The 61,164-nt window shown below is 40.5% G+C and overlaps 2 protein-coding genes and 2 long non-coding RNA genes across 7 annotated transcripts; 2 read left to right on the top strand and 2 right to left on the bottom strand.

The window, feature by feature from the left end:
- Positions 1-5,594: 5,594 nt before the first annotated feature.
- On the top strand, positions 5,595-7,098 carry LOC124049218. The gene is made up of 2 exons (XR_006841374.1): positions 5,595-5,629; positions 5,818-7,098. It is a non-coding gene; the product is annotated as an uncharacterized LOC124049218 (long non-coding RNA).
- On the bottom strand, positions 6,021-14,393 carry LOC124049205. The gene is made up of 12 exons (XM_046370537.1): positions 14,054-14,393; positions 13,533-13,730; positions 11,529-11,767; positions 11,338-11,438; positions 11,075-11,220; positions 10,463-10,657; positions 9,511-9,597; positions 9,134-9,387; positions 8,932-9,057; positions 8,326-8,466; positions 7,746-7,854; positions 6,021-6,428 (listed from the first exon to the last, which is right to left on the bottom strand). Exons 1-12 carry the CDS (start codon positions 14,187-14,189, stop codon positions 6,211-6,213), a joined length of 1,950 nt encoding a protein of 649 aa, XP_046226493.1. The 5' UTR covers positions 14,190-14,393; the 3' UTR covers positions 6,021-6,210.
- Positions 14,394-21,400: 7,007 nt separating this feature from the next.
- Positions 21,401-22,908, top strand: LOC124049215. Its single transcript, XR_006841371.1, has 2 exons — positions 21,401-21,922; positions 22,487-22,908. It is a non-coding gene; the product is annotated as an uncharacterized LOC124049215 (long non-coding RNA).
- Positions 22,909-47,100: 24,192 nt separating this feature from the next.
- dtx3l1 (deltex E3 ubiquitin ligase 3L1) lies at positions 47,101-55,714 on the bottom strand. Of its 4 annotated transcripts, none has more exons than XM_046370544.1 (5): positions 55,560-55,714; positions 54,405-54,487; positions 54,154-54,305; positions 52,453-52,664; positions 47,101-47,292 (listed from the first exon to the last, which is right to left on the bottom strand). In XM_046370544.1, exons 2-5 carry the CDS (start codon positions 54,484-54,486, stop codon positions 47,223-47,225), a joined length of 516 nt encoding a protein of 171 aa, XP_046226500.1. In that variant the 5' UTR covers position 54,487; positions 55,560-55,714; the 3' UTR covers positions 47,101-47,222. The 4 variants fall into 4 exon arrangements, with proteins under 4 accessions (XP_046226500.1, XP_046226502.1, XP_046226501.1 ...); XM_046370546.1 differs by having other exon boundaries at positions 54,415-54,487; XM_046370545.1 differs by having other exon boundaries at positions 54,405-54,530; positions 55,560-55,708.
- Between the last annotated feature and the right edge of the window lie 5,450 nt (positions 55,715-61,164).

The raw sequence follows: 61,164 nt of genomic DNA, 5'->3' as shown, positions 1-61,164 counted from the left end.
AAATGTGGTATTTAAAACCAAACTTGAACTTATGTTAGCTAACTAAGCTGACATTAACTAACGTTAGTGCTCACTGCAGCAGACCTTTTAACTGACTTCATACTGGTCTGCACCAGTATAAAGTCACTAAAAATCAACTTTGATCCAGCCTGTTTTTATGTGAAAGTACCAGCAGAGTGAAACAAAGTTAAAGATATAACATGTAATTTCCCTCGGGATCAATAAAGTATCTATCTATCTATCTATGTAAAATGTCATTGTTAGAAAAATTAGACCTTTTATATATTTCCAATGTCCAGAAAATCTGTAGTCACACAACAGTGTGTTTCATTTGAATGCCAGTTGCTATAACCAGGTCAGAAATTTAACACCCAAGATGCATGGTTACTTGTGGTTTCTTCAAGTTTCTTCAGGTTTCTTCGAGTCTTCAAAATTAGATCTGAAAACAGAACCTTTAGTTATCAAACTCCTCTACTGTGGAACCATTTTCTGGTTTTGGTCCAGGAGGCGGACACCTTCTCTATGTTTAAGACTTAAACCTTTCCTTTTTGATGAAGCTTATAGTTAGGGCTGGCCTATGCTAGCTCCTAGTTTTGCTGCATAGACTTAGACTGCCAGGGGATCTCCCATGATGCACTGAGCTCTCTCTTCCTCTCCCTCTGCACACATTTACCAGATTGCTACGATACCAGTTTATCGTAGCAATCTAAACATATGAAATCTGAAAGAAAAACCGACAACACCACCCTGGGAATTCAACCCAGGGAGTTTTAAAGAAATAGAAGTGTAATTGTGAGGCACGCAGGTAAGTATTACAAGGAAGGGCAGGAGACATTCATCATAGCAAATACAGAAAGCTTATTTAACTGCTGTTCATGAGGGAAAAAGTCAAGTTATAATGACATAGGACCCAGAATAAAAACTACTCCCGTGGTTGAGGCTTACCAACAGTGAGCGGAATATGGGGTGAGGGAATCCAAAATAACGAGAGCACCCCACTCATACATGACACCCACGGCAAAAAGGTGTAAAAGTACATAGGAAAACAAATCCTGGGGTCACAGCACACGAAGCCACCCATTAATTGCTATAGCTAACCCCTTAAAAATATACAGTCACAATTATGAAAACAAACAAAAAAAGAGATATTGACAGCCCAGAATGGATGTACGATAAAAGATTATAAGACTAAGAATCATAAGAATCATTTCATCCCAAGCAACAAACAACCTCCCCAAAAAAAACAACAAAAGGAAGAGATCTCTGGCCAGAATTATTAAATCAACAAATTAACATAGCTGTTAAATAAAACTAAAGACTAGATAATACATGACCAACCTAACCCAATCTTAACGTCCAGGGTTCCAAAACAGGTCCCGATCAGCAGGCGTTCTCCTGGTGAAGAGCAAGACAAGAGCCCGTGTCACCCGGAACATTCATGGTGCGCTGATGATACATCCAGGATCCATTATAAAAACAGGCAAGTGAGCTATTTAGCACCTGAGCTAATAAAGCTACAGTTGGAACTGAACATAAACAATACGGTGTCTGTACTTTGCCCTTTAGTGCCTATGGCGGACCAAGATAATCGCCGCTGTTCCCTGAACCACGATGGGCGACTTATATTAACTCCCCAATAGACAAACCTAGCGAGCCAACCGGGACCTGGAGTTGACACTTTGGTGTATCATGTCTTCCAACACATTCTCCTGGCTCCCACTAGGCTTGGCTGGAGTACGCTCACAACTTCTCTAACCAGCCACAGGTAATACTCCATTTGAAGCCCCCTTGGCTATCTCCCTCATTTTCCTCTCAGGCTGGAGATAGACTCATCTTTTGAACTGTTGATTCTTCGTTTATGCTAGTGGGTCCTCAACCTAGCAAATGTCTTAACAATGAGAGGACATCACACCAAAAAGCTCTCACTGAAACAGCTTGTATTTATAACTGCATTACAATTCAAGTGGAAGGAAGGAAGGAAAGTGACATATCTTGTCATTGGAGGGAACTCACTCCAATGAAATTTGTTCTCTGCATTTAACCCACCCAAGTGACGTGCACACACACACACAGCAAACCCTGGGCAGTGGGCGACCGCGTGCAGCGCCCGGGGAGCAGTGGGGGTTAGGTACCTTGCTCAAGGGTACCTCAGCCATGGACACCGGGACGGGGAATCGAACCAGCAATCCACCGGTTACGAGTCCGACACCCTAACCGCTGATCCACGACTGCCCCAGTGCACAGCTCTTCTTTTGAAGCAAAGGTGACTCAAAATAAAAGCATAAATACACCAGTTCATTTACTCCAGCTCCACCAGGCCGCTCAGTCAAATTTTGTGGTAAAACACTTAAGGCCATTTCCTTGTGATTATTCCTTGCCAGTGCACGTTTTGTAACCTTAGACTCTTGTGCCCCAGGTCTATTCCAGGTTTTTCCCAATACACCACACCCAGTTCTCCCAACATCTCCTGGATCCCATTGCTAAATATAAGGAAGCAATTCAGCAATTGTCATTTACTTCAGTATCATGTCCAGATACTTCAATTCAATTCAATTTTTTTACTATACTAGTGAACATTACAACACTAAGCAAAAGTCTTATGCCAGTTGTAGTCCCTCTCAAATTGAAAAAAGTGCTGCAAGCTCATTAAAGACAACGAGCCCTGCTAAAAAAGAAACGCAGAAAGTAAAAGAGATTTGCACCATGGTATAATACTATGGAGGCTGAAATGTGCCACGGATAATTAATTGAATAGACCTTTAAATAATTAATTAAATGTGTCATTAATTTATTAAAAGTGTAATTAAATTATTAAAATTGTCATTAAATGTATATATATGATTGAATCCCAATTTATTTAATGTAGATGTATACATATATTTATTTATTTCGCTATTTAAGTAATTATTGTTCTATTTAATTATTTCATAGTAAGTGCGCTGCAGCACTTCATGAAATAATTGTATCTGTCAACCTCACCCATCAAAGTCAGTGGGCGGGACCAAAGCCGGCTCTGGGTGGGACTACAGCCAAATCAATTGCTTTGGTCTACACTTTGCAGTCTGATGACGAGAGGCGATATTCAAAAAACATGGCGGGTACAGATAATGAAAATCAAATATGTAGAGACCTTATAAACAGTGTAAACAATTTAGCAGATAATGTGGAAGCAGATACGATTGAGCCAGACAACGTGATCAATCAAATTGAAGAGTTCATAGAGACTATTGGAATCGTTTCCGCACTTTCCGACCACGATTTTAACAGGAGAGTAACAGCAAATTTAGAGGAAGTACTCCATCGCTTAGCTAGTAGGGCTACCACACCGCAGCATGAAAACCACCCGGAGGGATCGGTGAATTTCGTTTTCGACATACCAGCTGCAGCTCTTGAGCAGCAAGTTCTTTGTGGAATACCAGCAAGTGAGATTGCAACGAGGTTAGGAGTTTCAACAAGGACCATCAGAAGGCGACTGAAACAGTGTGGCTTGAGGTATGTAGCGTGAATGCATCTGTCTGACTGCAGAGATTATTGATGGTTATCGGTGTCGTGTCATAGCTCATTCATTTAACCTATTACCTTTAGCGTAACACAAATTGCCTTTGATGTTTTTTGTGCAGAAAACGAGACCTTTATTCAATTGTGGACGATGATGAGTTGGACCGTATGGTTCTTGAAATACACAGAGGACATCCAAACACCGGATACAAGCTCATGCGTGGCCATCTAAATGCAAGAGGTGTGCGTGTTCCAAGTGAGTGCAGGTGTTTCGGTTGCCAGTCGTCACTAGTACTATACTGTTTGATAATTGTCATTCATTTTGGCCATGTCATCCAAAGCTTTAGCCTATACTTTAATCCCTGCCCACTGTGCCCAGGCTCAAGGATACTTGACTCTCTACGCAGAGTCAATGCAGAAGGAGTGTACATGAGACGTTTAAGGCTGCGTGTGTCAAGGCGAAGGCAGTACTCTGTACCTGGCCCCAATTGTTTATGGCATATAGACGGGAATCATAAACTCATCAGGTCAGTCATATTTGTAGGAACAACATTAAGTGAATTGAGACACTTCGAAACATCACTCAACATAGTCATTATGTGATATCAACCTGTCCAGTTAGTAAGTGTAATTGTGAACCCATTTTGCTGTTAGGAAGTTTTTTTTTTCTCTCCGTTCTACCTGCTGGCTGTTGAATTTGCACAACAGCAGGAAAAATGGATTCATAATCAGTGTCATTTCCTAGACAGGCTTATGATTGACTTTGCATTGCACTGTGCTGTTTGTTAGTTCCCTTTATTTTTTTAGCAGTATGTATAAATGAACCTTTAAAAGAATCTCGGGTGAAAATGTCTGCTCAATTAAAATTGGTCACCTGTTTTATTACAATGACACAGGTAGATTTCACAAGAAGACAATTTAAAGTAATCCAATTGTTGGAATGTCATCCTCTCAACCTAATGGTCATTCCAAGCCTCCAGTAGTTTTGACCTCTTGCTGTTTGCAGTTATCCGATAATTTTATTTTAACTTTAACCAAAATCCACTTGGAGGGGTGCAATGACTTAACAAGAAGGCCTACTTGACTATACAAAGCAACATAAACACTTGTAAAGATTTAATCTTTTTGTGTTTAAAACTGCTTCACAGGTGGAGATTCGTTATCCATGGTGGGGTGGATGGATTCAGTCGTCTCGTGGTCTACCTGACTGCGGCTGGCAATAATAGAACCATTACAGTCTTGGAGAGCTTTAAGACCGCTGTTGAGCAGTATGGACTGCCGTCAAGGGTACGGTCTGATAAAGGGGGAGAGAATGCAGATGTGGCTGAATTTATGATCAGGAGTAGAGGAACAGACAGGAATTCACACATTACTGGACGAAGTGTCCACAATCAGAGGTAAATGCATAGTTGCAATAAATACATACATACTGTACATACTACTGGTTCACACCAGTTGAACACTTTTCTCTAGTTCTTCACGGAAATTTTAGAATATTCAGTTCAATTTCATCATCGTCCTCATTTGATTCAGTTTATTGATTTTTGTGTGTAAGACTCCACAGCACTGCCATTGATGAGTGGGAATATCTTTCAAGCAGTAGAATCTAAGCTTTCCAACAATATGACACTTGCCTGTACACAAGACTTTAGGGGAGAGCATCACATGCTGCTTCAGGATATAATACATGTTAACATTCATGTTTTGTTCTGTAAACTGCCCAAGACCATACTGTAGCAGATGATTCCAATAATCCAGGTCCTTGGTCTGTCTGCAATGAGTTCCAAAACTTGACCAGTGATGTAGTAAGGAGGGTCTTTAAAATGTCTTAAATTAAAGCATTGATTTTATTTAACACAGGATTGAAAGGATGTGGAGGGATGTTTATGAACATACACTAGACCTCTTCTACCAGATCTTTACGTCACTGGAATATCAGGGACTTCTCAATCCGGATAACGAGGTCCATCTTTATGCACTGCACCGGGCCTTCCTTCCTGTCATTCAGCAGAGCCTGAACGATTTCAGAGATGCCTGGAACTTCCATGGTCTCAGAACTGAAAGGAATCAGTCACCTCAACAACTCTGGATGCAATACAGAGACCAAGGCCCTATGGAGGATCCTACCCAGGTTTTAGAAATTAACTTCTAATTGTTTCCCATTGGTTAATCTGATTCACAGTATGCATAGCTTTTAAAAAAAACAGAATGAGCAACCTTTAATTGTTTCCAACTTCATGAGTTATTTTAATTACCTTGTGTAATGCCATGTAAAAATAGTTTTAAGTTCAATACTGATCATGCTTGTCCAATATTCAGGTTTATGATGACTATGGCATTGACTGGAATGGACCACACAGTCTGGATGGAGGCCTGGTGTCAGTCCCTGAGGTTCAATTGGCACGTGAGCTCTCGGAAGAAGAACTTAACATGTTGCCACCTGTAGGAGTGTCTGTATCTGATGCAATACAGTGTTATTTAGAAACCGTTGAAATTGTGTGCAGCATGACAACAACAAACTGATGCAAAACTTGAGATTTATTAAACTCTTTGAGAACAACAGCCATTGAAAATGAATGTTATTCACATAATCAGCAGTCCCTGGGCCAGAACAGATGTTTGTGAACAGTAAATTCTTTGGGACGCCCTCTATGAACTTAACTGAGCTGACATGGATGCTACATGCAGGGAATTCTTTTAAAAAGTAAAAAATTAAAGTAGCCCAAATCCTGTGTCTGCAGTATTTATGGAAGAGAGAAGTGCTTTTTCAAATTCACTGTATGTTGTGAAATGATGTGGCAGCTTCAATGTTTCGAAGCAGGTGGCAGAGGTGGGAAGGGTCCTTTCTGAAATCTCCAGCCTCAATTCAGCAGGAAGCCTCTCCCAGCCAACCCAGAATTTCACCAATTGAGCCAGAGTACCTGGTGAAGCTAAAACAAATACATGGAATTAAATCAGAATGGCTTGCAAAAGTGTACACTCCTTCAAATGTTGATTATTTTGCCACATCAACAAAGTTTATCCAATAAACATACATCATTTATGAAAGCAAATTTATTTGTGCATGTCAACGTTTTCAGTTGCAGTTGCTCTCAGTGCATAATTGTCTTTAGTTGAATGGCAAAATCAGCTAATGATCTAAATGGACAGTCACCCAAAACATACAGCTAGTAACATACAGAACTAGTAAAAGTGGCTTAAAGACAAAGACAATGTTTCAGTAACCACAACCTAACAGTAATTGAGATATAATAAACAGAATACTAAATCACAACGCCCTCATCTAAATCCTATTTATTTTTAATGGGCAAAGCTGAAACAGTATGTGTGTATGTAGGATAGCCTTCACACACAGTTCTCTCAGGAGTAATGGGTCAAGAAACAGTCCACCTTATTCCTGGAAATAACAGTTGTCAACCTGTAGTAAAATATGAAATTGCATAGGATTTTTCTCTGTGTTTGCAATAACCAGTTTGACATATAGCCAGAAGTCTATGGTGACAAGACATCTATGGTAATAAAACATTTGATGTGTTTACTTATAAACCACTTAAAATGAATGTAAAATGAACCAGAGCACAAAACTGATAATTCCATCAAGTGGACATGACTTGATGCTAATGGAGCCACTTACTTCCAGTGATTGTGCTATATAATGGATATATAATTAATGGATATCAACATAGTGGTTTGCATAAGTATCCACACCCCTTGAAATAGTCATTTAGCCAAATCACAACCACAAATATAACAGCACAATCAAAGTTATATTTGTGGTTGTGATTTGGCTAAATGACAATTTCAAGGGGTGTGGATACTTTTGCAAACCACTATGTTCATATCCATTAATTATATATCCATGAGACGAACAGGCAATAAAACGTAGAGTTTGAAAGTAAGGAGTCCGCACACTTACAACACAGGACTTGTACATCTAACTATATCTGACTCCCTATCAGAGGAGAAAGGTTTAAAAAAAATGGCCACGCCCCTGCAGGCCAGGTGTTATTTCAAACCAGTCAGTCTGTGTTTGTGGAGAATCTGAAGAGCAACACAGCCGAAACATCATCCTATTCTAACCATGGAATAAACATTCAAAAAGAAGTATTTTAAGAGTGCGTACTCCTTACTTTCAAACTTCAGTCAGCCTTTGTCCTCCACCTTTGTATGGGATGTGCACAATCTCCAGCCTCAACTGAATAAAATGTAGAGTACAGTACATTTTTCAAATAAAAAGTGTTTCATACCGGCTTCCACGAATGTTCTCAGGAACCCAGTAATTCGGCACACATTCTCCACATCAAAGTCCTCGTCATCACTGTCCTCCACAGGCCAAGTGATTTTCTGTAGGACCATCTTAAAGAACAAATATGAACATTTTATGTTGGCATTATGCAGTTTTCATGGTACCCGCAGATATTCCTGCCTGAGGGTTAGTCGTGGGTGAGTGGGTAGAGCCTCAGACTTGCCAGTATTGACACACTTACAAAGTCGCTAAATATCTAAGTTGGGAATGTCGGTCTTAGACCACATACAAAGTCCTGGGCACCTCTTAAGCTTTAATGGTTGTATAATCCCCATAAGAAAGACTCCCCATGAATATAACTTGACTTAAGACGAAGGCTAAAAAACTGTTTACCGATAGAAACCTGCATAGAGCAGGCTAATTTTTAATAGTTAAGTGTTATAATGATGATACAACAATGTGTGATTAAAATGTGATTAATTATTGATTATTAACTATGGCTTTCACATTATTACTCATGTTCAAATGTTTTAATGGTTTTGCAGCACTATAATTCACCAAGTAAACAAAATCTGACTTACCTGGGGAGTGAACTGAATTTCGACCATTCTGGGAAACATCAGTTGGACTACATCTGGCCTTGAGGAGAGGAGTGGCCAGAGCATCACGTCTTTTATGCCCCTTCGCAGTTGTTTTACCTGCCGTGTAGTCCTACCAATGACCTAAGAGACGGACATAATTCACAATCCAAATTTTAAGGACGCAACACTCGGTATGGACATTGTTTATAATCACACACTGGAACACCATCTAATAGTTAATAATGAACACTTGAAAACAACTTCTAAAAAGTATACCATAACGCTTAATACCAGATGTAGAAACTTGCATACCCCTTGACAAACATGCCATGCTATATGACCACAGACAATATATACAGCCGAAATGTGAAAGCCCAACACAAAGTTGTACACAACTGTTAAATCAAACAAACATTACATTTGACTTTCAAATATCTACAAATAAAATAAATGCATGCAAAAGTTTTTAGCCTCCCTTTACACTCAAGCAGGATTTTCAGCAATAAAATACAACTATTTACTGCATATGTCTGCCAGTGTTAACATAACCCATAAGACTTACAACAGCAACTACATAATTCAACAGTTTATCAAGGAGGAACTCACTGCATGGAGGAGAAGTTTGTTTTGCAGCCATTTCCTGTTTGTTCTTGTGACTGGTGGGAGGTCCCAGGACATGCAGAGATCTGAAATTGTGTCCTTCTCTTCAGGTGTAAGATCTTCTTGATCAAGCTAGGATGAAAGCTAAACATTATTACCCACCCCAACACAAAAACAAAAAAGCAGCAAGTTATTTCTTTATGCTTACCAGTTTTATGATATCCCTGATGTGTAGATCAGGGCAGTCTTCGATAGCAACAGTTGCCATTTCGGGGTCTCCATTGAAGAGCACATGAATCACAGCAGGACTTAACCCGGTGACAACGGGGCCATTGTGCAGAAAGCTGTGGCCCAACATCCTACCTGCAACCCGGAAGAGGTTGCTTTCAATAAGTGCCTCTGATGCTGCTGGAACAAGATGGTCAATTTCACCCTCAAATAAGACCGTCCGGCCCATTCCTCCTGTCAAGTACCAACAAAGCAGAAGTCACAGTAATCATTTATTAATCATTTATCAATCATAATCATAACACATAAAACCACATTATCATAACACCATATTATCCAAAACAGTAGGAGACTTACCAAGCCCTAGACTGAATCCAAACTGGAGTTTCGATATAATTGTTGTCATGAAGTACCTCATCACACCCTCTCCAACTGCAGAATCACCTGAGGAAGCACAGGAAAAAAAAAAGCAGTGACTGAAGCCCCATTGGCACTCATACACATATTTTCTTAAACTGTTTAGGCATTTTGTTTACACACAAGTGGAGTTTTAGCTACCTAAAAGAATACATTTTGTGGCGAGCTCTAAAAATGCAACTGAAACGCATACATGTAAAACAACGAGAAATCTGCATGTGTTAAAAAGTTTTCCTGGTAAACAACCCTTCCTTTTCATTCCATTGCACTTATCTGACACTTTTTACCCTAAGCGACTTGATTACAGGGTATTGTTTACAACCTGGACACTGTGTGGGTCATATGCCGTGCTCAAGGACATTTCAGCCATAACCAACTGGTTAGGGTGGGGTTCAAACCTGCAAACCTCTGATCCAACACCCTAACCACGAGGTCATGGCTGCTCCAATCATGGCTATCCCTTAACAACTAGGCCATGGATGCCCCAACCAAACCCATAGTAAGTTAAGTTGTAACAATTGAGTTTTCTTCTATTCACACTGTGTAAATAGAATCTAAAAATATAAACAGAGGTGGGCAAGGTGGTGCAGCAGTAACGCGTCAAGCCCCCCACATGGGCTGGCATGCCCAGGGCTATCCAGCTTTGAATCCGGCCTGGGTTATTTCCCCAACCCTACCCCGTCCCATCAGAAAAAAGGCCATTAAAGCCCAAAAAAATACTTCAGGACCTTTTTGTCCAGTGTAATAATTGCATATAGGAAACAGGAGTATAAATGTTATTAATGTATCTATGTTAGAGGCTTTACTTTTTACCTAATTTGCCATTTATTTTAGAAGGTGATGTCCCATTGAGACATCATTTGCACAGGAGCCTTGATAAACTGATACCTACCAGCAAGAGTACAATTGAGTGGACATGCCCACTCCTGCTGCTGTTTGTAGAATGACAGAAGCTGTTGTTCACGCTCCTCTTCTGAGTCTCGAATGTCCATCTTCATCTTGAGTGTTTCCCCATTGGCGTGCTCCCTTAGAAGATTCTGTTTAAAAACTTTAGCAGCTTCAGCTGGCTCTTTAATAAGTTTCCAATCTAAAAAAAAAATAATAATAATAAAAAAAAACAATCGTGAGGAAAATAGTTAAATATAAAAAGGCATGTTAAGTTGGAAAACGTTTCGTGTCACCAACATGAGACCCAATATGTTCAGAATCTTTATGGTTTAAAAGAGAGAAAGCAAGCAAAGCAGCATTCACATCAAATGTTACATATTTACTTTAGCTAAAATATACATCAAGGGCCAAATAAAGTAAGATGTGATTAAGCCTCTGTCCCAAATTGTAATAAAGATTTTTTTTTTCAGTAACTCTAAGTCTGAAATGCTTATATGCATATATTGTATTTTACACAGTCCCTATGTGTGAAAAATAAAACATTATTGATAGACAACATTCATTTACTTTTTTAAAAAGTACAATCTCCTAGCAGACCATAGTTGGTGTCACTAACCATTGTCTGTTTCATTGTAGTCACAATCCTCAATCACTACTGGTTGTACTGCTCCCACAGCCGATGGTCCAGGCACTTCATCATCATTGACTGGGTTCCCTCTGTCTTCATTTTTTGGACCTCCATCTGAATCCTGCGTTTGTGCCCTTAAAAAGTTAACTCAAATTAAATGTGCAGTCATACTACCTATTTGAGTTACCTTTGAGTAACACACAATAGTCATGTTCTTTAAATAAACATGGTACGCTTAAGAAAATACATACTCATTGCAAGTCATTCTGTGATGCTTCATCTCAGAAAACATAACCTCCTCCTGACAAGTGATGCAAGTTATGGCAGGACCAGAGGCATGGTGTGAGTTCTCCTAAACAACAAATGACTTAATATTAATAAAATGCACCACTGAGCTTAGACTGGAGTATTTGTAAAACACAATGTCTGTAGATGCATTTACAGAATGTATGGGTAGATCCTGCTGCAGTGGACGAATGTACAATGTGGCCTGTCCTATCATGGTGGATGGGTCCTTCAAAAAGGCGATAGTGTATCCAGTGGCGGGACATGGAAGTAATGCAAGACTTCGGCTGCGAGTTGATCCCGCAATTTTAAGAAGTTCAAAGCCTCCACCTTCTTGCAGCTTTGGATAAACTTTCAGCAGTTTATTCGTTATAACCATTGGATCACTGGGACTCCCTGTATAAAGAAAAAAAGACTAAATGTAAATGAATATCCAAAAAACAAGTTAAGACTGAAAACTACTATTAAGACTGACAATCAATTTAGGAGTAAAATGAACCTAGGGTAAAGAGAGCCGTTGGTAGTGGTAAACAAATACCAACCAATACCAAGTGAAAATGTGTTTTGTGCACTGCAAGGGATTTCCACATGTCTGAAATAGAAATCAAGAAACAAAACAAAAACAAAACAAGTCACATTACAATCCTTTTGATAGAATTGCAAGTATAATGACACTGCCGGGAGCGGCCAAAGGTGTGTCAAATGTATCTCCCACACCCTTCACAATCAGTGCAAGCACACATACCCAATCCTCATTAATTTACACACCTGTATATTTGACTGACAGTGGCCTTTGGGTCTGGCACAGTCAGAGCACACTATAAATTGGTTGATCATCAGCATCGCACAGCTGAATGTTACACTGCTGTTACATTCCTCCCCTAGCCTCCATATACGACTCCCGCTGTCTCAGCAGAGCCAGGAGCATCGTAAAAGACTACACACCCTGGCTTCCACCACTTCAACCTGTTGCCCTCTGGCAGGCGCTACAGGGCCATCAAAGCAAAAACAAATAGACTGAGGAACAGCTTCTTTCCTAAAGCTGTCACTAGACTCAACTCAAATCTAGCACAAAGGAACTGACAGGCTTTGCATGTTACTGGCAATGCCACCCACACCACAATGTTGCTAAATACAGGAACTCTTGGAACTCTTGAAACTCTTGTCACTTGCACTATCGCTGCTCTGCTATATGTTATTATATACTGCCATATATACTTGCCTCTACTCTCTCATGCATATTGCAAAATACTTGAAAATGTCACATCAGTCACTTTATACACTGTGTTCACTTACCCATAGGATACTGCCATGTACCTCTCTGCCTTTATGCAGCCTTCCCTCTCTTTGATGTAAAATTGTATAATACTTGAGAATGCCACAACAGTCACTTTATACACTGCATTCACTTTACCCATAAGTATTCACTTTATCCATAAGGATTCACTTTACCCATAAGTTACTGCCATCTGCAGTAAATCGTGTACAAATTGTGTAAAAATTGTTAATATATATACATTTTTTTTAAGTTTTATTAAGTTTTATTACTTTTAGTATATACTAGGTCTCTATGTTTATTTACTTTATTACTGTGTGCACTTTATGGGAAAGCAGAAATCTCATTGTACCCGTATAATGACAATAAAAGCTTTCTATTCTATTCTATTCTATTCACTTACATTTCTAAAACCTAATGGCCATAACTTAGAATAATGTGCATGAACTGTGTTGACAGAGTAATGAATTGGGTTTCAGAAGCAGGGAATGCCATTATCTCTCTGCACCCTTTCAAAACAACCTAAACTGATGTATCCATTTTGGCATTGTCCTTCACTGTTGCCAATACTGACCCAGGTCATAGCATGAATTATGTTCGTATCATACCTGCAGCATACTATGAAGACAACACGTATCCTCTGTGTCATTAGAGCACCAGGAGAGAACAGTGATATTGCTGACCTGTACGCTGAGCTCGAAAAAGATAGTACTGTATGAACATACAGGTTGCTCTCATGTCATTAATGAAATATAGCATAACTACACACATCCAGCCACAACACGTTACCTTTGAGAGGTCATAATTCAACGACACTTACCTATCCTAAACGAAGTTTATAATGTTTTGCTATACATACAGAACAAACCCCTCATAATTACTGACCTGAAAATGTTACTCTCTGTTCTCCCAGTCCTGCAGCGAGAAGGTCAGCTTTCATCCCTACGCTTGGGACCGAGTCGGCTCGGTGGTCAGCTACACAGCAGAACACGTGTGTGTAACTGAAGATTCTTCTAGCTTGGGCACCGGGTCGTCTCGTCATGCTTGTTCTGACATAAGGCGCAAAGAGTCTTGATATTTCGGCTAAAACGAAGAAAAAAAAATACCATCTTAGCCACCACATCTCAAAAGTGAATAAAAACATTATGGTAGCTGTTTTAAATTTCACATTAACATACTAGCCTTACTCCTCTATCGCGAGGCCGCTGGCTAACTTAGCTATTTTTTGTTGATTAGCAAACTAACTCAGATCCAATCAGCGCACAGGCCTACCAAATTATCATTAACATTACACATTAACATGTCTCTTGAATAACTGATAATTACTAGCACACCTGCCCATTATAAGATTAATGATTAGCCAGCGACATACATACCGGTAAGTGATACGTAAGTGATTAGCTTACCCTGAACAGGTGTTCGAGCAGGGTTAGGACGTTCCTGTGACTGTGGGGAGGATGTTTCTTGTTCTGGAGCATTTCTTATGGCTTCTTCAATTAAATTGGCTGCTTCCCTGAGGAGCTCTGGGCAACTTTTTCGCATGGTATGCTTCTTCTCTGGGCATTCGTAATGTTACACGTTTAAATGTAATGTCGGTCACGATGTCCAGCACACTGTCTGTTTGGCAGGCAGCAGCACATGCACAGAGGGTTTAATAGCTGAACGGCTATGACACATGTCACTGTTATCCAACAGCGCCATCTAGCGTATACAATTGTAATTGTGTGTATTGTGAGTCCAATGATCATCATCTCTACTATCGATCAGCTAAGCCTTATTTCGCAGGGAAACCAATCAGGTGTAAGGACCCGCCTACTGGCTTTGATGGGTGAGGTTGACAGTTAAAATTATTTCATGAAGTGCTGCAACACACGGGCTATGAAATAATTAAATAGAAAACAATAATTAATTAAATAGCGAAATAAATAAATATATGTATACATCTACATTAAATAAATTGGGATTCAATCATATATATACATTTAATGACAATTTTAATAATTTAATTACACTTTTAATAAATTAATGACACATTTAATTAATTATTTAAAGGTCTATTCAATTAATTATCCGTGGCACATTTCAGCCTCCATATAATACAGAGGTTCGCAAATCAATGCAAAATGTGCACAAACTTGAAAGGAAATGGTGTTCCTCCAAACTTACGGAATCTCGCTCAATCTGGCAAGATAGTCTTAGATTGTATAGGAACTGCCAGAGCAGCCTATTACTCGAAATTAATTGAGGATTAAAGATTAAAGATTAAAGTGACATATTTTGTCATTGGAGGGAACTCACTCCAACGAAATTTGTTCTCTGCATTTAACCCACCCAAGTGACGTGCACACACACACAGCAAACCCGGGGCAGTGGGCGACCGCGTGCAGCGCCCGGGGAGCAGTGGGGGTTAGGTACCTTGCTCAAGGGTACCTCAGCCATGGACACCGGGACGGGGAATCGAACCAGCGATCCACCGGTTACGGGTCCGACACCCTAACCACTGATCCACGACTGCCAATAACAATAATAATATAATAATATAATAGGATAACAAGCATAATCCCAGGATTCTCCTCAGCACTGTAGCCAGGCTAGTGCTATTGAGCCTTGTATCCCTGTAACCTTCAGCAGCAATGACTTTATAACTTTTTTTAATGACAAGATATTAAAGACCCCATCCCTACTAAGCTACTGGAAGTTTTACCCTTACTTATCACCTGTCTATTAGGCATGATCAATCTGTCCCTAATAACAGGTTATGTACCCCAGTCCTTTAAAACAGCTGTAGTCAAACCTCTCCTTAAAAAACACACATGACCCAGATGTTTTAAGCAACTATAGACTGATATCTAACTTTCCATTTCTCTTTCCAGATCCTTGAGAGAACAGTCACCAATCAGCTATTAGACTTCTAGCTGATTGAATAGACTCTTCATAATAATAACTTATTTGAGGATTTTCAATCTGGTGTTAGAGCTCATCATAGCACGGAGATAGCATTGGTCAAAGTCACAAATGACCTATTGGCATCAGACAAGGGACTTATCTCTGTCTTTGTACTGTTAGACCTTAGTGCTGCATTTGACACCAATGACCATTCCATCTTATTGCACAGATTGGAACACCTAATTGGCATTAAAGGAACTGCATTAAGCTTGTTTCCATCTTATTTATCACATCGATTTCAATTTGTTCATGCTAATGATACATCGTCCACACTCACAAAAGTTAGTCACAGAGTTCCCCAAGGTTCTGTCCTCAGACCAATAGTATTTACCCCCTTTTTTTCGATGCTCCCCATCGGTGATATTATTAGAAAACACTCCATACATTTTCATTGTAATGCAGATGATACACAATTATACTTGTCAATGATACCAGATGAAACAAATCAGCTAGTCAAACTTCAGGCATGTTTTAAAGATATAAAAACCTGGATGACTTACAATTTTTTTACTTCTAAATTCAGACAAAACCAAAGTTATTGTTCTGGGCCCTGAACACATTAGAAACAAATTATCCAGTGATCTAGCAATGCTAGATGGTTTAGCCATTCCCTGAAGCTCCACTGTAAGGAATACAGAAGTTATCTTTGACCAGGACATGTCCTTTAACTCATATATAACGAATATTTCAAAGACTGCATTCTTTCACCTCCGTAATATTGCAACAATTATGCACATTCTGAGTCAGAAAAATCAGCCCATGCATTCATTACTTCCAGGCTGGATTATCGTAACTCCCTTCTATCAGGTTGCCCCAATAAATCTATAAAGACTCTCCAGCTAATCCAGAACGCTGCTGCACAATTACTCACAAGAACCAGCATGAGAGATCATATATCTCCTGTGCTGGCCTTTCTACACTGGCTATCTGTAAAATTCAGGATAGAGTTTAAAATTCTTCTCCTCACATATAAAGCCCTGAATGGTCAGGCACCATAACATATCTTAAACAGTTGATAGTTCCCTATTATCCCACCAGAGCTTTACGTTCCCATAATGCAGGGCTACTTGTGGTTCCTAGAGTCCTCAAAACCAGAGCCTTTAGTTATCAAGCTCCTCTACTATGGAACCATCTTCCGGTTTCGGTCCGGGAGGCGGACACCCTCTCTATATTTAAGAGTAGACTAAAAACCTTCCTTTTTGATAACGCCTATAAAAAGGGCTGGCCTTGGCTGGCCCCTAGTTATGCTGCTATAGGCTTAGTATTACTGCTGCTATGCATCTGTGCTCGTGTGCTCCTTCTCTCACGCCCCACCCCCTCTCCCTCTCCCTCTTCGTCTGTCTCTCTCTGTCTCTCAACCCAACCGGTCAAGGCAGATGGCCGCCCATCTTTAGCCAGGGTCTGCTCCAAGGTTTCTGCCTTCTAAAAAGCAATTTTTCCTTGCCACTGTCGCCAAGTGCTTGCTCAAGAAGAAATGTTGGGTTCTATATATGATAATTTAATTAACAAGTTTGGTCTAGGCCTGGTCTAATTGGAAAATTTCATGAGATAATTTTTGTTGTGAATTGGTGCTATATAAATAAACTGAACTGAACTGAATTGAATTGGAGAGGGTGAGCAGCTTTATATATCTGGGGGTCCACATCAGCTAGGACCTCACCTGGACACTCAACACCGCACAGCTTGTGAAGAAAGCTCAGCAGCGGCTGTACTTCCTGAGGTGGCTGAGGAAGTTTGGCATGTCACCGAAGATCTTCAGCAACTTCGACAGCTGCGCTGTTGAATCCATCCTGGCCAGCTGCATCACCTTGTGGTGATCCTGTACCTCCCTCGGGCTGGAGGTATTCAGTAACTACAATAATTGCACATGTACCATGCTGTTTACTTCCTGTTTTTGCACAATCACTCATTCTGCTGAATTTTGCACAACAGCTGATGTAGTACACATGTACATTCATGTATATGGCTTACTTTTACCTTACTTATTCATAGTTTATATTTTATGTTTACTTTATATTTTATGTTTACTTTTACTGTTTACTATTCTTCAAATTGCACATTTTGTTAAATTATTCTATTCTTTTAGTATTCACTAACTTTTAACGGCATTCAGTGTGGACAGCAAGTAAGATTTTCATTGTACAGGGAAACCTGTTTCCTTACTGCGCATATGACAATAAACGCTTTGAATTTTTTAATCTTTGAATCCATGAAAATACCCATTCTTGCCTGTATATTTTTCTAGTCATTGTATATATTTCCGGTCATCTCATTCTGGTCATCACATTCTGTATATATCTCACCTTAATTGTATATATTTTTCAAGGCACAACTTTTTTTAATTTTTTTACTTTTTTTATTTATTGTTATGTGGCGCTGTTACACCAGGTCAAATTCCTGTGTACATTGTACATTTGGCGAATAAAGAGATTCTGATTCTGATTCACATGTTTTTAAGAACAACTGCCTTTGGCAGACATGGGTGAATATTCAAAGTGATTACATGGTGCATGGACCACAGTAATCATTTCCACAATATATCATGATTCAAAAAAGATTGTTTTTGTGTGCCAGTGTAATAAATTTTGTATTCATTCATCCAGCCACCTGGCACTGACCCTCACTTGAGAGTTATTCATATTTGAACATTCAGAACAATTTACCTGCATTTACATTCAGGTACGACAAGTATCTCCCTCCATACTTTTGGCTCGAATACAGTTTTTGGGTGAGTGATCATTGCTACAATGTGTCCTCTTCTGCAAGAAAAAATGAAATAAGCATCACAGATAATGTTAACGTGATAACATCCAACAGTCATTCATGATGAGAATGCTAAAACCTAAAAACTGATATGTACAGCTTATACTTACAGTTCACGTGTTAACATCAGTAGCATCTGGCAAACTGACATCAGCCGGTTAGCTAACATTAGTGTCAACAGAGAGCCAACACTTCTCATTTTTTCAAGTGAAAATTAACCAGGTGCTCCTTCACAAAATAAGCAAATACTCAAATCAAATAAGTGCGATTATGTTATATTGCTCTGTTTTAATACCTTAATTCAGGACATGTGACTACAAGAGACTGCTTCCTGTGATTCTGACACATTCCTCTTCCTCCTCCTACAATATGGAAGCCCAAATACGATGACACATTAACAATAGCACAATCAAAAACTCATAATTATGACTTTGTATCTCATAATTATGACTTACTATGTAACACAATTTCTTTTTTTTCAAACGTTAGGGTTTTGGAGTTCATAAAAGCACAAAAATAGCACTGGTCAAAGTTACAAATGACCTTCTAATTGGATCAGACAAGGGAATTGTCTCTGTATTCTTGTCTGGTCTCATCTCATCTTCCTCCACTTATCCGAATCTGGGTCTTGGGGGCAGCAGCCTCAGCAGGGAAGCCCAGACTGTCCTCTCCCCAGCCACTTCCACCAGCCACTTCTGCCAGCTTGTCCAGGGGATACCAAGGTGTTTCCAGGCCAGATGAGAGATATAATCCTTCCATTGTCCCTGGGTGTACCCCAATACTATTCACCTTTTCACCCTGTTCGTGCCTCTGGGGATTAACATTATTAGGATTAGAAACAATGTTCACTAGAGCACCTAAAATTGTAAATTTTCATTTTAATAGATTTGCATAAAAAAATTTAACATCTAATGGGTAAGTTAACCATTTTTCATCTGTTAGTCAATGTTCATGTTGTTATATTCGTCATGATCCCCTCTAAATGTGGTTTGAATGTAAATGATGGCAGACAAAATATCTAGTCCTTGAATTTCCCTCGGGATCAATAAAGTATCTATTTATTCTATTTAGTCTTTGCTCTATGCAAAACACCGGAACCTGTCTCCCATGAATTGGCTATCATCCTTGGGAGCCTGGTATTATGTCCTCACCTGCTCACTTGCGGATCAGCAATAGAGCCATAAACCCTGTGGTGGCTGTTTTGATGGTCTGTCTATTATCTTCATTTTATAAATAGTGAATATCCAGGTTTCTTTTCAGCAAAGGTTTCTTTTCTTTACCACATTATCTCAATCCTCAATTAATCAACTTCTAATACTCCAAATGCCCCATTCCTCATATTTATTCCATACATGCCTCACAGTTTATTATTTTTTTTTTATTCTCTTCATTACATGCGGTCAACAGAGACTCCACATTATATCTCAAAACACATTCACATTTAGAGGAGACCAAGCTTTTGCTAGCATGGTCACTAAAATAGAATCTGGTCATATTTTGATAGAACAGCTGATTCAGTAATTGGTTTAAGTTTCATTTGAAGGCTCATGTTTGTAACTTTATTAATGTTATTTATTTGTTATTTTTTAAAATCCCTCTTTATATGTCATAATGTTTGAAAGGTATCTTTATAAGTCAAGTCAAGTCAACTTTATTTGTATAGCCCATTTTTACAAGCAGTTTGTCTCAAAGGGCTTAACATAACATCAGCAACATCCTCTGCCCTTCGACCCTCACATCGACTAAGGAAAAACTCCCAGAAAAACCTTTAACAGGAAAAAATGGAAGAAACCTCAGGGTGAGCAACAGAGGAGGGATCCCTCACCCAGGACGGGCAGACGTGCAATGGATGTTGTACAGGCAGGAAATCAATTAACAACATGAGGAATGACATTACTGAAAAGATAAGCAAAACAAAATCTCAACTGTTTAGTTTCACTTTTTGCTACCACCTCAATATGATTTTAACATTTCACAAGTTATAAGAAAATTATAATAATGAAAATTATAATGAACTGCTGTAACATTCATGTATTCTTTTTTTATGTGATGTTGAGAATCACTATCATATCAGTTCGATTTCGGCCCGTAGGGAGAACCACCCCGCCCATAGTCGGTACATAGAGGAATGACAGGCAGATGTCAACAATACACATTGGGTTGGTCATAGAGCCGGCTACAGTTCAACTTGAAGATCTGGATGGAGAGATACCTGCAGAAAGATACAGAGAGAGAGAGAGAGAGAGAGAGGGAGGGAGGGAGAGACACAAGACTACGAGGAGCACTGGACACACAGTTAGTGACATAAAATAATGAACTGCATGTTAATCTGACGAGGGGAGAGGATAGAAGAGGAGAAGGAGGAGGGGAAACTGCTTGGTGGATCATGTTTGTGTCCCCCGGCAGCATAGGCCTATAGCAGCATAGCTATGATAGAGATTTAAAGATTAACAGTTAGTCAGACCTATTCTACCTGTGGCTATATATCATGAGGTGGGTGAAACTATGCCTACCAGCCCTACACACTTTATTTGGTGCTAACTATATGCTTTACTAAACAGAAAGGTTTTAAGTTTAGTCTTAAAAGTGGAGGTGGTGTCTGCCTGTCGAACCCAGATTGGCAACTGGTTCCACAGCAGGGGTGCCTGATAGCTAAAGGCTCGTCCTCCCGTTCTACTTTTATAAATTCTGGGAACTGTAAGTAAACCTGCACTCTGTGATCTGAGTGATCTATTGGGAGTATATGGGACTATTAGATCCTGCAGGTATGATGGGGCTAGTCCATTTAGGGCCTTATATGTAAGTAGGAGAATTTTAAAGTCAAATATATTATCAACATTATATGTTTCTTACTATGCAATCACTTATCAGAATCTGTTTTACGCTAATTAATAAGTACATTGTAAACATCTGTTTTTGATCAGTGTTAAAGTTGACCCTCAATTTAAAATAATACGGACTATTAATAATTTCAGCTTGTTGAACATGGTAGGCACCATGGATGATTATGGGATGATTAAGACATTTGTATGAATATAACCTAGATGTAACCCAGGTTAAAATTCTGCATTAAAAACAGTAAACTATTAGTTCATTGTTGCTGAAAACTGGGATGGTTGCTAAAGAAAAGTGAAAATTCAAATTAAAAGGTAATTCATGAATGGTGAGATTTGTATTAAAAAATAATTCATGAAGTGTGTTAATGTTTAAGACAATTATTTAAAATTGATGTTTGTCTTAAAAGCAACTGAACTGCGAAGAGAAAATGATAAATAAATAGGAAGTTTATTTTGAAGGAGAAAGATTGGAGATGTGCCGTCAGCCAATCTGGAAACAGCTTCGTTTTTGCTTTTCGCGGAGCGGAGTTGACGTCCTCTTGAGCTGCGGAGAGAGAGAGAGCGATCCTCGTGTTGAGCACGATACCTACCCCGTGAAGCTAATGAAATAAACGCTGGAAGAGACCAATTAAAATTAAACTAAAAACTCACTGATAACCCGTGTGGAGCCTGGACCTGTGAGAGTGCCGTCGAAGAGACTTGACGTCCCTCACAAAGGAAAAAGCATCGGTGAGCATCGGTTACCATGCTAAGCGCTAGTCGCTAACGCTAATCCACATGTAACTCCGCTAGCGTTGGGGCTGGTGGCGAAGTGCTGGCTGAGATGCTATTTTTGAAGCTGCAGACTTAATTGAGTGCTGTGTAATATGTCAGTTTGCATAATTGCTACACGCATAATTGTAAAATGTGTTGATTTAACACCTTTATTCATGCATTTTAAGCACATTAATTTTTGAGTTACATGTGAATGTTGTATTTTCTCTTGAATATTTTGCACTTGAAGAAATGGTCCATTTGCGATTTAAACATATCACATGGCAGAAGGTACGCAAAATGTACTAGTGTCTATTATAATTTTGTATTCAAATTGCTACGAGAATGAGATATTTTGGTACTAAATTGAAGAGATTTTTCAAAGATTATCTTTGATATTCTGAGGATTTTTAAGTTGTTTTTGATATTGTAATGTCATATTACAATTCATTGAATGGATTTAACATGATTTACATTCTTTAATTCATGATTGGAAGCTAAAAACAAACTAAAAGACTATTCTGACCTCACTCACTGTAGGTCAGGTTTTTTTGTTGGACCCCTTTGAGCCTTTGATCTACCTGGATGTTGGAGCTTCGGATCGAGATGTTGATGGCGAGCTACAGCCCAGAGAGGAACTAAAGATACGGCGCCTACAGAGGATTGAGAGCCCGAAATTCAGCACTACATTACACACACACGCCTTCAGCGGTGCGGTAGGACAGACTCTCTCCACTTTCTCGGTGGACTGATCAGAACTAAAACTGAAACTGATTCAAAGTGACTGAAAGCAAGGGAAATTGGAAATTGTGAACTCTAATATAACTCTAAATCACAGCTGTGAGTCTTCTTTATACTTTATTTTGGTTTTTACTTACCCGGGTAAGAATTGTAATATTGTGTGTACTCAATCTGTTTTATCCTTCCCACATTGTAATAAATAGGGAAGCGCTATACGTTTCTTAATGAGAATACTGAGTTGTGTCGTTCCTGTGTTATCGTTTGGTCAACCTTAGGCTCCATAGTCGAACTTAGAACTTCTGAAGTCATTGGCTATTGTACTCTACTACCTCTCTTCATACCTAATTATTTAATTACTGTTCTCTTTTCTTCTTGAGAAGGGTTACATAGAGCTCCTGTGCCCAATATCTGCGACCCCCCTAAGATATAACACTTCCCAAACCCAATTTTGGTATGAGGAAAAGAGGGGTGCCAGAAAAGACTTCATGTTGGTCACTGGTATTGTTAGCCTCAGACTAATCAGTTCATCCTGTTTGTTTAACCTGAAAAACATTCTCACAATGAGGAAGATCACATTTAGAATTCAATACGGAAGAACCAGTGCTCTTCAGGATTTGACCTTTATGCTTTGTCTAGTGCACTGATGCATGATACAGGTAGTGGTGACAGTGATGGGGAAATTTTTAAAAAGGAAAAATGCAAACTTCAAAGTGGGCCCGGGACAAAACTCTGACCCAGATGAGGGCCTTGGCATGAGTGGTGACCAAGAGAATGCAAAGACAGTGAGCTCAGAGCAATTCAGGGAAAGCTATCTTTCGTTCGGGTTTACTTTCATTGGGGATACCATGGCACAGACTCCGATGTGCTTGGTGTGTGGCAAATATCCAACAGTGCCATCATGCCAAGCAAGCTTAAATGCCATGTCCAAAAGAAACATGCCTATGAGAAAACATGAAGAAACAGGCAACTTTTATTAGAAAAACCACAAAGGTGAATGAGAGAGCCCTCAAAGCTAGCCACCTAGTTGCTGAATTCGTAGCTAAATCAAAAAAGTCCCACACTGTGGCAGAGTCATTAATAATCCCTGCCTGCAAAGCCATTGTAAAGGTGATACTCTGCCCTGATGATGTTAAAAAAATAGTTAAAGTCCCTCAGATATTTTCCACAACATATCTGTGTGAGCTGAGCTTTTCAAGCCTGACTGCTATAAAAACTAAAAACAGAGAGAGAGAGACTGAGAGCTGTTGAAGAAGAGCTTCCTGTGTGTCTTTCTTCAGTTCCTGCCAGGATATTGGCTTTGTGTTCATCTAAACAGGCTCAGGTTTCACATTGAGTGAGGATAAATAAATACTATGACTATATTGTCATTGTTTTGCATCTGTATTAGGCTGCAGAATGTCATTTTTTTGGTCGGCAGTGTGCCGAAATTTAGGGTAGAGTCTGCTCAGTGACACTGAGATAGGCACAAACATTTTAAACAAAAATAAATGTAAGTGAAAGATCTGGGCTCTGACTCAACAGGCTGAAAGACAGACCTTGTGGCATTGATTGTCTAGCAGTGTGTCTGCCTAGCTGCCCGCTTCTCTGAGTCTCAGGGGTGATTTGTCAACTAAAGGACCATTAATCACTGAATGGGAGGATGGAGGAGTTGCTGTTTAGAGGCAGAACATGACCATCCATCCATCTAAGACCCAAACACCACACAGCAGACTCTGGGCAGCAAGTTCAAAGCCAAGGTGGAGATCCATCCCTCAGGCTGATACAAAGCAGAACAACGATCAAAGCCCTTTGCAGCTATGAACCATAAACCTTGCCACCCAACCCTATTGGACCAGTGGACAAATCTCAGGTCGTCTGATAAGAAAAGATAAACCTTTATTAGTTCCGCCTTGGGGAAAAAGCAAAGGACAGCAAATGAAGATACTAACAGGAGTATACGTACTCAAAATTAAAAGAATACGCTATACACAAAACACACAATACAATACAATACAATACACAATACAATACAGTACTGCACAATTATTCACATTATTGGCCATAAGAAGTTATTATTATTGCACTTACGAGGTGGGGGATTATTGCACAATGAATTATTGAAGTTCAGTTTGTGGTGGAGTGCATGGGGTCTGCCAGGAGCAGTTCTGATTGTATAGTCTCACAGCAGCAGGAAGGAAGAACCTGCGGTAACTCTCCTTCACGCACTTGGTGTGAAGCAGCCTGCAACTGAAGGAGCTGCCCAATGCTGTCAGAGTCTCATACAGGGGGTGGGAGTTGTTCTCCATCAGAGAGGATAGCTTGATTATCATCCTTCTCTCTCCCACCATCTATACTGGGTCGAGGTTGCACTCCAAAGGACCCGAGTCTCCTCAGCAAGACCAGTCTACTATGGCCCTTCCTATGCAGAGCCATGGAGTTGTCTCCCCAGTACAGTATGCGGTTCAAGTCAAGTCAAGTCAAGTCAACTTTATTTGTATAGCTCATTTTTACAAGCAGTTTGTCTCAAAGGGCTTAACATAACATCAGCAACATCCTCTGCCCTTCGATCCTCACATCGACTAAGGAAAAACTCCCAGAAAAACCCTTAACAGGAAAAAATGGAAGAAACCTCAGGGTGAGCAACAGAGGAGGGATCCCTCACCCAGGACGGGCAGACGTGCAATGGATGTTGTACAGGCAGGAAAGCAATTAACAACATGAGAAATGACATTACTAAAAAGATAAGTAAAACAAAATCTCAACTGTTTAGTTTCACTTTTTCACCTCAATATGATTTTAACATTTCACAAGTTATAAGAAAATTATAGTAATGAAAATTATAATGAACTGCTGTAACATTCATGTATTCTTTTTTTTATGTGCTGTTGAAAATCACTATCCTATCGATTTCGGCCCGTAGGGAGAACCACCCCGCCGATAGTCAGTACACAGAGGAATGACAGGCAGATGTCAACAATACACATTGGGTTGGTCATAGAGCCGGCTACAGTTCAACTTGAAGATCTGGATGGAGAGATACCTGCAGAAAGATACAGAGAGAGAGAGAGAGAAAGGGAGGGAGAGACACAAGACTACGAGGAGCACTGGACACACAGTTAGTGACATAAAATAATGAACTGCATGTTAATCCGATGAGGGGAGAGGATAGAAGAGGAGAAGGAGGAGAGGAAACTGCTTGGTGGATCATGTTTGTGTCCCCCGGCAGCATAGGCCTATAGCAGCTTAGCTATGATAGAGATTTAAAGATTAACAGTTAGTCAGACCTATTCTACCTGTGGCTATATATCATGAGGTGAGTGTAACTATGCCTACCAGCCCTACACACTTTATTTGGTGCTAACTATATGCTTTACTAAACAGAAAGGTTTTAAGTTTAGTCTTAAAAGTGGAGGTGGTGTCTGCTTGTCGAACCCAGATTGGCAACTGGTTCCACAGCAGGGGTACCTGATAGCTAAAGGCTCGTCCTCCCATTCTACTTTTATGAATTCTGGGAACTGCAAGTAAACCTGCACTCTGTGATCTGAGTGATCTATTGGGAATATATGGGACTATTCGATCCTGTAGGTATGATGGGGCTAGTCCATTTAGGGCCTTATATGTAAGTAGGAGAATTTTTAAGTCTATTCTGAATTTTACCGGAAGCCAGTGAAGAGAAGCTAAGATGGGGGAGATATGATCCCTTTTACTGATTCCTGTTAAAACTCTAGCTGCTGCATTCTGGATCAGCTGCAGGTTATTAATAGAGTAATTTGGACATCCTGACAATAGTGAGTTGCAGTAGTCCAGCCTAGAAGTAACAAAAGCATGAACAAGTTTTTCAGCATCACTCTGAGAGAGGACACTCCTAATCTTAGCAATATTACGGAGGTGAAAGAAGGCGGTCTTAGAGGTCTGTTTAATGTGATGAATAAATGACACGTCGTGATCGAAGATAACGCCGAGGTTCCTCGCAGTCGTACTGGAGGCCAAAGTAATGCTGTCCAGAGAAAGAATATTATCAGCTATTCTATTTCTAAGGTGTTTGGGGCCTAGAACAATGATCTCAGTTTTGTCTGAGTTTAATAATAAAAAATTGGAGGTCATCCAGTCCTTTATGTCCTTAAGACATGCCTGGAGTCTGGCTAACGGTGTTCTTTAAAAACAAGGACCCCAAAGCAGAGACTACTCACTGGTGAGAGGGAACAAAGGTTCTTTTAATAAACTCCACAAACTAAATACAGAAAACTAAGCAGGCTGTGGAAGCAAGGCGCTGGCTGACTGAAAGATAACCTCTATAGGAGAATCCAGGTAACCTCTGATGAGCCGCATGCATGGGTAGAGCGAGCAATAATCTGGCAGCAAGCAGGAGTGGAGGCCAGGCTTAAGTAGAGGTGAGAATGAGCTGATACAACTCAGGTGTGTCTAAGCTGCCAACAGGAGGAGTCAGCCACACCCCCTGCCACCACAGACTCTGCCAAAGGAACAGAAAATGGAAAGGTAAACAGAGAGCACAAAGAGAAAAGCACAACAGAAAACACACAACGCCAAACCATAACAAACGGCTCTGTTTCTTCAGGCTTCAAGGATAAGTACAGCTGAGTGTCATCAGCATAACAACGAAAGTTTATGCCATGTTTCTGAATAATATTTCCTGGAGGGAGCATGTATAAGGTGAACAGGATCGGCCCAAGCACTGAACCTTGTGGAACACCAAGGCTAACCCTTATATATGAAGAGGAAACATTAACTTGAGCAAAGTGAAATCTATCTGTTAAATATGATTTGAACCAGCGTAGCGCAGTCCCTGTGATCCTAGTCTCATGTTCTAATCTGTGTAATAAAATGCTGTGATCTACAGTGTCGAAAGCAGCACTGAGATCTAGCAAAACAAGTATGGAGACAAGCCCGCGGTCTGATGCCATGAGGAGGTCATTTGTGACTTTAACCAGTGCTGTTTCTGTGCTGTGATGGGCTCTGAAACCAGACTGAAACATTTCAAAGAGACTGTTCCTGTGTAGGTGATCAATCAACTGATTTGCAACCACTCTTTCAAATATTTTAGATAAGAACGGGAGGTTGGATATCGGCCTATAGTTTGCTAAGATGTCTGGGTCAAGTGAAGGTTTTTTAAGTAAAAGTCTAATGACAGCGGTTTTAAATGCCTGTGGTACATAACCTGTTGTTAAGGATAAGTTGATCTGATCTAAGAAGGAAACGCCAATCAAGGAAAAGATGTCCTTGAGGAGCTTAGTTGGGATGGGGTCTAAGAGACATGTAGTTGGGTTAGATTTGTTAATGCTGGAGGTCAGCTCGGGGCGGTCTATGGGCAGGAACCTGTCCAGAGATGGAGTAGGATTAAAAGAGATTTCTAGAGATGGCACTATATCGACTATTCTGGGAAGATCTTTATTGATTTTTTCTCTAATGTTATTGATTTTATTGGTGAAGAAACTCATGAAGTCTTCAGCAGAAGTGAGGAGGACCCTCCAGAGGATAAACCCACACAAAGCTGCAGGTCCCGATAATATCCCGGGGCGGGTGCTGAAGGGCTGTGCACATCAGCTCACAGAGGTACTGACGGACATCTTCAACACCTCTCTCCAACAAGCGACAGTCCCCACCTGTCTGAAGACTGCTACAATCATCCCCATTCCCAAGACCTCCACAGTGACGAGCCTGAATGACTATCGGCCAGTAGCCCTCACTCCGATAGTCATGAAGTGCTTTGAGAGACTGGTCATGGCCCGCATCAGAGACTGCATCGACGTCACTGTGGATCCACACCAATATAGGAAGAACCGATCCACAGAGGATGCCGTATCTTCTGTGGTCCACACAACTCTCACCCACCTAGAGAATAAAGACTCCTATGTCCGCCTTCTCTTTGCGGATTTCACATCTGCCTTTAACACGATCATTCCGCAGACACTGATCCACAAGCTTAGTGCTCTCGGTTTGAGCTCCACCCTCTGCAATTGGGTCCTGGACTTCCTGACAGACAGGCCCCAAACAGTGAAGATACATGACATCTCCTCCTCCCCCATCACCCTCAGCACCGGCTCTCCCCAGGGCTGTGTGCTGAGCCCCCTCCTGTTCACCCTGCTCACACACGACTGCTCAGCGCAACAGCCGAGCTGCCTCATCGTGAAGTTTGCGGATGATACAGCTGTGGTTGGACGCATCGCCAACAGCGACGAGGCCGACTACAGGCAGGAGGTGGAACGCCTGGAGGGTTGGTGCAGAGAGAACAACCTCTGCATCAACGTGAAAAAGACCAAGGAGATGATCGTGGACTTCAGAAGGGGCAGACATCTCCCCCTCCCTCCCCTGTACATCGGAGGGACAGCGGTGGAAGTGGTCTCCAGTTTCAGGTACCTGGGCGTCCACATAACGGACGACCTCACCTGGAGCAACAACACTTCCTGCCTCATCAGGAAGGCACACCAGCGCCTCTACTTCCTCAGGAGGCTGAGGCGTGCCGGACTGGGGAGCTCAGTCCTGACATCATTCTAGATGTGGGATGCAGCCTGTCCACCACCACAGACATTTACACCTCCAGGTGCAGGAAAAGGGCCTCCTGCATCATGAAGGACTCCACCCACCCCTCACACAAACTGTTTGCCCCTCTCCCCTCAGGCAGGAGGCTGTGGAGCATCAAGAGCAGGACCACCAGACTGAGGAACAGCTTCTTCCCAGAAGCTGTGAGACTGTTGAACTCTGGAGGTCCTCTGTAGCCCCTGCTGCCAAACTCACACTTCACATACCAACAAACACACAAACAACCACACATGGAACATTTTGCACAATGCAGCATTTGCACAGAACTTTGTCATTTGCACTACCCTGTCAGCCATTTGCACTACTGTCTATACTGTTTACACTGGTGTTTATATCATCTACTGTTTTCTCTTTATATTCCACTGCTCTTATATTATGTAGCATTGTGTATATTTATATTTATTTTTTGTTAGGCAATTGGGCTTATACTGGGACCGGGGAAACTAATTTCGTTCCACTCATGTTCTACGTGTGTGAAATGACAATAAAGCTCCTTGAATCCTTGAATCCTTGAATCCTTCACTACTAAGAGCTGCAGGAATACAAGGCTCAACAGAGCTGTGACTCTTGGTCAGCCTGGCTACAGTGTTAAAGAGAAAACATGGGTTGTTCTTGTTTTTCTCTATTAATGTTGAATAATAGGCAGTTCTGGCTTCACAAAGGGCCTTTTTGTATGCCAATAGACTGTCTTTCCAGGCTCTCTGGGATTCAGCTGATTTGGAGGAGTACCACTTCCTCTCCATCCGTCTTGATGTTTGTTTAAGTGTTCGTATATTTGAATTATACCAAGGAGCTAGCCTCCTATGATTTGTAACCTTCTTTCTCAGTGGGGCAACCATATCTAAAACTGTGTGCAACGTGGCTGCAGTGTCATTAACAGAATCAATTGCTGCAGGAGTAACATTTAAATCAGTACGGTCTGTTGTACTGGTACATGGTGCTGAGGGGAGCTGTGATGGGATTGCATCCCTAAATCTGTCTACACTATCTTCAGAGAGGCATCTGGTGTAGTAGACCTTTTTGTTGTGTGCTGTAAAGTCTTCTAGAGTTAGTTCAAAAACTACAAGTGAATGGTCTGAAAGGAGAGGGTTTTGAGGGGCAACTAACAGGTTCTTAGTTTCTAGGCCGTAGGTGAGAACCAGATCGAGTGTGTGATTGTGGCAGTGTGTTGGTTCATTCACTATCTGAAGGAAACCTATTGAATCTAAGAGTGAACTAAAGGCTGTCTTAAGATTGTCAGAGTCAACATCCATATGAATGTTAAAGTCACCCACTGTAATGACTTAATCTGTACTGAGCACTAAACTGGATAAGAAGTCAGAAAACTCAGACATGAACTCTGAGTAAGCAGCAGCAGGTGGGCGATACACAACAACTAATAAAACTGGCTTTTCTGACTTCCAGTTTTGGTGAGACAGGCTGAGAGTGAGACTCTCAAATGAACTATAGATAGATTTAGGTTTAGGGTTAATCTGAAGGCTGGAGTGGTAGATCGTTGCCACTCCTCCTCCTCAGCCTGTGCCTCGAGGAACATGATAGTTAATATAACCAGATGGAGTTGATTCATTTAAACTAACATATTCTTCATCCCGTAACCAAGTCTCAGTGAGGCAGAATATATCAGACTGATGATCAATAATTAGATCACTGACTAGGAGGGATTTAGAGCGGAGGGTATTTGGTAGAAATAAGAGCCGCACCACCCCAAGTGGGATGAATGCCGTCTCTGCTAATGAGGCCAGGTTTTCCCCAGAAAGTCTCCCAGTTATCTATAAAGGCCACGTTGTTTTCTGGACACCACCGTGACAGCCAGCGACGGAGCGATGACATGCGACTAAACATATCATCACTGGTCAGATTCGGGAGGGGACCAGAGAATGCTACGGAGTCCGACATGGTTTTTGCCAAATTACACACCGACTCAATATTGACTTTGGTGACCTCCGGCTGGCGTAGCCAAGTGTCATTAGCGCCGACGTGAATTATAATCTTACCATATTTACTCTTATCTCTCGCCAGCAGCTTTAAATTGCCCTCTATGTCGCCCGCTCTGGCCCCCGGGATGCATTTGACTATCGGAAAAGGAAAGAATCTAGATGATCGTGCGATTAATAAACTTTTCCTAAAGTGCTTGTGTACTTATTTATAAGAACCAACCACAGTAAAAGCTAACACAAAATATGTCGACTGAAGTATACCAATACTACCGAACACCAAACACTAGCAAGTGAATGAGTAGTGCAAGAACAGGAAGTGACGCAATACGCAATACGTTACCCAACGCAGGAGGTCCAGTTGTTCAGGTGAACACCCAGATATTTATAGGAGTCCACTATCTCAATGTCCATTCCCTGGATGTTCACAGGTGTTAGAGGTGGACAGTGTGCTGGAAGTACAGGCGTGGGGGTTGCAAGAGAGATGGCTGGGGCGGGGATGATGGTGGGGTCAAATGTTCAGTGTCAAATGTTCCAGCAGTCTTCTAACTCTTACTGATCTGTTTTTTGGGATTTTTGCCTGTTTCTTCTCCTTTGGATTTATTTGCTGAGTGGACTGACTATCGTGTACCAAACCCCTTTTGCTAGTAAACCGTGTTTGTTTGAGACCCAAACTGTTTCCAAGAGTTGTGCTTTTGAGTCCTGCTTTTGTGAAGTATCAGTCATAACAGTATGCCTATATAAAAGAAAGGGAAAAAAAAGAAAATGAACAGTATGGTATTTTACTTGCTAATACAATTTTTATACTTAACAATTAATCTTGACAAGTACTGACTTTATAAACACTTTTGAAGATAGACAATGTATGTAAGCAGCTTTAATATAAAATCTTTGACATTCACTCACTCTTCAGATTCAGATTTTTTTCAAACAATCAAAAGCTTCCTTGTCCTTCACTAAAATCCACAGACTGAAGACCTTCAGTGAGGATGAATGGTTGTGTCCACAGGGAGTCAGCATTCTAAAACTCCTTCACTGCTGTCTGAATAGCGAGGAAGACAGTAGAGAGAGCAGACATTAGGGCATTCTCATGTGTGTAAGCTATCACACTTCCCCATCTGCAGTGAGGAGGAGTGAAGGAAAGAGGAGTGAAGATCCTTTCATGTATAACATCTAGTAGCATGCCCCTCACCACACACGCACACACACACACACACACACACACAGAGTGTTGTTTCCATCACTTTTGGGGACATTGCACAGACTTATATTAATTTCCTGGAGACTTAAACACCACCTAACCATAACCATAAACATTACTTGCCTAATACTAACCCTTACGTTAACCCACGCCTCAAAATTCCTAACTGTAAAGCAAGACCTTTCACCCTAATATTTGGTGATTTACACTATGGAACTTGCATTTTGTCCCCCAAAATTAAGACGGGTCCTCACAATGTAACTATGTGAACAGATTTTTGTTCCCACAACTATATTCCATATGCAGGAATATGCATCCACACAGACGCACACACATACACAGAATTACTCCTAGCAGGACTGGGACTAACCTCACTGTCGAATACAATGTACACATAGGCCATTGTTGAGTTTTTGCAAAGGGGTCAAGTGAGAGCACAGGGAGTCTGGCTGGCTGTGGCCTGGGCTCTGATAGCATTGTCATGAATGAACTTATTGAGTTATACGGAGTCAGAGGATAAAGGAAAGGGAGCATTATGGTGGCTCTTTATAAGCAGTAAAGGTCCACAGCCTTTTTCAAGATTTTCAGATATCAAAAATGCAGAGCCATCTTGGTTTAGTTCTCTTTACCCTTTTGTCTTTGTCTTAATATATTTTGACACAGGGAAGTAGACAACTGTCTTGAGAGATAAGGGGAGAGAGAGGAAAAATGACAACAATGTAATGATTAGTTGATCAGCATCTAAACCTCCAAAGCCACCAGCATACCAAGCATTTGAGCATAAAAATCACTTAATCACTTCCAGTTATGGTGGCACACTGAGCAGACATGTCTTCCTCGTGCTCGGTTGATACTCTAAAAATATGTACTTTAATAATCCCAATTAAAGTATACAATTTGTGGCAACTTAAAACAATAGCCGAAATACAAGAAAATATGCCAAATTGACCAAATATAAGCATAAAACAGTAGAAGGACTCATTAATGAAGAAAGAGGTACATTAGTGATGGGAATTCCGGCTCTTTTTAGAGCGCCGATTCTTTTTGCTTGGCTCCCTAAAAAGATTCGGGTCTTTCGGCTCCCAAGTGGCTCCCCACAGTAAAAATTGCACTGCATTGTATTCTACTCACTAATACTGTGTGTGAAATGAAAAATCAACAAAGATATTGTTTAAGAAAGAACTCTGTTAAAAATAGGCAAAGATCATGGCTTGGGATTTTTTTAAAAAAAGCTCAGTGTTGGTAGGGAACAGGAAACAGGCAGGCACAGGTTTTTTGTGGCACTGTACACTATACACACTACACAAGGGTCACAATATACACTACATTATATCTATCTATCGATCTATCTGTCTATTATACTTTGTATGTTCACTTAGTATGGCAGTAAAACATGGATATCTGGATTACATCCATTTTAGACATCCACTATCCCCAAGTCTTGTAATTACTAGGAACACAATCTGCTTTGTCTTTCAAAAAAGACGGACTCTAATTGAGGGCAAATTAAAGAAATTAATGAGACACTGCTGTGGACCATTCATCACTACTGACAAAAGGAGAGTGATAACAGAAGAGGAAGGAAAATACCAAAACATAAAATATCTACACAAATCCCCACACATTAGTTATTTGGTTGAAGACTTGCTTAATGTTTAGATTAAGGTAAGAGTTAGAATTAGGCAAATTTATGTTTATGTGGTGGTTAAGCCCCCAGGAAATTAAGCAAAGTCTGTGTAATGTCCACAAAAGTAATGGAAATCGGCTGTGTGTGTGTGTGTGTGTGTCTGTATTGCTATGATAACCAATTTTGACCTGCCAGTGCTGGACAGATGAGTGTGTGAGTGTCCAGGAGAAAGTGGTTTAAGGAGGCTCCTGGATGGCAGAGACCTCCCAAATGAGATTATACTTTATTGTGGGTGCAAGAACCTGGCCATAATTCAGTTTGAAGAGAACATCAAGTCAGCATTAAACTGGAAAGTTCACACTAGGCAATATGGACCAATAAGGCAGCAGCAAGGCTTAAGGTAAAGCATAAAGGTAGAAGAGAAAATAAAAACAAGACCAATAAACTATAGACTTCTTTCCACCACCTCCTATATAAAAAAGTTGTGTGGTGGGACCATTAATTCCCTCCATTATGCGATGTAAAGGCACAACAGTGGGAACACCACTCTTTAGAAAATCATGTAGACAACACAGGTTTGTGTTACAGTATAATATTTTTCAATTTTTTTTATCTCACAAGAACATTGCCTGTGATATGTCAAAGTATATTGTGACCTTACCTAAATTGCTCAGCTGTCATGAAATTCATTAGTTGAGTATAACTGTTCAATGTGAGAAACACTGTCACTGGTCATGGACTGAAAATAGAACTTTAAAAGTAGACTAATGTATGCTGAATGAACCTGGTTGGTCCACTGAGTCTAACCTTTAAAGCAGAATTGTGCATTTTTTTTTGCAAAAACGCGGGACCCATTTGTGAGTCAATGTTGGCCAAATTTTCCTGCTCAAGCACCAAATGTTTGCTCCCTTATAGATTATCTCTCCACAGGATTAGGCTGTGGAGAAGGAATCAAAGACTCAAAGAGTCATTGTGACGTGACAAATTATTGTTTGACCTTTATTTATATCCTCTGTTCAATAAGTCATATTTTAGTGTGAAGTCTTGTTTTGATTGACTCCCGTTTGCCCTGTTTCAAACTCAAAACCTCCTGTGCCTGTTTCAAATTAAAAGCCCTTTAGCATGGAAAGAAACCCTTCGTTTTTAAAACAGCTTTTACTGCAAAACATTTGCAGGAACATTTGATCCTTTGCACCACACAACAGGAGACTGACTCTAAAAAAGTGTTTCAAGTCACCTTCTAAGCTGTGCATTTAATAGTCGTCGATTTGGGACGATGTAAATTAAATGATCTGCTTTTGAAGTTGGGCCTATTCATTCCTGCACAGCAATGCAAATGCTAGTTTTCCTATTGAGAATAGTTACCACTAGCTACCACCTGTGTGTAAAATAGGTGGGACTGAAACTAAATTGTTGCATGGCAATTTATTTCATCCAGTTGATGCTGTTGCAATTGCTATATTTTGAAGATGGTCTTGAGTATTGAAAATGGCAACCCTTCAGTGCTGGTTCACTGATTGATTCAGGCTTTTTCATTTAAACATTGTCTGTCTTTGTTTGATGTTGACTTGCTTAGGCTAATCAAGGTCTAAGTAGCCTGCAATCCACTGCAACCTCCGGGGACATCACATCATGCAAACTAACACAAACAGTGTTTTTCCCATACTGAATCATTGGAAAAATATAAAACAATGAAAAACATTCCTGACCATTGCAACCATGTCTCTCCAGTCCTGGCTGAATTACTGTACATTGACTCCCTATTCCTCTCATTATTTAAATAATAATAAAAAAAAATCATTATTATTATTATTATTATTATTGTTAATCAACTATTTTTAAATAGTCTGGTTCTGCTGCATATTTCAGGCCTTTAACTGCATTATTCTGCACTCAGACCCTTGAGATCTGAAAACAAAAAGCTGTTAACGTTTCATTGTTTAGCCTTAAGACACAGGGGATCACACTTTTGTAAGTCCTTTTGTATAGGTTGGTATTTTACAATATTGTTCTCTTTTTGTCAAGATTGGTCGGCATCACTGACGCAGAATAGAGCTGAACCCCGATGTACAGTCAAACAAGGACAGGCAGGCGAGATGGAGGTCCAAAAACAATTGTCTTTTATTCAACTAAGTGTGACAGTTAGATGAGGGAAGTATATTTATTATTATAATATATTAAGTATCAGTAGAATCCAGGAACGGCTGCAGAGCCTGAAAGTATGCATTAGCAGAGATACCACACACACACCTAGATGATTTGAACACAGATATATTATATACAAAGTTTTAACATGAAATCCCAGACCCTGCCTACCTAAGCCGGCTTCCTAGTATAGACAATGAATGGGCCCAAAAAGAAAAGAAACAGTAAAGTTCAGTAAAGAGTCAAGTTCAATGTCCAACGTGCACTGCTCCTTTACAGAAGGAAGCAAAGGTCTTTCGTGGATGTGTGTGCGTGTGCTTCTTGTGATGTCTATGTTTGTACTACCCGGGTAGATTTCTAAATGTTCATCTTATCTGTCTGTGGGTGAAGAGGGAAATCAATGACGCTGTGTCCTGCAGATGGATCCTGCGGCTGGCCACACCGCGTTGCTGGTTCCTCCACAGTCAAGTCTCCACTTTAACTGGCTCGCCACTGAACACCAAGTTCAGGTCCCGATTGACTCGGTCTAAATAAAAAACCAATCGGAGCTAAGGCCCGCCAACCGAGGCGTCTCATTCTACTTTTTCTACACAGGTTGAGAACCTTTTTAGACAGCGCACGCGCCACCCCTGGTGGGCCAGGGAACTGCACCACTTCACAACAGCAAGCTCAGAAACCCATGTGGGTTACATAAGCAAAACTCAAAACAAGCACACTTACTGTGGCATCAGAACTGAAAGCACACTGTGGCAAAACTCCTGGCAAAAACATGGAAAGGCATGGCATGGCAAGGTAAAACTAAAGTTCATGGCATCATGGAATAAACACAAAGAGCACCTGGCATGAAACAATAAACATTCACAAGAAGATGCTAACGCTCTGACAAACAGTGGCTGGGAATACAAGGACTAAATAGACATGACATCGAGACACAGGTGACACACATTAGGAGGGAGAAAGCAATCAGGAAAACCAAATGCAAAGTTACATGAAAACAGGGCACACAGGGGAAGTGACGCTTTTCAAAATAAAACAGGACATGACAAAAAACCTTGAACATAATACATGGAAACAAGACACACATGGAACATGACACATGGATTCAAAAAAAAAGGACAGAAAACCAGGACATGACTGAAACCTGAACTTAAAACATGAAAAACACATGAGAGACAAACATGGAACATGGCACGTGGACTATCAAAAAACAAAGCATAACCAAAAAACCAGACATGACACTTTTCAACTGCAATGATTTTCTGTTGTTTAAGTGACACTTTCTATGGTAAATCTATAATATAAACATACTCACAATGCTTTATCCACTGTATAATTACAGTTATAGGCACTTATAAATATCCATAATGTTTTGTAGGAATAACCATAACAGCAATTTATAATGACTTAAAAGGTCAAGCAGAATACTTCATAATTGGTGGTTACTCACTGACATTTATTTTCTAGAATCATAATGTTTAATGATTGTTATTATTATAATACATGTTAATTGTACTTATCAATGAAACCAGATGAAACAAATCAGCTAGTCAAGCTTCAGGCATGTCTTAAAGACATAAAAACCTGGATGACTAGCAACTTCCTACTTCTCAATTCAGACAAAACCGAAGTTATTGTTCTGGGCCCCGAACACCTTAGAAATAAATTATGCAGTGATATTGCATTGATAGATGGCTTAGCCGTGGCCTCAAGCTCCACTGTAAGAAATCTAGGAGTTATCTTTGACCAGGACATGTCCTTTAACTCGCACATTGCAAATATTTCAAAGACTGCATTCTTTCACCTCCGAAATATCGCAAAGATTAGGCACATCCTGAGTCAGAAAGATGCAGAAAAATTAGTCCATGCATTCATTACATCTAGACTGGATTACTGTAACTCCCTTCTATCAGGCTGCCCCAGTAAATCCATAAAGACTCTCCAGCTAATCCAGAACGCTGCAGCACGACTACTGACAAGAACCAGCATGAGAGACCATATTTCTCCTGTTCTGGCTTCTCTACATTGGCTACCTGTAAAATTCAGGATAGATTTTAAAATTCTCCTCCTCACTTATAAAGCCCTGAACGGTCAGGCACCATCCTATCTTAAAAAGTTAATAGTACCCTATTATCCCACCAGAACTTTGCGTTCCCAAAATGCAGGGCTACTTGTGGTTCCTAGAGTCCTCAAAAGTAGACTGGGAACCAGAGCCTTTAGTTATCAAGCTCCTCTGCTATGGAACCATCTTCCGGTTTCGGTCCGGGAGGCGGACACCCTCTCTATATTTATGAGTAGACTAAAAACTTTCCTCTTTGATAAAGCTTATAGTTAGGGCTGGCCTAGGCCGGCCCCTAGTTATGCTGCTATAGGCTTAGACTGCCGGGGGCCCTCCCATGACGCACTGAGCTCTTTCTTCCTCTCCCTCTCCTTCTGCACACATTCATGTCCCATTAATGCATATTACTAACTCAACTTCTTCCCTGGAATCCCTGTGCTTTCTTGTCCCGCAGATTCCTAGCGATCATGACTGGACCTCCTGCTGCGGTCCTGCTGTCGTCCTGCTCAAAACCTACTGCAATTACTACTGTTTAGTCTTAATCAGATTTAAATCTGTTAAGACTCAGTACAGCTACTACCATTATTGTCACTACCATTGTTATCAAAATCACCATAATACCTTCTGTATACTTCATTGTCATTATCATTATCTACATTTCGATACTTCTGGTATTATTACTGCTGCTATGCATCTCTGCTTGTGTGCTCCTTCTCTCACACCCCACCCCCTCTGCCTCTCTCCCTTGCTCTCTCTGTCGCTCTCCTGCTCTCTCTCTCTCTCTCTCTCTCTCTCTCTCTCAACCCAACCGGTCAAGGCAGATGGCCGCCCATCTTGAGCCGGGGTCTGCTCCGAGGTTTCTGCCTTCTAAAAGGCAGTTTTTCCTCGCCACTGTCGCCAAGTGCTTGCTCAAGGGGGAATGTTGGGCTCTCTCTATTTTACAATTTAATTAAAGAGTTTGGTCTAGACCTGCTCTAATTGGAAAGTGTCATGAGATAACTTTTGTTGTGAATTGGCGCTATATAAATAAACTGAATTGAATTGAATTGAATTAATATTTTTATAATAAATTATAAATTCTGTGGGATAGTCAGTTAAACACAGTACATTAGAAGCTGGTTACTAAAAGTGGTGATTATCTGCTTTAAGTAAAGTGAAAAAAGGTACTATTAATTCTATGCAAGAACACATCCTGGATGTAACAGCTTCCACTCTTCTGGAAAGATTTTCCTAGTAGTGTTTACCCCAAACCCTAACCTTAACCCTAAGTCTGTACCTTGAAACAATTCTTTTTTGCCCAGTTCAGTCCAGTTCAATTACAAAAATAAATATTGATGATTATACAACATCTTGCATTGTTCCTGCATAGATTTAAATCCCCCTCCACTGAAAACTGTGTTTTTGTTTTTGTTCAACAGTTGAATGTTTGAGTGTTGTACGCTATAAAGACAAAAACATTGGGCCACCCGACCGTTATACCAACAGGGACCTTAATGACGGGTGCAGTGGTGCAGTGGTTAGCAAGAGGGTTCCAAGTTTGAATCCCGGTCTGGGCCCTTCTATGTGGAGTTTGCATATTCTCCCTGTGCCTGCGTGGGTTTTCTCTGGATACTCCCCTTCCAATCCCAAAACATGCACATTGGGTTAATTGGCTACTCTACATTGGCCCTAGGTGTGAGTGTGAGAGTGTGTGGTTGTCTGCCTTTGTGTGTCAGCCCTGTGATTGACTGATACCCCGTCTCTCGCCCGTAGTCAGCTGGGATAGGCTCCGTGACCCTGATGGATAAGTGGTTTAGAAAATGGATGGATGGACTTTAATGACATTGCATTCTAAACACTTTGTAACAGCCTCCATTCTTCTCGGAAGGCTTTCCACTAGATTCTGGGAATTTCTGTTGGAATTTTTCTTCGCTGGAAGTAAGGGATCTAGTCCAAACCCTGAAAAACAGCCCCATGAGATGTGTCTTGATACATTTGTCTGTAAAGAGTATGTGCAGAGTCTAACACTGCAAGATTGTTTTCACATTAATTGCTGAAAGTGTAAATTTGATAATTGTGATATCATAAACAGTTCTGAAGTAAATACCGGTCCAATCATAACCAAGTATGATGTAGAAACTTAAAGCCACCAGTGCACATATAGTGAGAATGGAATTTACAGTAGGAGACATCTTGTATCCAGTGTTTCAACTTCTAAAATGTATTTGGTGTGTAATTATGCTTTTTTCATCAAAAATAATGTCAGACACACATTAACACTTATGTATGCTTTAATACACCTGTAAACATTTTTTTTTTTTTTAAAAAAATGTCTTTTTCACTTAACTTGAAGCAAACCATGGCCATGTATAGCAACAAGTCCTTAAAAATTATAATATACCGTTATCCTTGCAGTGGGATACCAGTAGTTTACCAGTACCTTTTAAGTCATTACAAGATGCTTCATATTGTACTATGATTACTGTTATGTTATACAAAAAGCATTTTTAGACATAGTGTTTTTTAAATATTTAGTTTTATTTATTTTTATTTTGCCACGAGATGAATGGGCAGCTGCACAAAGCAGGACCTCTTGGGACTTAGGAGGGTAGTCCGCTCAGCTGAGGAGCAACTCTACCCGACCTGCAGGACATTTACACCAAACGATGCAGGTCGAGAGCTGAGAAGATCCTCAGACAGCTCCATCACCCCTGACACTCACTCCTCTCCCTGCTGCCATCAGGCCGTTGGTTCCGCTGCCTGAGAACCAACACTGAGAGGATGAGGAAAAGCTTCTTCCCCCAGTCTTCTTCCTTCCGTCTGCTCAACAGTGAGCGTTAATCTGGACAATCCTACTCCCACCTGCACTAGATGTAAATACTGTACATGTAAATACTTCACATTACTGTAAATACTTTCACATTTTTAATTTTATTATTTTTTATAAGGTTTCTATTTTATAATATGTAATTTCACTCATTCTATTTTACTTATCTATTTTTTGGTAGCAGGGACAAAAAGAATTTCACTGCATATTGTACCGTGTATGATTGTGTGTGTAACAAATAAACCTATCTTGTATCTTGTATCTTCTTGTATCTTGAGATTAATTTTTGTTTGATTTCAAGGTTATTTACTTAGTTTTCTGTCGGTTTTTCTTTACTTCAGTATCAAATATTAAAGACATTAAAGTGGCAGTGCTCTGGTTGCTTGCAAGATTAAGAATTCTTGCATGGTTAATCAAGCATTGTATTCAATGCATCAATAACATCTCTGAAGAGATGTTTTACTGTATTCAGAATCAGAATCAGAATCAGAATTCCTTTATTTATCCCTGAAGGGAAATTCTTGTATTGCAAAATTATTTTCTAATATCACACAAATAATCTGTTCTGTAATCTGTAATTGTTCTATGAAAACAAAAATCTAAAAGAAAAACACATTGCAAGATTACTATGATTTCAAGGAACAATTAGAATCATTTTATATGGCATTTTTTTCACCCAATCCATGACTTTAAACCTGGTGTCTGCCATTACAAAATTTAAACAATAGGTCTTCTACAACAATGGATTGTCCAGTAAACATTCAGATTACATTGTTAGATGCACTGCTTAAAAATAAATGACATATTAAGCTCAACCATACAGTTATACAATACAGAAATACAATAATAACCTCCATTATATGACAACTTTATTTGTATAGCCCAGTTTTACAAGCAGTTTGTCTCAAAGGGCTTAACATAACATCAGCAACATCCTCTGCCCTTCGACCCTCACATCGACTAAGGAAAAACTCCCAGAAAAACCTTTAACAGGAAAAAATGGAAGAAACCTCAGGGTGAGCAACAGAGGAGGGATCCCTTACCCAGGACGGGCAGACGTGCAATGGATGTTGTACAGGCAGGAAAGCAGTTAACAACATGAGAATGACATTACTAAAAAGATAAGTAAAACAAAATCTCAACTGTTTAGTTTCACTTTTGATACCACCTCAATATGGTTTTAACATTTCACGAGACTGAAATTAGAATAATGAAATTGTAATGAACTGCTGTATCATTCATGTATTGTTTATGTGCTGTTGAAAATCACTATCCTATCAATTCTATTCAGTTCAATTGAGATATATCTAATATAATATAATATAATATATATCTAAAAAAATTTAATTTTTAAGTGTCTTCAGCTTGTGTGTTTGTTGTTACTCAATGCCTTTATCCCTCAGTAGCTTTCTCACAGTCTTCAGGTAGTCAGAGTCTGGATAGCCATCACTGAAACAACACAAGTTACAAGAAGACAGTAATTAGCACAATAGATTTCAGACTTCTCATGCCACCCTTTGAAGGCTGCTATGCATGTGCCCATCTGTTAAACTAACAGCTAAATGAGCCAAACAAAACCTTGTTACTGACTACACTTTTATGATCAGTCTATTCCAAGATGGAAAGACATCTCATGATCCTGTTGTTGATGATTCTGTACACCGCACAATGAGTTTGTTGAAAGCTGACTTCTACTACTACTAAATCAAAAAACAAGCAGACAAACAAAACAACAACAGCAAAAAAAATAAAAAAAAGCAGTGGTGAAATGCACTTGTCATGGCAGCTCACAACAACAGTGCGTTCAAGCACTCAAGCTGCATTCAATCTGTACAATACACAGCTATATACAAGTCCACATAAGGGAGGAAAAAAGTACTATACTATTGAGTTGTAGTAGTAGTGGGAATGAAGGAGTAGAATGCAGACACCCTCTCTATGTTAAAAAGTAGACTTAAAACCCTTCTTTTTGACAAAGCCTATAGTTAGGACTGTTCAGGCTCTGCCTGGACCAACCCCTAGTTATGCTGTTATAGGCTTAGATTGCTGGGGGGAGATCCTTAGACACTGAGCTTTCAGAGCTCAGAACTCATCATGTCCCATCACTGGTACAATACAACTCGCTCTCTCTCCCGGAGCTCTTGTGCTCCATCTTTTCTCAGCACTTCCGGAGCATGCTGCTGGATCCAGAATATCCTACCCCGCCCTTCTGAGGCCTGGTACCTCTGCTGCATCCTGAGTTCTCTATGGCCCGGTCTATTGCACTGACAGTGCTGCTGGATCCATAACCCTCTCCATGGCCCTGCCCGGATCCTGCTGCTCCTGCTGCTCCTGCTCTGCACTGTTCTCTCTATCCTCCCTGTCTCTCCTCTCTCCCGCTCCTTTTTTTCTCTATCTCCCCTTCTCCTTTCTCTCTCCATCTCCCTGTCGCTCTTCTCCCCTCTCTCCTGTCTCTCCTCTCCTGTCTCTCCCCCCCAGGCGGTCACAGCAGAAGGCTGTCTACACTGAGTCTGGTTCTGCTCGAGGTTTCTTCCTGTTAAAAGGAAGTTTTTCCTCGCCACTGTCGCCAAATGCTTACTCAGTGTGGGGTTTTGCCCTCGGACCTGTTTCTCTCTGATTTTGTTCTTTTTTTTTTTTTGAATGTGTTGTTTACACACCATAATACCTTCTGTATACTTCATTGTCATTATCATTATCTACATTTCGATACTTCTGGTATTATTACTGCTGCTATGCATCTCTGCTTGTGTGCTCCTTCTCTCACACCCCACCCCCTCTGCCTCTCTCCCTTGCTCTCTCTGTCGCTCTCCTGCTCTCTCTCTCTCTCTCTCTCTCTCTCTCTCTCAACCCAACCGGTCAAGGCAGATGGCCGCCCATCTTGAGCCGGGGTCTGCTCCGAGGTTTCTGCCTTCTAAAAGGCAGTTTTTCCTCGCCACTGTCGCCAAGTGCTTGCTCAAGGGGGAATGTTGGGCTCTCTCTATTTTACAATTTAATTAAAGAGTTTGGTCTAGACCTGCTCTAATTGGAAAGTGTCATGAGATAACTTTTGTTGTGAATTGGCGCTATATAAATAAACTGAATTGAATTGAATTGAATTAATATTTTTATAATAAATTATAAATTCTGTGGGATAGTCAGTTAAACACAGTACATTAGAAGCTGGTTACTAAAAGTGGTGATTATCTGCTTTAAGTAAAGTGAAAAAAGGTACTATTAATTCTATGCAAGAACACATCCTGGATGTAACAGCTTCCACTCTTCTGGAAAGATTTTCCTAGTAGTGTTTACCCCAAACCCTAACCTTAACCCTAAGTCTGTACCTTGAAACAATTCTTTTTTGCCCAGTTCAGTCCAGTTCAATTACAAAAATAAATATTGATGATTATACAACATCTTGCATTGTTCCTGCATAGATTTAAATCCCCCTCCACTGAAAACTGTGTTTTTGTTTTTGTTCAACAGTTGAATGTTTGAGTGTTGTACGCTATAAAGACAAAAACATTGGGCCACCCGACCGTTATACCAACAGGGACCTTAATGACGGGTGCAGTGGTGCAGTGGTTAGCAAGAGGGTTCCAAGTTTGAATCCCGGTCTGGGCCCTTCTATGTGGAGTTTGCATATTCTCCCTGTGCCTGCGTGGGTTTTCTCTGGATACTCCCCTTCCAATCCCAAAACATGCACATTGGGTTAATTGGCTACTCTACATTGGCCCTAGGTGTGAGTGTGAGAGTGTGTGGTTGTCTGCCTTTGTGTGTCAGCCCTGTGATTGACTGATACCCCGTCTCTCGCCCGTAGTCAGCTGGGATAGGCTCCGTGACCCTGATGGATAAGTGGTTTAGAAAATGGATGGATGGACTTTAATGACATTGCATTCTAAACACTTTGTAACAGCCTCCATTCTTCTCGGAAGGCTTTCCACTAGATTCTGGGAATTTCTGTTGGAATTTTTCTTCGCTGGAAGTAAGGGATCTAGTCCAAACCCTGAAAAACAGCCCCATGAGATGTGTCTTGATACATTTGTCTGTAAAGAGTATGTGCAGAGTCTAACACTGCAAGATTGTTTTCACATTAATTGCTGAAAGTGTAAATTTGATAATTGTGATATCATAAACAGTTCTGAAGTAAATACCGGTCCAATCATAACCAAGTATGATGTAGAAACTTAAAGCCACCAGTGCACATATAGTGAGAATGGAATTTACAGTAGGAGACATCTTGTATCCAGTGTTTCAACTTCTAAAATGTATTTGGTGTGTAATTATGCTTTTTTCATCAAAAATAATGTCAGACACACATTAACACTTATGTATGCTTTAATACACCTGTAAACATTTTTTTTTTTTTTAAAAAAATGTCTTTTTCACTTAACTTGAAGCAAACCATGGCCATGTATAGCAACAAGTCCTTAAAAATTATAATATACCGTTATCCTTGCAGTGGGATACCAGTAGTTTACCAGTACCTTTTAAGTCATTACAAGATGCTTCATATTGTACTATGATTACTGTTATGTTATACAAAAAGCATTTTTAGACATAGTGTTTTTTAAATATTTAGTTTTATTTATTTTTATTTTGCCACGAGATGAATGGGCAGCTGCACAAAGCAGGACCTCTTGGGACTTAGGAGGGTAGTCCGCTCAGCTGAGGAGCAACTCTACCCGACCTGCAGGACATTTACACCAAACGATGCAGGTCGAGAGCTGAGAAGATCCTCAGACAGCTCCATCACCCCTGACACTCACTCCTCTCCCTGCTGCCATCAGGCCGTTGGTTCCGCTGCCTGAGAACCAACACTGAGAGGATGAGGAAAAGCTTCTTCCCCCAGTCTTCTTCCTTCCGTCTGCTCAACAGTGAGCGTTAATCTGGACAATCCTACTCCCACCTGCACTAGATGTAAATACTGTACATGTAAATACTTCACATTACTGTAAATACTTTCACATTTTTAATTTTATTATTTTTTATAAGGTTTCTATTTTATAATATGTAATTTCACTCATTCTATTTTACTTATCTATTTTTTGGTAGCAGGGACAAAAAGAATTTCACTGCATATTGTACCGTGTATGATTGTGTGTGTAACAAATAAACCTATCTTGTATCTTGTATCTTCTTGTATCTTGAGATTAATTTTTGTTTGATTTCAAGGTTATTTACTTAGTTTTCTGTCGGTTTTTCTTTACTTCAGTATCAAATATTAAAGACATTAAAGTGGCAGTGCTCTGGTTGCTTGCAAGATTAAGAATTCTTGCATGGTTAATCAAGCATTGTATTCAATGCATCAATAACATCTCTGAAGAGATGTTTTACTGTATTCAGAATCAGAATCAGAATCAGAATTCCTTTATTTATCCCTGAAGGGAAATTCTTGTATTGCAAAATTATTTTCTAATATCACACAAATAATCTGTTCTGTAATCTGTAATTGTTCTATGAAAACAAAAATCTAAAAGAAAAACACATTGCAAGATTACTATGATTTCAAGGAACAATTAGAATCATTTTATATGGCATTTTTTTCACCCAATCCATGACTTTAAACCTGGTGTCTGCCATTACAAAATTTAAACAATAGGTCTTCTACAACAATGGATTGTCCAGTAAACATTCAGATTACATTGTTAGATGCACTGCTTAAAAATAAATGACATATTAAGCTCAACCATACAGTTATACAATACAGAAATACAATAATAACCTCCATTATATGACAACTTTATTTGTATAGCCCAGTTTTACAAGCAGTTTGTCTCAAAGGGCTTAACATAACATCAGCAACATCCTCTGCCCTTCGACCCTCACATCGACTAAGGAAAAACTCCCAGAAAAACCTTTAACAGGAAAAAATGGAAGAAACCTCAGGGTGAGCAACAGAGGAGGGATCCCTTACCCAGGACGGGCAGACGTGCAATGGATGTTGTACAGGCAGGAAAGCAGTTAACAACATGAGAATGACATTACTAAAAAGATAAGTAAAACAAAATCTCAACTGTTTAGTTTCACTTTTGATACCACCTCAATATGGTTTTAACATTTCACGAGACTGAAATTAGAATAATGAAATTGTAATGAACTGCTGTATCATTCATGTATTGTTTATGTGCTGTTGAAAATCACTATCCTATCAATTCTATTCAGTTCAATTGAGATATATCTAATATAATATAATATAATATATATCTAAAAAAATTTAATTTTTAAGTGTCTTCAGCTTGTGTGTTTGTTGTTACTCAATGCCTTTATCCCTCAGTAGCTTTCTCACAGTCTTCAGGTAGTCAGAGTCTGGATAGCCATCACTGAAACAACACAAGTTACAAGAAGACAGTAATTAGCACAATAGATTTCAGACTTCTCATGCCACCCTTTGAAGGCTGCTATGCATGTGCCCATCTGTTAAACTAACAGCTAAATGAGCCAAACAAAACCTTGTTACTGACTACACTTTTATGATCAGTCTATTCCAAGATGGAAAGACATCTCATGATCCTGTTGTTGATGATTCTGTACACCGCACAATGAGTTTGTTGAAAGCTGACTTCTACTACTACTAAATCAAAAAACAAGCAGACAAACAAAACAACAACAGCAAAAAAAATAAAAAAAAGCAGTGGTGAAATGCACTTGTCATGGCAGCTCACAACAACAGTGCGTTCAAGCACTCAAGCTGCATTCAATCTGTACAATACACAGCTATATACAAGTCCACATAAGGGAGGAAAAAAGTACTATACTATTGAGTTGTAGTAGTAGTGGGAATGAAGGAGTAGAATGCAGACACCCTCTCTATGTTAAAAAGTAGACTTAAATCCCTTCTTTTTGACAAAGCCTATAGTTAGGACTGTTCAGGCTCTGCCTGGACCAACCCCTAGTTATGCTGTTATAGGCTTAGATTGCTGGGGGGAGATCCTTAGACACTGAGCTTTCAGAGCTCAGAACTCATCATGTCCCATCACTGGTACAATACAACTCGCTCTCTCTCCCGGAGCTCTTGTGCTCCATCTTTTCTCAGCACTTCCGGAGCATGCTGCTGGATCCAGAATATCCTACCCCGCCCTTCTGAGGCCTGGTACCTCTGCTGCATCCTGAGTTCTCTATGGCCCGGTCTATTGCACTGACAGTGCTGCTGGATCCATAACCCTCTCCATGGCCCTGCCCGGATCCTGCTGCTCCTGCTGCTCCTGCTCTGCACTGTTCTCTCTATCCTCCCTGTCTCTCCTCTCTCCCGCTCCTTTTTTTCTCTATCTCCCCTTCTCCTTTCTCTCTCCATCTCCCTGTCGCTCTTCTCCCCTCTCTCCTGTCTCTCCTCTCCTGTCTCTCCCCCCCAGGCGGTCACAGCAGAAGGCTGTCTACACTGAGTCTGGTTCTGCTCGAGGTTTCTTCCTGTTAAAAGGAAGTTTTTCCTCGCCACTGTCGCCAAATGCTTACTCAGTGTGGGGTTTTGCCCTCGGACCTGTTTCTCTCTGATTTTGTTCTTTTTTTTTTTTTGAATGTGTTGTTTACACACCTGTAAGGTGTCTTGAGATAACTGCGTTATGAATTGACACTTTAAATACGTGGTCTCAGTGAAACACATAAGGCGGCACTCCCTGTACTCCCTCTGCAACCGGACCAGCGTCATAAGCTCGTCGGTCTTACTGGAAGATCAGAATCACCCCAACTCATCCTTTTCATAGGTCAGAGTAGAGGTACCATTGATAGCTACAAGCAGAGGTCAATGTCAGGTGGCTAAACCTAAATCAGCAGAGGTCCAGCCAATTGGTGTTAGTAGTCTCACAATTAGTGAAATGGAGCTCACCTGAATGCAGTGAATACATCTGATTATGGCATAAAGACACTTGTATCTACAGAGTCCATTCATCCATCCATTTTCTATACTGCTTATCTGTCAGGGTCACCGGGGGGGCTGGAACCTATCCCAGCTGACTATGGGCAAGAGGCGGGGTACACCCTGGACTGTTCGCCAGGCAATCGCAGAGCTGACACACAACCACACTCTCTCATATTCACACCTAGGGGTAATGTAGAGTAGCCAATTAACCTATGGTCCGTGGGCCAATTCCAGCCCATTAGTCCTTCTAATCCGGCCCGTTGAAGATTGGTACAGAATTACCTAAATCAATTCATATCATAATTATGACTGCATTCATTTGACCTTGTCCTGTTAGGCATGGTGATACATTGATTTCGCAGGGCCAGGGCTACTCTCTGTTAATACTCTGCTACTGGTCTGAACCCATCTGCAATAATGAGTGAGCCAGAGAAAAGAAAAGTTGACAGTGAGTGCCGAGTGTTTAATGGAATGTGTTTAAGGACTGGACAACCAAATATTTTTTCACTGAAGTCCGGTCAAAGATTGTATGTCTTATTTGCCAAGAAACTGTTGCGGTTTTAAAGGAATACATCAGCCATCACTTTTTCACCAAGCGTGCTAATTATGTTAACAACCAGTCAATGCAAAAACGGAAGGCTACAGATCAGAGGCTGGCAGCTAGTTTGCAGGCTCAGCAAAACACCTTTATCCGACAAACTGCCATCAGAGAATCAAGCACGAAGGCAAGTTATTTGTTGGCATTCAAATTAGCAAAGGCCAGCAAACCTTTCTCCAAAGGGGAGTTTCTCAAAGAGTACATAGTAGAGACAACAGATATCTTGTTCCCTGAGAGCAAAAAGAAATTTGAAAAAATTAGCTTATCACGCAGGACAGTGACCCACCGTGTCAAGCTAATTGACAAAGATTTAGTTAGCAAGCTAAACAAAAAAGCGAAGTCATTTATATTATATTTCCTGGCACTGGATGAAAGTAATGACATTAAGGACACCGCCCAGCTTTTAATTTTTATCAGAGGGATTAATGGGATTAATTAATAAATGAATTAACATCTTTTTGATAACGGAAGAGTTTTTGGCCATGGAATTCCCAAAGGGGAAAACACGGGGAGGGGACTTGTATGAAAAAGTGTCGGGGGTCATAAAGAGGCACAAGCTACTTTGGAGTGCGCATGCCAATGTTACCACAGATGGATCGCCAAATCTGACTTGAAAAAACGTCTGCTCAAAAGAATCCAGGAGAGGGTGAAACAGGACAACTCAAAGCAGGAGGTAATTTTCCTACAATGCATAATTCACCAGGAAGCAGTAAATCTGTATCACAGCTTGATCACGTAGTGAAGACAATTGTAAAACTCGTCAACTTTATTCAAGCAAGGGGACTTCAGCATTGTCAGTTTATTAAGTTTCTTGAAGAAACTAACGCTGATCACCAGGACTTGCTTTACGAATGTCCACTGGTTAAGTTTGGGGAAAGTATGTCAAGGGTGGGAGCTCAAACAGGAGATTATCTCATTCTTGGAGCTACTTGAGAAAGCTGACAATTTTCCACAACTGAGTGACACAGTTTGGCTTTGTGATTTGCTCATTCATGTGTGTCAGTATGTCCACAGATGAATGAGCTGAACCTGAAGCTCCAAGGGAAAGACCAGTTTGTGCATGAAATGCTCACAAACATCAGAGCCTTCAAAACCAAGCTAGCTTTATTTTCAAAGCAAATGTCAAATAAGTCATTCGTTCATTTCCCCACACTGGCTACGCTGAAAGAGGTGTAGAAAAATACAGGAAATCACTCAACAACTTTATGCTTCATTAAATGCAACCATCCATCCATTCATTTTCTATACCGCTTATCCGTCAGGGTCGCGGGGGAGCTGGAGCCTATCCCAGCTGACTACGGGCGAGAGGCGGGGTACACCCTGGACTGGTCCCCAGTCAATCGCAGGGCCAACACACAAAGACAGATAACCACACACTCTCGCACTCACACCTAGGGGCAATTTAGAGTAACCAATTAACCTAATGTGCATGTTTTTGGTATTGTGGGAGGAAGCCGGAGTACCCGGAGAAAACCCACACAGGGACAGGGAGAACATGCAAACTCCACACAGAAGGGCCCAGACCGGGATTCAAACCTGGAACCCTCTTGCTATGAGGCGACAGTGCTAACCACTGCACCACTGTGCCGCCCATTAAATGCAACCAAAATTTCCAAACCATCCAGAAGATGGCACAGAGGATGCTGGTGTTGTTTGACTCTATGTGTGTGAACAGACTTTTAGTGTGATGAACACCAACAAAGCACCCCACAGATCCCAGTTGAGTGGTGAACACCTCAGATCTGTTCTGAGAATTGCCACAACTAAACTAACAGCAGACTTACACAAGATTTCTGCCTTCCAAAGGGACGTTTTCCTTGCCACTGTCACCAAGTGCTTCCTCATGGGGGGCTTTGTTGGTTCTCCTTGTACTAAAAACTAAATTTAAGAGTTTCGTCTAGACATGCTCTAATTGGAAATTGTCATGAGACAGCTTTGTTGTGATTTGGTGCTATATATCCATCCATCCATTTTCTACACCGTTTATCCGTCAGGGTCATGGGGGGCTGGAGCCTATCCCAACTGACTACAGGCGAGAGGCACAGTACTCCCTGCTGCTACATGGCACCTCACTGTATACCAGTACTACTCTGCTGTGCAATAATACTGTTGTGCAAAAATACTACTCTGTTGTGCAATACTTGGACTTGTGCAATACTACTTGTCATGCAGTACCACTTTCACAAGTTGCTGTGCCTACTATGCACCTTGTGTTTAATCATAAAACTATAATTTTTTCCCAACTCTAATTTTTTTTCTTAGGTTTGCATATCTGTTTATATTTTTAGCTGTATGTATTGTTGTACATTTTAGAATCCTCATTCTATTTAACTACTCCGTGCACCTGTTGGCCTGCTCCGAACGACATCTCACTGTACTTGTATAGTGACAATAAAGACTTCTATTCTATTCTCTTCTATTCTATTCTATAACTGGACTGAAACAATTACGGTTTCCTTTGACTAAGATAAGACTAAAATTCCCTTAAATGTTTACGTAGTTACACCATACACTATGATAAAATCCTTTGCAGATCACCTCATTTAGAATCAAGACAGGTTTATTCTGCTCATCATTAGTTCCACTCTTATATCCATACATCCATCCATTTTGTATACTGTTTATCAGTGCAGGATCATGTGGGGGCTGGAGCGTATCCCAGCTGACAACAGATGAGAGGCGGGGCACAACCTGGACTGGTCATCAGTCAGTTACAGGACTGACAATCACACATGCTCACACACTCACGACAAAGAGCACTGTAGAGTAGCCAGTTAACCTGATGTGCATGTTTTTTGGAACTATTGCAGGCAGCCAGAGTATCTGGAGAAAACTCAAGCAGGCACAGGGAGAACATGCAAACTCAGCAGGGAAGGGCCCAGACCTGAACTTGAATCCAGAACCCTCTTGCTGTGATGAGACAGTGCTAGCCACCACACCACTGTGTCACCCTGTTCTTCAGTCAAATTATATTTATACAATATTGCCTTAATAGTTCCCAGTGGAAGGTTGTTGTTATACTATACTCACTGTGTGCTCCCTCCATCCGGTTGAGTTTTCAGGGGAATAAAACTTGGAGTGATTATGTCCTCTCCATCTTCATTGGTAGCAATGGTAAACAGAAGCTGCTGCTTGAAGGCCTTGTCCAACAGCTTGAGAACCTTCCTACCCTCACGGTTGTCAGGCAGGTAAGCACAGAGCCTCAGGCCTGCATAAGACTGGCCAGGGTGAGGGTGTTTCTCCTGCAGCAAGATAAGTTTCAGTGAAACAGTGAACAACCCTGCCTCTCACAAACTCTCACACTCTCTACGTGCTTTGGCTCATACATCTGAAGAAAACAATTGCCTTTGACCTTTGACCTTGAAAGAAAAATTGCTTCCTCAGTAAAGTTTGCTGCAAATGTTTTGCTTCAATACAGAGGTGTGATGTGTTTGTACCACAAGGAATGAGCTCAGGGTGGATGGTTTATGTCCTGTTTCATGCTATGTTTCACACAATCATTCACTAAGCCAGGAATTTTAATTTCTTTAGCATACCCACACAGTATACTGTATATCAATACCAAAATGCTTCTAGAACTACAATATAGCTAAATGCTTTGAGTTACCCAAACAGAACCATACTATCCTTAATCATGCTTAATCAAGCTGGGGAAAGGAAAGAGGGGGAAAGAAAAGGAGTACAAATGAACAACGCTGGCACTGAACTGAATTTTTGCAAATTAATCAGTACAAGCATCACTTCAAAATATTAATAAAAATGTAAACCCAACAGCAATACAAATGAAGAAGAATATAAGTTTAGTCAGTTTTTTTAGATTGTTTAGGAGGGGAAGTTGTAAAAATCATCCAGTATGTTCCTACATCACCAACATTTTAGGTAGTCACACAGATGAGGAGTGCTAGAAACTAAATAATAGGGAGAAATTACTCTTCATGTTACCCTCAACGGTAGGACTATTTTTGTAGCAGCGGTAGCTAAGAGAGGTAGTTGAAGCGGTTGCAGTCACAGTAATGCAAAAAATGTGCAAAACTTTTAATCTTGACTGATCTTTTAGAGGTACGAGTGGTTTCACTTGAAGACATTCAAGAAAGGTTTCTTCCTTGCAGGAAACACACAGCATGAAATCTGTCCTGTTTGAATTTTGAGCAGTTCTCCTGTAGCTTTGCTAACCAGAAAAACCAGATCATCAGCTTCTTTCATACAAAGAATGCTTTCATAATAAGCTGGGCTCTTTCAGTTTCCTTTTTCAAATTTGAATACCAGAAGTATTTGTACCTTAAATCAAGCTGTTTCCTGATCCAATTTGTAAGGAGCTGACATTTGTTCAGTGAAAATTATTCCTCTGAATACATATTATGTCGTACTTAAACAATACACACCAATATATACAACAACACAACAATACAACAATATAACAATATACACCAAACAAATAAACAGACACACGCTCAAAGAGAGCATACAGAAAATGAGATGTTTCAGTCTAGCTGCCTAGTTGTGCATCTTTTTAGTTTCTGCACCAAATCAATTTTTCTGTCATCCACAAATGTTGAAATGCACATAAAAAAATGTTCCTGTGTTAAAATTTGTGATATGAAATAATCCTCATCTTGGCAGTGAGTTCCACAGAATTCTTGGAAATCTGCATATGCACATTAACTGTAAGATATTTGATAGATATTCAGTGCTTTAAGTATAGATGCACAGTATAGTTTTAGCCATGCTTACAGTCTGTATTCCATCTGGAAATATGTAGTTGAGCTGCAGGGTGTTGTCATCAGGGAATCCTGGCAGGTCTCTGTGGAGGATCACCCAGGTCATCTGGCCCTCTGGCTGGAAGCCATTCGGTGCTCTGTACATTTCATTCACCCCTTCATTAGCTGCACAGACAGCAGGACAGTTTCGGTCAAATTATCTGGAGGAGAATCATGTAAAGCTAGACAGACACAGAAAATTAGATGTGTATGTGGAAGGAGAACCTTGTTGTACCAGTGATGGAGGACCCTGTCCATTCAGATAGCGGTTGCAGTGCAATTTGTCGCTGCTCTGCCCAGAGCCCATACTGGGAAGCAACAGGCAAACACAGAGATGGAAAAAGGTTATTGCTGAGGACACAAAAATGAACACTGTTAATTTAGCATAAAGTGCAGTACTTATTTTACTCCAAAAGTTCAGTCATCTATTCATGCATGTAGTACTGCTCCATCTATGAAAACAGTTGTCTAATGTTATTCTGGAGAGAAAATTTACTGACTATCCTTGCAGAGCTCTTCTAGCAAAGAATTTTGTGACAAATGTAGTATTACTTGTAGTGAAGTTATTTTAGTTGCATAAATGCAAACTAACAAAGGAGGAAAACAGGACACGAAAAAAATTGAAAGAAATTAACCTGTCATCAGAGCAGAGTGTCAGAGTTACAATCCTGTCTACCATGTAACAACCTCTAATATTTTAAGACCTTTGATTATTGCACAGCAGCAGATGCAGAAATCACACACATTTTCTTCAGGAAATACAGGAAATAGTTCCTTCTGGCCTGGGAACTTGGGAGAACACAACCAACTAAGATATAATTTTATCATAAACTAAGACACACAGCCCCGGAATAGAAGTACAAGAAGTGTTTCATTTGTGTTAGATCAAACAGTAAATCTAAGTTACAAATTAAATATTATATTTCCTTCATTTTGTTGCTTACATTTTCCATCCTTGTAATTCATAGTAATTAAACTGTATCAAGTAATGTTAGTAAATACAAGTTTAATAGTCTATTTCAAAGAATTCAGACTTACTCTCAGCTGCTGAAGCACATGAAATGGATGTTTTTAATTGGTTGGTTGGATTTTTTCCAGTAATCATGAAATGGACTTATTGTAGGTGAGAGCGGAAATCAGATTTGTCAACATAATAATGCATAATGCTGCACCATCATTGGCTATCTGCAATCAATTCTAAAGCTGGCTGATGTTCATTATCTGATTAAAATTAACTGTTGAGAAAGACATAGTCAAGAAGTAGCCTATTCTCATAATTGAGATGGGACTTATAAGTCCTGAAGCTACAATAGCTGAATGCACTATGAAATCTGATCCTGAACTAATTATTCAGTAACCTGTTGTTCCTGTCACCAGTACCTGTTCAAATGGTCCTCTTTTCCCACACCTAGGGGAAGTTTTCTCCTTCTCTTCTACCTCTCTTCTATGCAGTCCTTGAATTCAGATGTTTGCTCAGCTAATGAGGAGACGAGAAAGAGACAGACGCATACAGACAACATTAGGCAGAGAGATGGGTGTGACCAGTGACTGTTGAATGATCAGTTCAACTGGTGTAGCAGCTTTGTCAGGGACTATGGTATGTTTGCATGTGTGTGTGTGTGTGCACGTGTGGATGTGTATTCCTATAGTTGTGGGGACAAAAATCTGTTCACACAGTCACATTGTGAAGACCCACCTACCCACCTTACTCCCACCTTAGCTGTGGGGACAAAATGTGAGTCCCCACAACATAAATCATTAAAAGGTAGGGTGAAGACTTGATGTTAGGGTTACAGTAGGTTTAAATAAGGACAAGACAAGACAAGACAAGACAACTTTATTTGTATAGCCCATTTTTACAAGCAGTTTGTCTCAAAGGGCTTAACATAACATCAGCAACATCCTCTGCCCTTCGACCCTCACATCGACTAAGGAAAAACTCCCAGAAAAACCCTTAACAGGAAAAAATGGAAGAAACCTCAGGGTGAGCAACAGAGGAGGGATCCCTCACCCAGGACGGGCAGACGTGCAATGGATGTTGTACAGGCAGGAAAGCAGTTAACAACATGAGAATGACATTACTAAAAAGACAAGTAAAACAAAATCTCAACTGTTTAGTTTCACTTTTGCTACCACCTCAATATGGTTTTAACATTTCACGAGACTGAAATTGTAATAATGAAATTATAATGAACTGCTGTATCATTCGTGTATTTTTTATGTGCTGTTGAAAATCACTATCCTATCAATTCTATTCAGTTCAATTTCGGCCCGTAGGGAGAACCACCCCGCCGATAGTCGGTGCACAGAAGAATGACAGGCAGATGTCAACAGTAGACATTGGGTTGGTCATAGAGCCGGCTACAGTTCAACTTGAAGATCTGGATGGAGAGATACCTGCAGAAAGATATATATATAGAGAGAGAGAGAGAAAGTGAGGGAGAGACACAAGACTACGAGGAGAACTGGACACAGTTAGTGACATAAAATAAGGAATTGTATGTTAATCTGATTGGGGGAGAGGATAGAAGAGGAGAAGGAGGAGGGGAAACTGCTTGGTGGATCATGTTTGTGTCCCCCGGCAGCATAGGCCTATAGCAGCTTAGATATGATAGAGATTTAAAGATTAACAGTTAGTCAGACCTATTCTACCTGTGGCTGTATATCATGAGGTGAGTATAACTATGCCTACCAGCCCTACACACTTTGTTCGAGGCTAACTATACGCTTTACTAAACAGAAAGGTTTTAAGTTTAGTCTTAAAAGTGGAGGTGGTGTCTGCCTGTCGAACCCAGATTGGCAACTGGTTCCACAGCAGGGGTACCTGATAGCTAAAGGCTCGTCCTCCCATTCTACTTTTATGAACTCTGGGAACTGCAAGTAAACCTGCACTCTGTGATCTGAGTGATCTATTGGGAATATATGGGACTATCCTGCAGGTATGATGGGGCTAGTCCATTTAGGGCCTTATATGTAAGTAGGAGAATTTTTAAGTCTATTCTGAATTTTACCGGAAGCCAGTGAAGAGAAGCTAAGATGGAGGAGATATGATCCCTTTTACTGATTCCTGTTAAAACTCTAGCTGCTGCATTCTGGATCAGCTGCATGCTATTAATGGAGTAATTTGGACATCCTGACAATAGTGAGTTGCAGTAGTCCAGCCTAGAAGTAACGAAAGCATGGACAAGTTTTTCAGCATCACTCTGAGAGAGGACACTCCTAATCTTAGCAATATTACGGAGGTGAAAGAAGGCGGTCTTAGAGGTCTGTTTAATGTGATAGATAAATGACACGTCCTGATCAAAGATAAGGCAGAGGTTCCTCGCAGTCGTACTGGGGGCCAAAGTGATGCCGTCCAGAGAGACAATATTATCAGCTATTCTAGGTCTCATTTTAAGTAAAGTTTAGGACGTCAGGATTGTGCCTCTCCTAGTATTTTTCCACTCTCCTCCCGCCTTGACCTCTTTATATGTGTATATGTGTATGTGTGTGTGTGTGTGTGTGTGTGTGTGTGTGTGTGTGTGTGTGGTTTCCCTTCACCAATCCAAAGTGAAGTTGGGCAGTCCTGCTGTGCATCTGTCCTGAGTTCTCTGCAATCAACTCCACTCTGAGCTCAGCCTTCTTAAGATTGTATTTCACCTTCATCATCAGACTGTTCCTGTGCTTATGCAGTACAGTATCAGCTTCATTTTGTGTCTGGATTTCTGTATCATGTTGGAAAACAATACCTTTTTGTCTTTTTGTGCTCAGGTTCACCAGTTTGTGTCTGCCTGTCTGTTCAGCTCAGTCTCAGCCCTCGTTTAACCAACCTTTGTTCATAGAGACCGCGTGCACTCACCTGCTGCCCCATCGATTTGGACTGAAATAGAAGAACTTTTGATAACTATTGTAAAAACTCTGTTTTTGTGGAATCATTCTTGTAGCCTATTTAAAATCTTTTATTTAACTTTGACCTTGGTTTCAAGTGTCTGTTTTTGGGGTCTCATTTTGAATTAGGATTAGGCAAGTAATGTTTGTTAGGTGGTGGTTAAGCCACCAGGAAATAAATCACTTGTCTCCACAAGTTATGGAAACACAACTGTGTGTGTGTGTGTGTGTGTGTGTGAAACTTTTGTAATCATTGTTTTTGTAGAGCTCAGTGATAGATAGATAGATAGATAGATAGATAGATAGATAGATAGATAGATAGATATACTTTATTGGTCCCAGGCCGGGAAATTGCAGTGCAGCAGCAGCAATACACACAACAAGCTAAACAAAATGTTAAAAATAGCAAAATAAAAAGTGGCATATATAAAATATATATACAAGGCAATATAAAAAGTATATATACAACAGTAAACAGTGTAATGTAGTGCAATAGGCAGGGATGGGCTAAAAGACACATCGAACGAATGTTTCATGCCTGATATCTGTGTGAAAGATCAAATGGAAAACTTGCTTGCAGACTGTTTTAAATGTTAAATGTTATAGGTTCTAACCTTAAACAAAGAACTATAACAGTAATTAAATGTGCATGCAGCACTGAGCAGGCCTGTGCCTGTGTATGTCAGGGTGTAAGGCCATTGTGGCCACCTGTCAGCAGGTGGTACTGTGAGCATAAGTTGATATTGGTACATCAGTGTACTGAGGTTTGCGGTCTGATCTAAGACCTGAAGTAAACCCAATAACAACAACTTCCTGGTTCATGGTGATGCATGGAAATTGGCCGTGCATCCACATCCCATGAATAATCATCATTAAGTTCTTAAAGCTTTTCACGAAACCTCATAAACTTCATAATAAATGATCATCTAGGTCTCAAGGATCTGGTCAACCTGCTAGGAATAGTACAGTCACAAAGAGAGCTTGATACTTCCTGTTGCCAGTAGGGGGCACTATGACTGATGCAAAACATTCACATGTACATGTCTTCAGACAGGGCATGGTTGTGCAGTGGTTAGAGCTGTCACCTCAGGTTCCAGGTTCGAATCCCAGTCTGGGCCCTTCTATGTGGAGTTTGCATGTTCTCTCTGTGCCGCTCTGTGCCACCGGGTACTCCGGCTTCCTCCCACAATACCAAAAACATGCACATTAGATGCACGTGAGAGTGTGTGGTTGGGTGTACCCCGCCTCTTGGCCATAGTCAGCTGGGATAGGCTCCAGCTCCCCCGCGACCCTGGCGGATAAGCGGTTTAGAACATGGATGGATGTCTTCAGACATCCACTGTCATCAAATACGTAAAGTTTGGGTCCAGTTGGACAAACAACATGTCAGGTATAAGAATGCCCCGTTTTTTGTCATCAACAATATCAAAATTCACCACAAGTGCCACAAGAAATATGTTTAACCAAATATCACAATCTTCTCTCTCATGCACACAAAGGTTTTGAGGCTATACTGACCAAATGTTGTGTGGTTCTGATCAATCTACTAGGTGTAGTAACGCAAAGTATACAGCATGCAACTTCCAGTTGCCATTAGGTGGCGCTATGGTCTCAGCAAATATCATTACATTCTTGTACTCAGACCAGAAGGATAATCATAAGTCTAAAGTCTGAGCCAGATTGGACTCTGCATGATGGAGTTATACAAAACTTCCTGTTTTTTGGCGAAAAAATGGTGGGCTTCAAATTTTGACACCCTGTAATGACCTAGGCATGCAACGAAAAGCAAAGCTTTCAATGGCTTTTGATTCTTAAGGTCTTCTTTTGAGGTATTTCTACTTTACTTCAGTATTTCCATTTTATACTTTATGCTTCTATTCTACTACATTTTGGAGGCAAATATTGCCCCTTTAAGTGCATTACATTTATTTGATAACTGTAGTTGCCTAAGTAAAAAACTCAAGCATCCATTGTTGAGGTGGCTGTCAAGAGCTGTGGTCAGAAGGTCATCAGTGAATGTCATGGCAGCAACCAAAGAACCTGCTGGTGGACACTGGTGACGAAGGAACCTGTCAAGCTGAAGAAGGAGGTCTTTCACGCCTGGCTGACGGAGGTATCTCCTGGAGCAGCAGACAGGTACTGGAAGACCAGGCAGGCTGAATCTTCAGTGGTTGCTGAAGCAAAACCACGTGTGGGTGGGGTTTTCACTGTTCTCAAGGAAGTTCTGATAAGCATATGATTACTCAGAATAGGAAGGCAGGCTTGGGCTCAGGTATGTACATCCTGGGGGGAGACTTGGGATATTCTAGGGCATGGAAGAAGCACTTTGAGGAGCTCCTGAACTTGACTAACATGTCCTCTGTGGAGGAGGCAGTCTGAAGTCTTGGGAAAGCCTTATCCGTATACCTGGCCCTGAAAGACAGAACTTTATTAATCCTGAAGGAAATTCTTGTGCCAGAGGTTGCTTAAAAGAGCACATTACAGAATACTATTTACAAGTTAAAGACAAATTAAATTGCAAAACAAATTGCTAAGACACATATCCCATGCAATGATTCCAGTTATTATGGAAAATACTAGTAAAAGTGATAAGATGGTTGGAGTACAAAATGCTAAATATGAGGTAAGTGACTAAAACTAGTGCCTAGCACAATAACAGCATTTCTACAAAATAACAAGAAACAAAGATAAAATTGCACAAAAGTGTGAATTGACATTGCATGTAATATTGTGAAATCATTGCGACTCAGCATCAGGTACCTGAGATAACCAGGAAGGCCCTCAGAGGGAAGGTACCAGGGGTTGTTTAAGATTCACCCTAGGATACTGAAGGCTCTTGGGCTGTCTTGGCTCACATGCTAAAAAGAGTGTGAGATGGACAGACGGTTTAGTGTGGCATCAATGGAATGCACCCGCTGCACTGAACTGTTGTAGTAAAGAGGGTGCTGAGCCGGAAGGCCAAGCTCTCAATTTACCTGTTGATCTATGTTTCAGCCCTCACCTTTGTTATGAGCTTTGGATAGTGACTGAAAGAATGAAATCAAGGATACACAGTGGACAAAATGAGTTTTCTCTATAGTGAAATTGGGCTCAGTCTCAAAGAATGCGTGAAAAACTC

This window comes from Scatophagus argus, chromosome 18 (genome assembly GCF_020382885.2).
Source record: "Scatophagus argus isolate fScaArg1 chromosome 18, fScaArg1.pri, whole genome shotgun sequence".
Lineage (NCBI taxonomy): Eukaryota > Metazoa > Chordata > Actinopteri > Scatophagidae > Scatophagus > Scatophagus argus.
The sequence above is the reverse complement of the archived record's forward strand: the minus strand, read 5'-3'. Positions and strand labels throughout refer to the sequence as shown.

Bases quoted from the DNA above. Each gene is read 5' to 3' on its own strand.
- LOC124049205 (XM_046370537.1), bottom strand. From the start codon at position 14,189: ATGCGAAAAAGTTGCCCAGAGCTCCTCAGGGAAGCAGCCAATTTAATT. The intron at 9,598-10,462 runs GTAGGTATCAGT...GTGCTTCCTCAG, and splicing joins ACTCAATTGTACTCTTGCTG to GTGATTCTGCAGTTGGAGAG. The intron at 9,388-9,510 runs GTAAGTCTCCTA...GGTACTTGACAG, and splicing joins TGGATTCAGTCTAGGGCTTG to GAGGAATGGGCCGGACGGTC.
- dtx3l1 (XM_046370544.1), bottom strand. From the start codon at position 54,486: ATGGGCTCTGGGCAGAGCAGCGACAAATTGCACTGCAACCGCTATCTG. The intron at 52,665-54,153 runs GTAAGCATGGCT...ATCTTGCTGCAG, and splicing joins TTCCAGATGGAATACAGACT to GAGAAACACCCTCACCCTGG. The intron at 47,293-52,452 runs GTGAGTATAGTA...GTGTTGTTTCAG, and splicing joins CCGGATGGAGGGAGCACACA to TGATGGCTATCCAGACTCTG.